The 72,089-nt window shown below is 34.5% G+C and overlaps 3 protein-coding genes and 1 pseudogene across 6 annotated transcripts; all 4 read left to right on the top strand.

The window, feature by feature from the left end:
* The first annotated feature begins 20,185 nt into the window (after positions 1 to 20,185).
* On the top strand, positions 20,186 to 33,670 carry LOC113739093 (uncharacterized). 4 transcript variants are annotated; one of them, XM_072055612.1, is made up of 15 exons: positions 20,186 to 20,391; positions 21,983 to 22,307; positions 22,409 to 22,486; positions 22,603 to 22,693; positions 23,550 to 23,616; positions 24,944 to 24,987; positions 25,914 to 26,084; positions 26,204 to 26,302; positions 27,950 to 28,018; positions 29,462 to 29,600; positions 31,029 to 31,227; positions 31,570 to 31,691; positions 31,810 to 31,852; positions 32,817 to 32,997; positions 33,441 to 33,670. In XM_072055612.1, the coding sequence occupies exons 1-14, from the start codon at positions 20,254 to 20,256 to the stop codon at positions 32,984 to 32,986; spliced, it is 1,755 nt and encodes a 584-aa protein (XP_071911713.1). In that variant the 5' UTR covers positions 20,186 to 20,253; the 3' UTR covers positions 32,987 to 32,997; positions 33,441 to 33,670. The 4 variants fall into 4 exon arrangements, with proteins under 4 accessions (XP_071911713.1, XP_071911715.1, XP_071911716.1 ...); XM_072055614.1 differs by having other exon boundaries at positions 22,600 to 22,693; positions 31,032 to 31,227; XM_072055615.1 differs by having other exon boundaries at positions 22,600 to 22,693; positions 32,823 to 32,997.
* A 1,368-nt stretch (positions 33,671 to 35,038) lies between these two features.
* Positions 35,039 to 37,535, top strand: LOC140009580 (putative pentatricopeptide repeat-containing protein At3g25970). The gene has a single exon (XM_072055610.1). It carries the CDS (start codon positions 35,279 to 35,281, stop codon positions 37,430 to 37,432), a length of 2,154 nt encoding a protein of 717 aa, XP_071911711.1. The 5' UTR covers positions 35,039 to 35,278; the 3' UTR covers positions 37,433 to 37,535.
* A 5,733-nt stretch (positions 37,536 to 43,268) lies between these two features.
* Positions 43,269 to 43,697, top strand: LOC140009773 (MADS-box transcription factor 23-like). Its single transcript, XM_072056085.1, has one exon. It carries the CDS (start codon positions 43,269 to 43,271, stop codon positions 43,695 to 43,697), a length of 429 nt encoding a protein of 142 aa, XP_071912186.1.
* Positions 43,698 to 44,297: 600 nt separating this feature from the next.
* On the top strand, positions 44,298 to 57,803 carry LOC113695432 (uncharacterized; annotated as a pseudogene).
* Positions 57,804 to 72,089: the final 14,286 nt, after the last annotated feature.

Here is a 72,089-nt window from a genome sequence, read left to right as displayed (position 1 = left end):
GTGGGGGACTAATACTCATGACTTCAATGTTCCATTTTATAGAGGAAATACGAGCATGCTAAGGCTAAAAAAGCCACGCTCGTCCATATCCCATATTTAAGGGGTATTTCCTAATCTAATCAAGCAAGTGTACTAGCCTATCTCTAACTTTTCTTATATGAAATGCAAGTCTAATGTCATGTATTACACATGGGGTTATGTATAGAGGGAAATATGGGATAAGGAATGTATATAGGGGAAATATGGGATAAGAGATGTATATACAAGGGAAATGTCATGTAAAAATGATAAAAATCCTAAAAAGTAGCAAATATGCATGAAAGTATAGTGATTGTCACACAAACATGTTCTAACGCGTGGATGGTCCCTAAGGGTTTAGCGTTGGACTAACTCATGTCTATGAGTTCTCACTAGCATTGGACTAGTGAAAAATCGGAACGAAGGACTACAACTAGTGTTGGACTAGTGTGGAGTCGGAAAATGGTCCACAACTAAAGTTGGACTAGTGTGGTGATGTCACACATTGATTATAACTAACTAATCATGTAAAAATACAATAAAAGCATGTAAACACATAATATCATATAAACACATAACACATAATCATGATATCTAGATGCGAGACCCTAAGAAAATGAGTAACACATAACACATAAGCATGCAAAACACACAAAGCGATTAAAGTAAATAAAGCCCTAACTATTACACTTGGGGCCCTAAATACAATCTAAAAAGGGGGGAAGGAATAAAATAAATAAGTAAATAAATAAACCCCTAACTATTACATATTCTGTCTAAATACAGGTGTTGAATCCCCTAACTATTACAACTTGGCATTTAAACGCCTTTCAAATGATCAAAATTGAACTAAAATAAATATACAAAATTAAAACAAATAAAGCGAATAAATAAATAAATGAAATGAAAACATTCAAAAGGCACGCAATTAAGCACATAAAGTCACATAGGGCCATATAGGGTCAAGTAAAAATCAAAATAAGGGATAGAATGTACCTCCCTTAAATTGGTGCTCTAATGAAATGAAATTACTTATTTACCTTCCAAAACAAAGAAAAGGTCAAGGCATCACTTTAATTAACAAATAATCACGTGAAATGAAAATAAACACGAAATTGAATCATTCAAAGCATTCGAATAAACTAAACAACCCATATTGGTTGACAAACAAGTAATTCCAACCTTGTTGCAGCAATTCTTAGTTGCTCATACCAATTCTAATACCTTTAACAAAAAAAAAACTCAATGCATGTCCTAACTTATTTATACACACGAATGCAAGAAACTTGGACAGGGAGAGAGGGGACATTCAACAACTTCCGGACACAAAACGCAGCAATATCTTAGCCCAACATAATCTAAACTCAGTAAACAAGCATTTGCATTTTGAACAACCTCAAGCATGTACTAAACCATCAAAAGATACATAAGGCAGCAAAATGAAAAGAAAACAACCTAGAAATCAAAGTTTTCTTCTGCAATTTTCTGCTGCAAATTTACAGCTTCAACCCATGCGGGCTTCATACCAAAGACTTGCACAAAAACTCATTATTTTATCAACCGTACTCACATGCGTCCCCAACCATCAGTTTTTAACACTACCCAAACATGTTTGCCTACCTTTAGTTATCTCAACCGAGAGGAATCATGCCAAGAAAGCAAGAAAAAACAGAAAATGCAGCAACGAAATCCTTAACATTTGCTTGAAATGTCAAACCAAAACATGCGAGAAAACCTTCTAAAATTCAGACTATGAAACAAACAAAATTCCATGCATCTGTACCAGGACTGAAACCCTCTAAGTTCTTGCTCAACCGTAACTCCCTCTTGCTTGCTTGGTTGCCCTTTTCTTCCTCAAACTCTCAACCATAACCTCAGTTTTCTTTTTCGTTTTTCTTAGCTTTTTTTCTTCACCCTCGTTCTCTCTTTTCACTTTGGTTTCTTTTCTAACTCCAGCAGCCAACCTTTTTCATATTTCCCCCCTTTTTCCCTCGGTTCTCCCTTTTGCTCCTTTTATATCAAATGGCAACCTCAAACCCTGATCTCAAGGGCTCTCCATAAACCTTAGTTCACCGACTCTACTTTAGCCATCCGATTGGCTTTTTTCTAGATCATTCTTGGTTTTTGGATGAAAGCCAGATGGAATGAGGTTAAGATGATCCAATGGTGAAGAAAAATGAAGGAAAGAAATGGTGGAAAAATGGATTGGATATGAGCTACATTCTGTACTTCGCATTTCATGGTTTCTGATACGAAACCAATGAAATGTTTGGCCCGCGTGAAGCCCACGCGCGCGTGGTCTTGCTTCCTCTCTTTTTTTTTGAATTTGATTGATGATTTTTCCTTTTTTATTTTATTATTATTATTATATATATTTTTACTAATTTTCAATCAATTTAGATAAACAAATAACGTTAATTCCTAACCGAAGCTATTTTACGATAAATTGAATCTAAAAGGATTAAAACATATATATTTTTTTAACAATTTTCTTTTCCAACAAATTTAATGCTAAAAAAAATGTCTAAAAAATAAAAATTATGAGACTAATAAGCAAAAATGGATAATAACTATCATTTAATCAATAAAAATAAAAATAAATAAAGCTAGATTAAAAATTTGGTGTCTACAACAATATTAGTATGGATATATTTTGTTGTTTACAAGCAAATTAAGCTAATAAAAAATTTAAATGAAATTTTAATACCATATAATAATATAAAGAGTAATAGAATGCATCATACATTGTACTTGGTATAACAATAAAATACGATACTTAATGATATAAGCTAAAAAGGAGAGAGAAATAAAGTCAAATATAGTGATCATATGAGACCAATTAGTGGATGCATTGTTGTTGATTTAAGTAAAAATCGTAAGTTATGTTTATTTAGGGTAAAATATAATAGGATAAATTTACACATTTTGCTACTCATTCATTTCTTCTATTATTTAGTTGAGACTGAAAGAACTATTATATTGCTTACAAAGCAATGCTTCAACATCTTTTTGTTTTCAAGCAACATATGTACGATCTAAATTCTATCACTGAATATTTTCTTAATTTTTTATTTACTTTTAGAAATTACTTATATATTTATATCAAAGTCTGAATTTATTGTTGAGAATATTAATCTTTGCATTATTGTTGATATAGTTTAAATTAATTGATATATAATGTTCTAAAATCTTGTTAGTTTAGCCAATCATTGAAAATTGGCATATATGTACGTATCCAATAAAAAAAATACTCTAAGACACAAATAAGGGTGTTCACAAACTTGATTTTAATTTTTGCTTCTATAAAAGCTCTTATTTTTACTATTATTTTGAATATGGATTTCTAAATTGTAGTTAGAATACCTTTCATTTCCTTGTTTATTTTGAACCAAGGTTTTGAAACCTAGGCCGTTCAATGAATGAAAAAATTGAGTTCGGCCAAAGGTCACTGATTCAATTGTTGGGCAAATTATAATCGACCGGTGATGTCATAAATGTATTATGGTTATTTACTTATCTGTAAAAATGATTGCAACAATAATTAAGTTAATTATACTGGACAGTTTAACTAGAGATCACTAAAATTTAGTCTTTAAGAAAACGAAACTTACCAAATTATGAATTCTTATTGAAATTATACTATATATATAAGCAAGAATATAAAAATTTAATTAAAAATACTTATAAATTTATAGTGTTTACTACATTGGTCAAGACCATAAATATAGTTCATAAGAAGCAAAATACAAAAGAGTTAAAAAGGCAATTATAAAAATAAAATTCATATGTGGTTGGAGGTTGAATTTCTTAAAAAATATTATTCTTGAAAGTTGAAAGATAGTTTTTTGAAGTATGTTTAGCTATTGATATTGACTTTTCAATCTCAAGTTGTACTCATTGTCTCAAAATGTGTCAAATTTGGAAATTGTTTTAAATAACAAAAACAATTTGTCTTTGATTATGGACAAGATTTTTAGGGTCCAAGCGGACTTAGGAATAATCGTGGACAAGAGAACTTAGGAATGGTTAATTCTGGACCAAAAATAATCTTTTATGTATGAATTACTATTATCTAGGATAAAACTTAAAGCTAAGGGAAGAATCAATGGTTAAAGTTATCAAAGAAAGCAAAAGTTGTTCATTTTGCCTTCATTTTTTTAAAAGCAAAGTTTATGAAATGTACGACTGCTATTTTATGTTTGAAAAATCGGCTCACATGCAATGTTTTAAAAACCGAACCGTTAATTGAACCGGTGAAATGAAAGGGTCGAGGTTCAACCGGTCGGACCGGTTCAATCTCGGTTCAATGAATTTTTTTTTAAAATAATTTATATAAATATATATATGTACAAAATAAGACATGTAATGGACTAATTTAATACTTTATATGATGAAAAGTTTACTATTTTTTAATAACTTGAATTTTTAAAAATAAAATTTTTAAATTATAAGTTAAAACAAATAAATTTCATCTCAATTTCAATTATATCTAAATCCAACCCAAAAATATCACAATATTTTGAAATTATACAAAATTCACGTCTATGAGAATTTAGATATTGTGAACTTAAATTTTAATTTACGTTTTGGGATTTAGAGATTGCAATTTAAAAAAGGAAGTTTGGAGTTTGAAGGAGTCAAGAAAATCGAAAATAGAAATGTAAACTTGATAAGAAACAAAAAATGAGATAAAAGTGAGTGGTTGTGGCATTAAATAATTTGGGTTAAAAAAAATAATTCTTTTTTAACTTTTTTCAATTTAATGGACAAAAACAAAATTAAAAGATGGAAGAAAACATCAATAAATTAAAAATAAAGAGGTTTGATTAAAAAGGGAGTGACAAAAGAAAAGAGGATAGAGAGAGAGAAAGAGAGATAGTTGAAAATTAAAAAGAAAGAGCCATGAGATGATGAGATTTTATAAGAAAAATGGAAAAAAAAATATGAGTGTTTGCTTTATATACATAAGTTATCAAAAAAAATTAATAAGATGTGATAGTGCAACGGTTAATACATTGGTCTTCTATTATAAAAGTCTTGAGTTCGAATCTTGATAGTTGTATTTTGCAAAACTTAAAAAAAAAAAAAAAAAAAGGGAAGGTTGAAAACCGGTTCAATGGCGGTTTTCACGGTTCGACCGGTTCTTGACCAGTTTTCTGACGAAGTCAACTATGGCATTGAACCGGACCGGTGCCATGGCCGGTTCGCGGTTCAACCGGTCGAACCGGCCGGTCCGGTCCGGTTTTCAAAACATTGCTCACATGTCGATATGTTATGAATGCTTTCTTATTGTGAAAATATGAAAATATAATTTTCTTTTAAGTATGTGCATGATTTTCATGATTTACATTATGATTATCTATAAATGTTATTTTATGTATTGAAAATCAGTTAACATATGCCTAAGTTATGAATGTTTTCTTACTATGAAAATATGAAAACATGATTTTCGACCAAAGTACACATGATTTTCTTGAATTGATTGTAAATGAGCCATTATGAAATTAGTTCACATGCTGGTATGTTATGAACGCTTGCTTATTCAAATCTGAAAATTTTTTTTTTTCAAGTATACATAATTTTCATTAATTACATTGGTAATTCTTAAGAATCAGGATAGCTTAGTTATGATTAATTCAAGAAAATCATGTATACTTTGGATGAAAAATCATGTTTTCATATTTTTGTAATAGAAACCATTCATAACATACATAGATATGATCTAATTTTTCATACATAAAATTGTATTTGTAGATATCATAATTTCATAAACTTTACTTTTAAAAAACATAAAGGTAACAAAACCATTGATCTTGACCTTCTTTAATAAACTTAACCCTTAATTTTTTCCTTAACTTTAAGCTATTCTAAAAAATAATAATTCATACACAAGATATTTTTTTGGACCTAATATACTTGTGCATGTTTGAAAGACAAATTTTTCTCTTACTTAAAAGACAATTTCTAGATTTGATATGTCCTGAGAAAATGAGCTTAACTTGAGATTGTAAAGTCAACTTAAAAAACTAAACATACTGCCAAAAACTAGCCTCATCAACTCTTCAACTTTCATAATACTCATTTTCAAAATCATTATATTTGTTAATTAAGAATTGATTAGAAGTTCAGCCTCCAACTAAACACGAATTTTACATTTTTTTGCCAAATTTAAAAAATTTTGATACATTTACACAAACAATTAGACTATGAAATTTATGTGTACCTATCTCAACCTATGATTTTTCAAAAACATTTGTGAAAATCCTCCTTAAATTCATGAATAAATTCTCAAGTTTTTTAGATTCAAATTAAAATTATATAATGGTTTTATCTTGGAAAATACTTTCAAAAATTAGGTTTTTATGCAAATGGCCACCTACCAACTTTGTTTAAAGGTTTGATAGATTAGGAAACTCAACTTGTTCAATCCAAGAAACATACTTTTAATGACTATTAAATCAAATACATTAAAACCTTAATATTTCAACAGGTTTCTTATCAAGTTTATTGAGAAAATTCAATATTTTACACCATTTCCTTGGTTAAAACTTTGACTTGCATATAATCTGTTATATATGGCTAATTTCAAAATGTAAATTGAAAACCTTACTTAGTCTTGAATTGTGACTTGAAATTTTATATACAAACTCTTGACATACAAATCTATTAATTTGAAAATTTTCACCAGAAAAGATCTCTAATTCCCTTAATAAATTGATAAAATATCTTTGCAAAACCCTAATCTTGTTTTCTTGATTTCTTTTTTTTCAAAAACTCCATGTGTTTCTTGTGTTTCTTGCTTATAATTTAGGACTACAAGAACTAGCTAAGTTGACCTCCATAACAAACATGAATTCATAATTTTCTTGAATTCTAAAAAAATAGAAAATTTTACCTCAACTAATTCTCCTACTTTTCATTCTTTTTCCTCACCTAAGCCAACTTGTCCTAGCCTTTTTTTCTTTTGAACCAGGCATATTGTCATGGTAGAGCCACATACAACCAAGCGGGACAATTGACCTCACTTAATTTTGAAAAAAAGCAATTGTTAAGGTTAGAAAATTTGGAAACATTTTAAGGAAAAATCGTTCAAAATGTCCCTCACATTTTGAAAAATAACTTTTTTATCCCTCACTTTTAAAAGTGTAATTTTACGTTCTTTACAAATTCACGTTGGTCAAATTTGGTCCCTACTTAGGTTACTGATAGGGCTGCAAACGAACCGAACCGTTCGTGAACGGCTCGAGTCGAGTTTGAGCTGGCTCGAGTCGAAATCGAGCTCGAACTCGAGGTCAAGATATTAAGCCCGACTCGCGAGCTCGAGTATATATATATTTATTTATTTATTTTAGGTATATATATTTTTTATTTTTTATTTTAATAGTAAAATTACCTATATATCCTTAATATTTTATTATTTATTAAGAAAAAATATTATTTTATTTATTTTTAAAAAAAGAAAAATAATTATTTTTTATTTTTTTGAGCTCGAGCTTGCTCGAATCAAGTCGAGCTCGAGCTTGAAATTGTCGGCTCATCAAGCTCGAGCTCGACTTCGAGTTCACTAAAATTATGTCAAGGCTCGGCTCGATTAAGCCAAAACTTGACTCGGCTTTGCTCGTTTGCAACCCTAGTTACTGACTAGTTTTTGGCCGGAATTCATCACGTGCCTTGCATGTGATCATTTTTTAGGAGCAAAATTATCAAATCAAAATTTACATAATCTATCTATAGTCCCTTATATTCCATAAAATGAATTGTTTCGTCTCTCACATTTCATAAAATAAAATTTTTCATTCCTCACATTTTACAAATAAATTTTTTCATCTCTCATTAACCATATGTACAAATGGTTTTTTTTTAAATCCATATATATATGTATATATCTATTTGATTTCACTTGAACAATACGAATAACATGTTATATATCTCTATTTGATTTCATCTAAACAGACTAATTGTAGTTGTACATATGCTATTCAATAGATATATACATGGGTTTAAATCTAATAATTTTATTTTAAACCCATATACTTGTATATTTGATTTCACCATGTGAATCGATTCAATATTTGTAGCCTTTTCTGTTTTGGTAATAATTCATTTATTGAGTTGTATAATATGACCATCTAATTAATCAGTGTTAATTCAAATTCTGTAGTCATGCTAACAAATTGCAGTTTATATTGAAATTTATACTCGTTACCTTTAATACCAACATTTGAATGTCTTACCTAATGATTATTTTAAAATTTGAAAGTGTCAATCACTTTCATCTTTTTATCATACTTTTCTTTTGTTTATTTTTCTGTCCAAATTTAATTCGATATAAACACTTAATAATGTTTAAATTAAATGTCTTCTTTGTTTTCAAATTTCGAGTAAAAGGAATGAACATGAGTGAAAAACTAATTATTTTTTTTAAACCCCTGTATATATCTATTTTAATTTCACCTGAACAGTACGTTCAGGCGAAATCAAATAAAGATACATTACATGCTATTTGTATTGTTCAGATAAAATCAAATAGATATATACATTAGTTAAAAATAGTTATTTGTACATATAATCAATGAGGGATGAAAAAATTTATTTTGTAAAATATGAGATATGAAAAAATTTATTTTGTGAAATGTGAGGGACTATGGATGAGATTATGTAAATTTCGATTTGACAATTTTGCCTTTAAAAAATGATCACGTGCAAGTTACGTGGTGGATTCTGACAAAAAACTAGTCAGAAACCTAGATAGCGACCATATTTAATCAATGTGAATTTGTAAGGGATGTAAACGTACACTTTTAAAAGTGAAGGACAAAAAAAGTCATTTTACAAAATGTGAGGGACGTTTTGAACGATTTTTCCAATTTTCAATACTGCTTTTTATTTGCCCCACTATAATCTAACAAATTGTATTTTCTATATATATTGACCCCCTAAACAATTAAAAATTTATAATTGTTACCATTCACAAGAATTTTGGATCTATTTAAAATTAATTATAAAGGTTCTTTTAAGAATAATATCTTTATTCTAAATTCAAATAGAGAGAATAAATTTTAGTCCTAAATTTAAGCATCATATGAATTTTAAAACATATTAAACTTATGAAAAATATATTTAACATAAACATCCATTATTTAACTATACTTTTACTTCATTTTATTCATTGTCAGAGATTGACCTATTCAACCTAGGGTCTTGACTCCACCACTGCATATTATTCTCTCTTTCCTTTTTTCATTTATTCTAAATTTACAAAAAAGAAAAAATTTAAAGGTTCTATCTAAAAAGGATTTATAGAGATTTCTTATTAGACAATAATTTCTTAAGTTTTCGAAACAAAAATTCCAAACCTATTTGTCCTAGAAGTTCTCGAAAATAGCCAATCTATCATTTTCCTTTTTCTAGTTGATTTCCACTCATTTTTTCGCTTGTTCAATTTTTTTTAAATTTTTTTTAAAGCTGGCAACTTTCTTATTTAAAAGAAAACCATTTCTTTTTTTTTGTGCCAAAAACTGCCTTTTTCTTTTCTATTATAAGAAATGCCATTTGATTCTTCTAGAAATTTTTTTCCTTATTTTTTTTTAAAAAATTTTGACAAGATAATTTTATAGAAATTGATTTCCTTAATTAAACAAATTCACACATTTCTAGAAGTGAACCAATAACCTCAAAGTCAACTAGCTAATCTCCTTAACAATTGAGTTGGGTTATGAGGACGACATTTTAACTTTTATACTATGACATTCAAGCCCTTTGAGACAAATAGAATTAATCCACTGTAGAAAGTTGGACTAATTCAAAAGAGGAAATGGGGAAGGGGATAGCTAAATATTATAATCGATTGTTCATTGGTTCCATTAAGACAACTAGAGGGGACATCATCCGAAAAATACTTGAGGGAATCCCAACTACAATCATATGACAAAAGAATGAGATCTTAACCAAACCTATTGAGGAAAGGGAGATAAAGACAGCAGTCTTCTCAATGAACCCCAATAATGCTCCAGGGAATGATGGTATGACAACTCTTTTTTCCAAGTTTATTGGTATGTAATAAAAAATGACAGTGTTAAGACAGTGCAAAGTTTCTTTCATTCAAAATTCATGCAAAAATCCATTAATCACACTATAATATCCCTCATCCCCAAGATCCTTATTCCTACTAATTTGATGCACTAGAGACCTGTAAGTTTGTTTTCTGTTCTATACAAAATCATCTCCAAAATATTAGTGAATAGACTCAAACTAGTGTTAGGAAAGTGCATTAGCAAAAATCAGTCTGCTTTTTGTTGCTAGTAGACAGATTCTTGACAATGTAATATTGGCCCATGACTTTCTAACTTTTTTTTTGAAAAATAAAAGAAAATGAAAAGTGGGTTGTATGGTTGTAAAATTTGATATATCTAAGACCTACGATAGAGTTGAATGGAATTATCTAAAAATAATGATGAATAAAATGGGCTTTTGTGAGGCCTGAATCAGTTGGATTATGAACTGTGTATCTACTATTTCCTACTCTTTCGGTATAAATGGTAAAACCAAAGAATTTGTCAAGCCAAGGAGAGGATTGAGGCATGATAATCCCTTGTCACCCTATCTTTTCCTAATTCACTCTGAAGACTTTTCTAGTCTACTCAAAAATGCAAAGGTAAACAAAAAGATGACAAGAATGAAGATCAGCAGAAATGGTCCTTTCCTAGCCCATCTCTTTTTTGCAGTTCATTAATACTATGCAATGCTGAACAGGAGGATGCAAGAGAACTAAAGATAGTTTTGAAGAAATAGGAGTTAACATCAGGCCAAATAATTAATATGGAGAAGTCTTTAGTCTTCTTCAGCAAAAACACTAGCCAAGGAAAGAAACAAGCAATTTGTGATGTACTAGGGAAGATTCAAGCAATCACACAAGGCAAATATCTAGGATTGCCTATGATAATCGCCAGGATCAAATTTGGATTCAAAAGAGACAAAATAAAAAAAAAGAGGGGTCATTGGAAGAATAAGTTACTAAGTCAAGCACGAAAGGAAATGTTGCTCAAGGCAGTAACAATGGCAATCCCAAATTTTGCTATGTCATGTTTCAGGCTCCCTTAGAGGCTCTATAAGGAAATTTGGACTATGATGACTAACTGTTGGTGGGGACAAAATAATAAGCAGGATAAACAACACTGGATTGCATGGGAGAAATTCATCAAGGACAAGAAAAAGAAGGATTAAGCTTCAAGGACTTACAGGTATTCAACAAAGCTCTCCTAACAAAACAGATATAGAGGATAATGACAAATCCCAATTTATTAGTGAGTAAAATATTGAAGAGCAAATACTTTCAAGGAGGATCAATACTGTAAAGTAAAGTGCCAAAAAATGCCTTATGGATATAGCAAAGTCTCATGAGTACAAAAGAGGTAATTGGAGAAGGAGGCAAGAAAATGATAGGAAATGGAAGAGGAATTGATATTTGGAATGATAGATGGATCAGCAACAATAACAATGAGAAGAAAAACACATAGAAACTAGAGGGTTGTAGACTTCAAAAAGTTTCAAACCTAATGGTAAAGCACAGGTGGAACAGAGTCTTGATCTTCAAGTCATTTAGCAAAGATGATGTTGAACACATTTTGAACATTCCAATATGTTTGGCAAACAGAGAAGACTACATGGTACAGACACACTGCAGAAATAAACACACTACAGAAATGGACAATGCACGATTTCATCTAGTTACAAATTTCTACAATAAAACATAAACAAAAAGAAGGATAGAAGCGGAATAGGAGAAGGAATGTAACTACCAATAGACAAACAAAAAGCTGTGGAAAATAGAGCAAATTATCCCAGTGGCCACTAAACTTTTGCCATCGTCGAGTTTTGGTCACTCAACTATTAAAAATCTGGTTTTGACCACCAAACTGTATAAAAGGTAGACGCGAGGCCATTCTGTTAGATTTAGTCGTTAACTTCACCGATGTGTCTGTCCGCGCGATTTCCAATACAAAAGATAGGGTCAATTTAGGAAGTCGAAAATATCACTTGCACCTCTTCTTCCTCTCCCATGCATCTGTTCTTCATCTTCCTTGCCTAAACCCAAACATCAAACAATTGACAATCAAAGAAAAACGCAACAACGAAGAATTTTGGGGGATTGAGCGACAGCAGAACGGGTTGACAAACAAGATCTTCATTTCTTGGAATGATGGAGTGGCCCAAGTGGGTGATTAGACCAAGGGGCCAGCATTTTGATCCATCTGATGCATACGGTAAAGTTTTAAAATCCCTAAGTTTGTTTAGTTATCCACATCCCAGAATAGATTGTGTGTTTCATGTATGTATGGGCTACATTTTATCGTTGTTTTGGCTTTTTGCAATAAAGTGTAGAGATTTCATAGTACACTGATTAAAGTATTCTTAATGCTAGAAAAAGGGGTTAATAAATAATTCATTCATTGAATTTGGGTTTACTAGTTTTGACTAAAATTTTAATTTTTTTAACTAATCGCACGTCATGCAGTGCCAGGTTCTTCTCTCTTCACCATACGGATGTATCATGGGAGTAAATTCAATTGGCAAAATTACAGATACATTGATGGGCATGTAGATTATGTTGATTTATGTGATGCGGAAACAATGTCTGTGCATGAAATAAACTACATGGTGGATAAATTAGGGCATTATGGATGTATGGTGTATTACTATGTTGAGCCTGGAAAAGATTTTCGAAGTGGGTTGAAGGAATTATCTACTGATAAAGCCATTATCAGTTTTTGCAATTGGGCTTATAAGTATAAAATCATGGAGGTGTACTGTGACCACAAGTCAAAGAATGAAATCAAGATGATGGCCACAAAGTCCCTTTCTTCTAATCTAGAGCTGAGTAAAAAAGCCGCAGTCACCATCGAGGAACTTGATGAAAATGGAAATGTTATTAGGGAACCTGGATTTGAACTAGTGCCATTTACAAGATCAATTGGCAAGATAGATGTTGGGAACTCTTCTAAAGAGAATGCCTTGAATAATGGGGATGATGGGGATGCAAATGATAGAGGAAATATAGATGGCCAAGTGGAGACTGATACTAATTCGGATAGAGACTGTGATCACTTTAGTGCTGATAGGCATTTCTGTAGGGATGAAGAAATGTTAGAAGAATTGATTGTTGAGGGGCTAAAATCTGGTGTGGATTCTTCAAATACAGAGCAACCTAAATCTTCACAACATCCCAATTCTAATGTTGATTGAAATAATGCTGCACAACAGCAAGAATCAGTTGCAGATGAACTAGGCAGACAACAACAAACAGTTGGGATGGATCCATGGTCACAACAATCAGGACTTGAAACTGAATTTGAACCTCAGCAGCAGCCTGAGACAAATGAAAAACAACCTACGGATGTGGGAACTGGAAACCAGCAGTCGCGGAGGAAGAAGCAAGTTAGAAGGAGAAGAAACAACAATAGAGCATCAGGAGAAGAGGCAGCTCCTCATTTAGATGATGTCCATGCATTAGATAAAGACACAGTGGTGACTGAGTTGCATAGTGATGCTGGCTCCTCAGATGAAGAGAATGATGATGACTGGAGGAATAGGTATGTTGACTTCAATTCGGAGAGAGATCTAAAAGACCCTAATTTTGAGTTTCACATAGGAATGAAGTTTGAGTCAGCTGAACAGCTAAGATTAGCTATTAGAACATATTCCATCATGAAAGGAAAACCAGTAAAGCCATACACAAATGAAAAAAAAAAGGTTTAGAGCAAAATGCAAACCTCCTTGCCAATGGTTTGTTTATGCTTCAGTTGAGAGAGAACTTGGGACAGCTGATTTGGTTGTCAAGAGCATAAATAATGAGCACACAAACTGCAGTCATGTATGAAAAACAAGAATATTTCTGCTAAGTGGCTTGCAAACAAGTACATGGAGAGGTTTAGATGTAATGTTGAAATGCCTCCAAGATTATTAAGACAAATAATTGATGAGGACTTCAAAGTTGAAATTTCAAAATGGGTGGCATACAATGCAAAGGCAATTGCTAAAAAGGAGATTCAAGAGAATGCAGAGCAGCAATATAAGGACATATGGAGATATTGTACAGAAATTAAGAGGACACACCCAAATACCACAATGAAAGTTATGTTTATTCCCTTCAGACAACCTGGATGCAACCCAAAATTCATGAGACTTTATTGCTGTTTGGGACCATTAAAATAAGGCTTTCTTGACGGTTGTTGGCCCATTATTGGGGTTGATGGATGCCACATAAAGGCTGAATATCGGGGACAGCTGTTGACTACTATTGGAGTAGATCCCAACAATGGATGGTGGTCCATTGCTTGGGCAGTGGTTGAGAGGGAAGCAACTAAACAGTGGAAATGGTTTTTTGAGCTGCTGAAGAATGACTTGCAGATTGAAAATGGGTACAACTACACCTTTGTTTCTAACCAGCAAAAGGTATTAACTCCTTCCATTTGTATATGCACTGTACACAGATCTGTTTCAATTTACTAATGCCTTTTGTTTGTAATAATGTATAGGGTCTTGATCGAGCATTATCTGAGGTACTACCAAACAGTGAGTACAGATACTGTGTGCAGCACCTGTATAACAACTTCAAGGAGAAACATCGTGGACTTGCCCTGAAGACAAAACTGTGGAACATTGCAGCAAGTACTACTGAGGGACTATTCAAGAAAGCAGCAGCAGATCTGAAAAAATTTGACAAGGAAGCATATGAATGGGTGAAGAAAGCACCACATCCCAGTCATTGGTGTAAGACTTTTTTTTCAGAACATACTTGATGCGATATGTTGGTTAATAATTTGTGTGAAAGTTTTAATGGTCATATCCTTGAAGTTAGGCAGCAGTCAATTATCACAATGTTAGAATCCATTAGGGTATTTCTGATGGAGAGAATACAGAGAAGGACAACTGCAATGGAGAAGTTTGAATTGTCCATTGGTCCACTAATTAAAAAAATAATTGATGATAGAGTGATAGAATCAAGGCAGTGGAGAACCATTTGGAATGCTGTGGATGGATACCAGGTTAGGGGACCAAGGGGGGCCCAGTTTGCTGTTTATTTAAAGAAAAAATTGTGCACATGCAAACTGTGGGATCTATCAGGTATTCCTTGCTGTCATGCTATTGCAGCAATTCACAGAAATAATGGCGACCCCTATAAAGAGGTGTATGACTGCTACAACAGAGATCTGTTTCTAAAAATTTATCAAAATGTTTTGTATCCTATCAATGGACAAGTAATGTGGCCTGAAGCTGATGGGGTGGATCTTGATCCACCAGAAAGGATAGTGCAACCTGGCAGACCTAAGAAGGTCAGGAGAAGAGATCCTACTGAAACTCAAAAGACTGGAAATAGGTTGCGGAGAAAGATAGTCATCCATTGCAGAAAATGTGGTGTTGCCGGCCATAATGCAGCTGGTTGCAAGGTACAGCAACAAGACAATCAACAACAGCAGAATCAGGATAGCGAGGAGCAGGAGCAGAACCAACAGCAGCAGCGTGTTTCTAAGAATATACAGCAGCAACAGCAGAACCAACAGCAGCACCAGAGGCAGCATCAGACCCAACAGCAGCATCAGATGCAGCATCATCAGGCCCAACAGCAGCACCAGAGGCAGCATCAGACCCAACAGCAGCACCAACAACACCAGCAGCAGGATCAATATCAGCAGCAGCAAAATCAGCAACACCAGCAACAGGATCAACATCAGCAACATCAGCAGCAACAGGATCAATATCAGCAGCATCAGCAGCAGCAGGATCAGCAACAGCAGCAGGATCAAGAATATCAGCAGAACCAACAACAACAGCAATTACAATCTGCTGTTGAGGAAAGTGAACGTGCACAACATCGACAGCAGGAAGAAGTTGTATAAAATCAATAACAGTCTCAGAGCCAAGGGGCTCATCAACAAAAGAAGGCAGGAAAACGAAAGTTAACAGATTCAAAAAAGGGACGGATCAACGCCAATTATGCATATTTAGGTAAAGAACCTCCTTTCACTGTTGGAAATTGGAGAAGAAGATGGAGTAGAGCTGGTACTAGAAGAGGAGGAACTTCAGCAACAACTACAAGAGGACAACCAAGAGTCAAAAGAGGATCAACATCTGGAAATTGAAAAGGAAGTAAAGCTATAGCTAGATTGGGACATAATTCAACTACATTTTGCCTTTTTGTATGAAGTTTGTTTTGGATTTGATATGCTGACCTATTACGAACATGGTCCATATGTACAAACAATTTATTTTGTCCAATCTACGCAGATTGTTCTATGTTAATGCAGCACTTCTGTTTAGTTCTTATATCTCTGTCATTGATTGATGAAATTAGTAGAACTGAAATGTGTTGTTTCAAACCTTTTTTGACACCAAATAATAACTATTTATTCATGTGAACAATTCAACTTTTATACATCAAAATATTTATACAGAGAGGTACAAAAGGGGCTTTATAAAGCCATTTGCCCTTTCCCTTTCAATATGCTACCATTACAACCAACTGAGTAGCTATTCTTTAGTGATTTTCAACGATGCCACAAATTTATAGCATGCCACCAGAATTATCTATTCTCCTAACAAACATTGCTAAGACAACTATTAGCCAAGGTAACACTGCACATCGAATGAGTCGCTTATTGGCTGATTTGTACTTGGCAATTTCAATTTTAAGTGGCTTCATTTTACCCTCCAATTTCACAGCTTTTGCTTCCCACTTTCTTGCAGCCTTTTCAAATTCAACCATTTTTGCCTCCATTCCATTGATCTTTCTGAGTAGACCCGGTATAATCATTGTAGATCGAGCGCACATTTCATCATCTATCCAACCCCAATAGCCACAGCCATCCTTCAAAAAAAAAATTCATTATATTTCTTACACAATAATAAATTAAATATCTAAAAAGATGTTACAAACCTCCCCCAATGCGCATTTGGCAAATCTTCTTCCCGGATTTTGTGCAGTCCATGAAGTTATCATTACTGTTTTCATCCCACAAACACAAGTAGGCAAAATGGGTGCCATCGATGTAGGTGGCATGGATCTTGCTGGCCCGGCTCTTGGTAGCGTTGATCTTGGTCCTACTTTCTTTAATCCAAGTTGGGCTTCTTCCATTTCTTTCTCTTGTAGTTTCTCTCGGATAAGTAATCTTTATTAGCTTTATACAAGAAGAACAAGAAGATCTATTTTCAACTTCCTAAATTAACCCTACCTTTTGTATTGAAAATCATGCAAACGGACAGATCAGCGAAGTTAACGACTAAATCTAACAGAATGACCTCGCGTCTACCTTTTATACAGTTTGGTGGTCAAAACCAGACTTTTAATAGTTGAGTGACCAAAACTCGACGATGGCAAAAGTTTTGTGGCCACTGGGATAATTTGCTCTGGAAAATATTATGGAAGCTACACATCAAGCAAAAATTTAAGATTTTTGTGTGGAAGTACATTAATAATGGGCCACCAGTTAAAGATCAACTTTTCAAAAGAACACGAAGAGGAGATCCAATTTGTCGTGGTTGTGGGGAAAATGCAGAAATCATAAAGCATGTGCTGTTGCATTGTAGGAATGCAAAAGAGATATGGAAATATGCACCAGTACACTGAGATGGCCTAGAAAACTAGACAGGATGTTTCAAACAATAGTGGAACACAATGATGCAAGCAAGAAGCAGAAATAAGGGTGAGGATCACATAGCTCTAACAGTCAATCTATTTTAGCAAATATGGAAAGCAAGGATTGACAGGGTGTTTAACTCATTACACAAAAATCCTTTCAAGGTGAGTGAAATAATAAAAGAGGAATGGTAGGAATATAATGAAGCAAGGCAAAATCAACCAAGAAGAAGTGCAGCAGAAACATTGAGATAGCAAGAAAGTGTCCTAGTCAACCAAACAGATTCTGAGGTTGTGACACTGAAACTAGTAATTTGAACTAAGACAAAATCCAAAACCTTGGGTATTGGGATTATAGCTTCTAATACCTAGAGACAAGGCATTGTAACGTGGTCCTTAAGGGTAAGAGAGTTAGGAAGTAAACTACAAGACAATGCAAAAGCCGTTAGATTTTGCTTGATCAAACCAGTCAAAAGAGGATGGAGGAAAATCAAGATAAAGATTGCTAATAGGAAACTATTGGATCAAATCAAAGCTAGAAGACTTACTGGAAGTGAGATAGCAACAATCTTGGAGGACATCCAAAAAATGACCTCTTGATTTTGAATGTGCTCTTTTGATAGGTTAGATCAGCAATTTGATAGCCTAAGTCATAGATTGAGCAAACTTGCTTAAGTAAACTTCTGTGACATAGAGTGGTCCTATACCACTGCATTGTGCTGATATGCATTTTTGTAAAGAATGGAGCCTTTGCTCCCACATTATATAGTTTTGACAAAATATAACAAATTCCAAGGATATGTTTGATGATTTCATTAAGGTTTTGACTAACAAGTGCCATAGTTTCAAGTGTTAATTTTTTGGTAAGAATGTGAGTGTGTGAATTCACATAATAAGTGTTATTTAAGTGTCTTAGTGAGTATCCCTAACAGTTTTTTTTTTTTTTAAAATCCTTTCGTTCATTGCTAATCAATGAAGTAATTACCTTTTGTATTCTACGTGTTTGATATCAAAATTATCCTACCACAAAATATATTAAATACTACATAATCTATCTATGAAGTTTCAAATAAAAATTTTCACTTAATTTGCTAATTTTGGAAAAACATACAAAAACATTACTCAACATTCAAGTACATTACAAACACATTACAAAATTTTGTGTTTCTATTACTTTCAATCACGCATACATACAGTCTCTTGCATGCATACACATGTACAAGTTCTCTTACTCAAACAACTTTCTTTTGACACACTTGTGTGCACTATCTCTTTATTGACATATATGAATATGTGCATTTTTTTCTCTAATACATATACACTTGAATGTTTCTAATACATATAATTAAAATTCCGTATTCATATGCACATCCTTTCTCTCGTATTTCTCTTATACATAGTTGCACATATGATACGTTTCTTACACATACATACATAGTCTCCCTCACGTCTCTCAAACACATTATGTTATTTATTAATTTGTAATATACACAAGAAAATAAATCTTAACTTTTCCAAAAAATTTAGTTAATTAACATATAATTATTTTTTATCAATTGGACAATAGATTTTAAGTTTTTCACATTTCAAATTTACATATCATTACTTACAATGAACAACTAATAGAGGGCCTCAATATCTCCTTGCTAATGTATAAAGTTCTAATGATCGGAAAAAAATTTAGCTTTTATCACTTTACCCTTTAACCTATAACGCATGTATTACTTTGGTTCCTAATATTATTTTTTTGTCACTTAATCCTCTTGATTAACAGTCAATTTTGATAATATGTAATTTGTGACTAAAAAGGCGAATTTGTACTTTAATAAAAAAAAAGACTTTTTAAAACTTTACCCCTTAACCTTTAGCACCCCTATGACTTTGATCCCTATTGTAAATTTTGGCGAATTAAAATTGAGAAAAATATTAGGACAAAATAGAATTTAATTCTAAATATTGACTATGGCTATAAACCATTAAGTTTCACTGATAAATTTTTTTAAACTACTTATTAATGTGTTGATTTTATGGTGTTGTGATGTTTAATCATGTTCCTAGTATTGAAATGATACTATAGAAATATGTTATCCTATTGACAATTTGTTGGTCCATTGTTATTATTTTCATGTTTTACTTGTTGTAAGGAACATGTCAATTTAAAATCTACGTAGTTTCACATAAGTCTGGATTTGAGAAGAAAAATAGGTAAAGCGAAGATTTTTTTTTTTTTTAAAAAAAGAAGAAGCGCATAGTCTAATGCATTAGTGTTGCTAAAGTTTTTTTTTTATTTGTTTTTAGTAAAGAAAGTGATGCCAAAGGTCAAAGAGGGGTAGGAAAATTTTTTTCATAGAGTTGATATGATAGAAGGGTTTTCTTTTAATTATTTCTTTGTTTTTTTTTTTGAAAAGATGGTAGGGGGTTAAGTGACCAAATAATAACTTTTGCGACTAATTGGAGAGAATCGCTAATGGTTGAGGGGTTAAAATGATAAAACTGCAGAAATTTAACCCGAAAGTGCAAAATTTTAAAGTGCAATTGTTGATTTTTGTTAGCCGTTAGCTGTTGCAGCGGCAGCAAAGGGCAAACTACCACAGCAAATAGCAATGGGAATCATAAAAGACGGTACAATCTCAGGCAATTTACCCGCCAACACGGCGGCCTTCGCTGTAAACTACCCGGCTTACCCTTCTTCCATCGCCCGCGCTGTCGAGACTCTCGGCGGCACTGAAGCCATTGCCAAGGTTCAGTCTTTAAACTACAAAAAACACGCACTCACACACTTGATTGTGCGTTTTTTTTGTTCTACTTGTTATTACTAGCATTGATAATTACATTGTTTTTTTTTTGGTTATTTAACAATTCTACGTTGTGTGTTGTCATGATAGTGTTCTGGGATCGTCCTATTATTCAATTGGCATGTTAGTATTCTGTTTAAATTACAAATATACACACTCTGAATGCGTATTTTGTTCTGCTTGGTACTTGTAATCTTGATATGTACAATTTTTTTTTGGTTATTTAGGAATTCTACGTTGCGTTTTCATGATAGTGTTCTGGGTCTGTCCTGTATTTGAATTCGCATTTGATTTTGTGATGAACATTCTTAACAAGTTTGATTATTTATGTCTGTTATTGTAATTGATTGTTGTGATATGGTTGGTTCAAGTGGTAAAATTATTGATCCCCAAGTGTTAAAGTTTTTGCAAAGATAATAAAATGGCTACTGGGCTAGCTCGAGGGATAAAGTTAGTTAATGGTATAGGTTGCTCTACTTCGACTCCATAAGGCATGGATTTGTAGGCCTTCTGTTTAGTACTCAACAGCACGCATTCATGATAACTGTTGAATATATTTGAACATTTGATTCGTTTTCTTCAAAAGTTCAGTTGTTGTAGAAGGATGAAACAGACTAGTTATTCACCAGTGTAGAGGTAATGAGATGAAACAGATTAGTTGGGTTTAATGTCTTTCTCCTGGGAATCTATTCGATGATCAGTTTGCTTTTATTGATGGATGTTGATTCTGATGGTGGGTTCCTAGACTTCAATAAACTGGACTCAGAACTTATTAACAGTGGAATATATGCTAGATCAGATTGCATTGAGGAAGCACTAGATTGATTAATTGCTTTGAAGCTTCATTGGTTATTTTGGTTAAGCCACATTAAGGTTCACAATATGGCAAGGACCTCAACAGTTTTAGGTTCTTGGGAACTATCCGAAAATTGGCTCATTATCTTTCAGTGGGAATGCTAATGCCTTGTTTCTTATTAGAGCCTATATGTTCATGGAAGTTTCTTTGTGCTTTTGCCCATGTAGAATGCTCTAGTTTTCCTGTAAAACATGTCGGTGTTCACCACTCAGTATGAAACAATACTTGGGGATGATTTGGAGATATTGGAGGACTCAACTGACTGCATTCTTTTTTCTAATAAATACCAGCAATGAGCAGTGGGACTCCCATACCTGAGTATGCGTAACATAGGTTTAATCTGTATTTGGAAGAGGAATTTCAGGCTCTTTGCTTATTGTCTCTTATTTTCTTTCCTTAGTCGATTAGTTGATCCATTGCCCTATAAAGAGATATTAGAGTTGGCAAGGATAGCGGCTTTTTTTTTTGTGATATTTTTATCTCATTGGAATATCAAGAATTTGACAAATTACCAAGTAGAGAAGAATGGTCCACCCTGCTTACCTCGAATAGTGAGAGTTGGTATTGCTTTTGGTATTCTTGAAGTTGTCAACTTCTGCTTAAAATTTGAACCTTTAGTATATTCCTAAATGGTTAGAATTTTTGGCTTGCATGTGAAATGCCCTCTTGGCTTTGTTTCAGGCTCGTAGTTCAGAGTCAAATAAGTTGGAACTCCACTTCCGCCCAGAAGATCCGTATTCACACCCTGCCTTTGGAGAACTTCATACTTGCAACAATTTTTTATTGAGAATATCAAAGGACAGAGTAAGCAATGCCCAAGATCCTGAGCTTAGAAAGAGGGTATCAAGCAGTTCTTCTGCTGATCCTGTTAGTCTTGAACAACATGAGTCCTGTTCTGGATCGATAGAAACTACAGCAGAAGCTGAGTCCCAGGTTGTTGAGGAACGGCAAGAACATCTTTCTGCTGATATTGTTGCTTGCATAGGAGAAGCTTATCATTTTAATGGTTTGAAAGTTCATTCATGTTGTTCTGATTTTTTCAATTCCTCTGTATCTATCACCTAGGATGACATGACGTTTCTCTTTATTGTATACATGCTTTTTTAGGAATGGTGGATTACCAGCATGTTATTGCTGTCCATGCTGACATTGCCAGACGAAAGAAGAGAAATTGGGCTGAATTTGGTCAGGCTTACTTTATTTTATCAGAATTTGAAGTAAATTAGATAAAACTGTTTTCTTATTTAACTTGATTTTCAGTTTCTTATTCAGCTTGATCTTCTTTTATGCATAATTAGTAGAGAAGGGTGGCCTTATGGATGTTGATCAGGATGATTTGATGATCCTAGTACCACCGTTGTTCTCGCTGAAGGATAGACCAGAAAAAATAGTGTAAGATGTCACCTTTTAGCTGTTTACCTATACATCATTTGTAGATGCAACATGTTTTCATGTCCTGCATTTTAGCACGTGTTGATGTCAATGAAAAGGCTTGTCATCTGAGTACTTATTGTAACTGGGAAGGAGCCTTATTGCTTAATAGTGGAGGAACTTGAGTCAGCGAGGCAGAAAGTTGTGCATTAGAAACTTTTTAATTCTACGTATTTGATGTGCTTATTGTACAAAAATTATACAGTGAAGATACTGCAGAAAAATGGTTCAGTATGTTCCACATTGGTATCATTCCATAAATCTATGGACACAGAATTGTCATCGTGTTGCCAGTGGTTTTGAAGCATATGGGAGGTTCTGATCCATAATAAAGTATGTAGAACGCCGTGAATATAACATTCAAAAAAGAAAAACGTGTTTCTTCTAAAGCATATTCAAGGGACCACTAAAACTTGTGATTCCTTTAAAAGTACAAGTTTCTCATGATTTCGATTTCCACCAGATTTTGTTTTGTTTCTAAATGGTTCTAGGCCTGACTTCTCTCATTAAGATTATTTTCTGCATTATTACCTGCAGGTTTTTATTTTTACTTCCTTCACATCTTTCACTTAACTATTACAGGATGAGTGAATTCCTCAATTGCCGATAAAGTTAACTATGAAAGGGATTTCTTCTAATAGATTTCTTTTGTTGCTTTTAAGTCCAAATTTTAACAGTTACTGTACCCTTTCGTCTTATGGCTTTTGAAGATCACCATGAGTTTGAAATTGTTTGGATGTCTGACATCACATGCGCATGCAATCTGAGGAGGAATGAACTTAGAAGTTGGCATAATTCAAGTCAAATTGCATTGCAGGTTAAAACCATGTATACATAGCAGCTCGAAAACGAAACAAGAGGATATGAACCAGCATCATCAGGAGGTAGCCTAATCTTTCCAAGGATGATTATATCTGATTTTGATGTTCATCTTCTATTTGCATGTGAACCATGTTTTTGTAGGTTGAAAAGTTGCACAAGTATCAATGCTTGCTTTAAAAGGAAGAGCAACTGCTTTTTGCCTAGTCCTAATATTTACTAAATACTTCAGCAATAATAGATGCTGGCACAAGCTGGCTGCTGATACCTTTCTTATTTATATCAGATGATGGGTGATTCGAGATTTTTTTTTCTTTTTTAATATACCCATGAAAGGGATTCTTGGAAAATTGGTAGTCGGATAGTCTAAATAGTTAATAAAATTTATGAAGGATAAGAAGCATGGATGTAAGCAAGGCATTAATACTGGGCATGACTTGTTCCGAGAATACATCAACTGTTTTCTCTGCCACTTATCTGTATAAGCCCATAAACTTATTTAAAAATATTATTGTCAAAGCGGAAAACCGATCAGAAGCTGTCAGAAAAGTGGTTAGAAGCTTCAGATTTGTGAAAAGAGAAGAATTTTAATATTTTGTGAAAAGAGAAGAATTTTAATATTTTATTGTCAAAGTGGAAAACCAATCAGAAGCTGTCAGAAAAGTGGTTAGAAGCTTCAGATTTGTGGACCTAAAACTTATGAAGGGATAAGGAGCATGGATGTAGGCAAGGTATCAACACTGAGGCATGACTTTGTTAAGATAATTCATCAAATGTTTTCTCTGCCTCCTATCTGTACAAACCCATGTACTGATTTTTAAGTTTTAGTTTTAAGAAAGGAGAAGATTTTAATATTTCATTTCAAAGTGGAAAATCTATCAGAAGCTGGCAGTAAAGTTGCTAGAAGCTTCAGATCTGTGATCCTTTCTCTCCCTCTTTGTGCTGTTTCCAACTTTAATAGTTTGCAGTTTGAACTTCTTCCTTTTTTCTTTCTGGGTTAGGCCCCGGATTTTTAAGTAATCCCTAACCCCTCTTTTCCAGTTTGAGGAATTGCTAATCACTCTAAGCTAGTGTGGTGTTGGTGTCATTCATTTGTTGCATTGTGCTAGATAAGATATGGTGATCATTTTTCATGTGTTGGATCTCAAGTTCAGTGGCACATAGATTGACCTGTTGGGAACTTATTATTAAAAAGTAAAGCATTGTTGATTCAGAGATTTTTTTTTTATATAATCTCTTTCCTCTTACGATGGCAGTAGTTGTCTGACTCATTCCTTCTGTTGTACTAATGACTCTATTTACTTAGTGTACTCGTCTTTCCTATGTATCTTCTATTAGGTTTACGGTTTTTTTTTTTTTTTTTTTACCACTAACTTCATTTTGTTGATGCAGAGGAATATGGAGCCAAGTCTAGCACTTGATATTGATATTGAAGATATCCTAATCATGATTATCTGTATAACTTGAAGTTCTATAGTCTATAGGATCCAGTTCTGTCTTTTATTACCTTTGGCCATTCTTCTCTGAAAAATTGGTGTTGGACATTACAGTTGTTCGTGTAATATAAATGCTGAAATTGTTAAAATGTGAGTTTGCTTGACCACTTACCATGAAAACATTAGTAGCTTTTGGTTTTGGGAGTGAGAGGAGTAATTTCAGATGGATGATATCACTCCTTTGAAGTTGTGTTATGACTCCAGAGAGACTTTAGCCCTTTTTTAAGGATTGGCAGGAGACAGAGCTAGAAGGGAGAAGTTGAGGGTCTTGACTTGTGTCTCTCAGCATTTATAGATGCCCTAAGTCTCAATAACAAGTTTAGGCTGATCATTTGTTGCACATATAAACCTTCTACTGTTGGAAATTTTTCTCTGGTGCACAAAATGAAAGTTTTGTACCCTTAATGAGTTAGCTGCCATTTCATTTACTATAACTGTACAATAGCACCTGATATTTTTTTTTTTGGATTGCCGTTACTGCAGAAAGATCATTTCTTTGTAAAATTCAGGGAACCCTTGAGCATCATAACTGTATTTTGATGACTGTCTCTTCAATTCTAGTATTTTTTAAACAAATGTCGAAAGCTAAGACATGATCAAGCATTTAAGCATCCAGAGCAGTGTAAAGAATACTAAAACAGACATTGGATAAGTCAGTGTTAAATCTTCGCCATTTATGTCAACCATTAGTCATGTGCCTTCATGTTGTCTCTGGCTAGTTTAACTAATACTGAACGTGGAAGGATATCTATTTTCAGGAAATCATGATTCATTCTTGTTGAAGTTAATTTTCTTGCCGAAAAGAAGTTAAACTTTTTGGATTTGGGTGCATTCTTCCTATTTCTAGTTCACTTAACGTTCAAACAGATCCCAAAAAAGGTAAACTGGGAGAAATTCATACCTGAAGGTTCAGAACAATGGGTTTTGCAGAACACAGTGGCTGAGCTGTTCAATGAACGACCAATATGGGTAAAAGATTCATTGTCTGAGCACTTGCTTGACAAAGGTCTGGAATTTGGAGAAAACATGCTCAAAAGGTGGTTTTTGTTATCTTATCCTGTCATTTATATGACATCGAAATTGAGTCTTTGAACTAAACAGTGAATTTCATGTAAATATTTCTTTTGGCTCTTGATGTTGGTCCATTGTCTTTCAGGCTTCTGTTCAGAGCGGCTTATTACTTTTCAACTGGGCCATTTCGCAGATTCTGGATCAGAAAAGGATATGATCCTCGCAAAGATCCCGAGTCTCGCATGTGAGGGTCCCATAAGAAAACTCATACTTTTTTATTCCTCATGAGTTTGGCATTTTCTTTCCTTCTTTTACTTAGCCTTTTATTTAAGCTGATTGTGGCCATTGCCAATAATATGCTGTCTTTTGTGATTAAAATTCATTGGTACATTTGCTTCAGGATGATTTAGACCATCTCCCAAGTTTCGTAACATCTTGTGATTTAGTTCTTTTTATGTATCAATTTGATGCTTTTAATCCATCTTTCAGGGCTAATTTGGAAAAGTGCATATCAATTTTGTGGACTACTTCTCGTAGTTTACTTGCTATAACATGGTATATACTATGGTTCTCCACTAATTCATTTAGGGGTTGATTGGTAACTAATATAAATTGGCTTACTAAGCTCTTTGAAAACTGTAGACTTTTGGTAATGATCACGTGAAGGGACATTTAAGGAACCCACTTCTCTAGGAGGTCTGTTTCCCTGGAACAGACCTCCATTACAGGTCCATTAAAGACCTTGACCCATTTTACAATAGGAGCTAAAAGTCAACTTAAACCTCAGACCAAAAGAGAAAACTTGGCATCACCCTTATCAAATACAATATAAAAATTTAGTGGTTTGTCAATAGCATAATAACGAATTCATTTAATTAATTGAACTTAAACTAGTTATTGTAGCTCAAGTAATTTTATGTCAGTAGCGTAAGAATGAATTTATTTAATGGTTGAAGAAGCTTTAAGAAGCTTTTGGTCATCCCATAGCAATCAAGTCTGAACGTGTCTGGCAACATTAAACTGGTTTCATAATGAAGGAGCCTTGTTAATATTGCTTCATGGTCATATTTGCTCCCAGATCAACAATGAGATTTTTGAGCCAATTCATTTACAGATTTTGTTTCTTTGTGCTTTTCTCTTCTATGGAAATTAATTTATTGCCTTCTGCCCTACAGCTTCACAAGTCTCGCTCCATCCTCTGTTGCATGACTCTCCTGGAACATTTATTTTGGTTCTGAGCAGCTTTGTTAATTTTTGCTCCGTTTAATCTTTTTTATTCTTTGTATTGTTGAATTTGGGACCTTTCAAAGGAAGCCGCTGTCTTTTAGGCTCTTCTGTGCCAAATTTTTCTTCTTACCATTTTTGAACTGCCAAACCTTGTCTTGTAAGAAGGAGCAAGGCTTGATATTCTTCAGTCATAAGGTTGTCTTTTATTGCTGTATTTATCAAAAGTAGAATGCAGGGATGGTCCTTCAGTACTTGCTTGGGAGATTTTACTTAAACAGTAAATGCTGTGAAAGAAAAGTATTAACTTTACCTGCTTTTGCAAGCTGGAAAGTGAACTGCTGATTTTTCCTATGGATAAGCTAGTTATGGAACTTCTTATTATTTCCTTTTTCTTTTCTTTGTTTTCTTGCCCCCATAGAGTTGTTTCGTTTCTTTAATAGTAGAAAAGTTGCTGCTTTTCCATCAATTATTACACATTTTCTTTTAATAGGATCTTTCTAATGACATTGAGAAATTTTGCTGTTGTCATTTTAATTACTCTTGGACATTCTATGCATTCATCTTCATCACCAATAGATATGCTTCTGGGACATTGGAAATGCCTTATTGCTATTTAAATACTGCCTACTCATTGACCAATGGATTGTGATGTACTTGTGAACAGATATCAAACAATGGACTTCCGTGTGCCAGTACCATTAAGAAGCTACTGTGAGGCTAATTCAGCATCAAGGTTAGTGCTTTGAGAATTAATATCTTTGGTGAAATGCATTCATAAAATTTGTTGGCTTGGTCAATTTTTTCTGTTTTTTGTTTTGGTAATTCTGTCAGTTATTTTCATCTAAAAATCCCAAATTCGTTTTTGCCCATTAAGGAGACAGATGGCTGTCATCATTGCCTTTTCCTTTATCTCAGACAAATGTTCATCTCAATGGTGATTTCCATCTGGCTTGAAACAAAAGAGATGGAGGTTATTCTGTTGGGACTCATTTTATGTTAATTTAGTCAATGTTTTATTGCCTTTATTATAGATTTCTATTTTCAAATTTGTCTTAAGGAACTTAACGATCATTATAAAATAGTTTACTAACAATGTCTCACTGAATCTATTCAAAGGATAGAATATAAGTAGAACAGCTATTTTATAAGATTTATAACAGTGTTTGACTATTTGATTTTTTGAACAAGTCTGGAGACATTTATTTTTATCTACAAAAGTTTCTTTTGCTTCCTCTTCCTTTTATTTTATCTAGTAAAGTTTCTTTTTATTTTTAGACATTTATTTTTATTTACAAAAGTTTCTTTTGAGGCTAGTTTGCAAGAAAAAAGACGTCATGAAAGGGTGGCGCTCCCATTTACAATCATGAGAAGATCCTAGCAGTAAAACGTAATCCATTGGTGAATCATCCAAATTGGTCTCTTTGTACACAACTTATATTGAAGGATCTATACTGTAGATGCTATATTGGGAGGTTATATGTTAACATTGGTAGGATAAGCATCAGCACTTGGCACAGATGCCACTCATTGAAATATATAGCACTGCCAAGATGGAAGGTTAATATCAAATACGGTACAATCATGAGGCAACAAGGAAACCAAGTTCAAAACATTTGAAGTTGCCGATAATAACCTTAAAAAAGCTCAGGGGATGTGGCTTGATAGCTTGTGAGTTATACTGGAAGCAAAAGAAGTCTAAACTGGATGAACGAGATGCTAGGAATTCAGAGTCATTAACTCCTGAGTTGCATATCTGAACCTTTTGTTCTCGGTAGTTGGCAAGGAGCAGACCAAGTTATGAGGCATATGGAAACAAACTTGTGAGGTTGAAAGCAGTTTAAAGGATGAGAGCTCTTAAGCATTTATATTTGATTCATGGCCAAATTTACATTGTATGAAGGTTAAAAGATCAAAAACTTGACGTTTGATTCTGTATTGAGTTGCTTAGTTGTTACCGTTGTCCTTCTTTTCTTCTTTCCTCTCACTTTTTTGCTTTAGAATATATGTTGTGTAATGAGAAGACAGTCAATAAGACTTCAGTAGCCATTTTTAATGTTTCAAGAGACTATGATGCAGAAAGCTTGAAAATCCCTTATTTACTTATTTATGTTTTGCTGTTGTTAGTTTTTATTATCCAACAAGCTAACTAATAATTTTCTGATACCACTTCATGCAGACTGAAGCATCGCTGGGAGGATATATGTGCCTTTCGAGCTTTCCCATATAAATGCCAAACTTCACTGCAGCTCTTTGAACTTGCTGATGACTACATTCAAGAAGAAATAAGAAAACCGTCAAATGTAGAAGCATTCAGTGTATGTTGTACTAACTTGCAAATCAGTATTTATTAGTGTGTTATCATCATTTTTGTAGTTATCTGGAGTCTAGAGTGGTTTCTTTTAGGATTGTTTTGATTCTATAGGACATTATCGAAACTGTTTGTCATGCCAAAGGTCTAGACTACCTTTGTGAGTTCTGGCACTGTTAAATGATCATCCATTCCAGCACTGTACGAATTTTGTAGGATTAAAGAATACATTGTCTTATTTTATGATAAAACTTGGGTATTGACTGCTGCTGATACGTTGTATTGCACGTCCAATTCCATTCCTTGAAGTCTTAGTCGTTCTTTGTTTATGCCAAAAAGCTGTTAAGGTTAGAAAATAAACTTTTATCAGCACCTGTTTTAAACTTTTTAATTCTCATGAAATGATAAATGTTAACACTTCATATCTTGTCATTGGAAAGATTATAAAATAAACTTTTATCAGCACTTGTTTTCAATTTTTAATTTTCATGAGATGATAAATGCTGAAACTGATAAGAGTAACACCTTGTTGCTTATCATAGAAGGGGTTTTCCTGTGAATGTTTAAATAAGTCACTAATTAATGTGATATCTTCATTTTGAAGCATAATTTGTAATTCTTTTGCTGCTAAACTGTTTCAGTGATGTTAGAAAGGAGGTTCAACATATTTAAAAGGGAAGCATTTTCACTTTAGGCCTCGTCAACATGATTTCCCAGTTTATGACTCTCTGGCATTCTCGGTAATGATTTTCTGGTTTTGCTGGATGTAGGAGAATTTGGTCAAACTTTTCCTGGACTTTAAATTTAGAATCAGAAAAAATAGGCTAAGAAAGATTTTTTTTTTTTTGAGGATTTACGTCATTTGTTAGGTAAAGATGAATCACTTGGCAGGATAAATGAGAATATGAGCTTTATTTTCTGGTAGAAGACAATAAGATTAAACATTTATTGGCTCGATCATGGCCTATCTTCCTGTGGAAGAGAGACAATTTAGCTTTATAGATCATGAGGTTCTGGGAATTACTATATGTTGAAACTCCGTATCAATAAGAAAACCAAGGAAATACCCTATATTCCTGTACACATCTTCATTTCATTATGCAAGGTAGTGAAACTAGAAGCAAATGGGTACTTCTAATGGTACTTTGATAATTCATATTTTGATGTAAAATCATCTTTTTGTCTGGCTGCTTATTTGTAATGCTTTTTGGACTTGTGCTGGACTCCCTGCATCTGTATGGTTGTGCTACAGTGTATCAATATTTTTCTCATCGATAAACTTGTGCATATAGCTTGATTTCTTTGGCTGGTTTTTCAAATGCATCTTTACCAATGTTCTGCTTGTTACCGATATTTTGATTGCATATATGATGAAAATCTCTGTAAAAGGCGACTTTTTAATCTGTACAACAATTTTAATCTGAATCTGATACAGAAGGCAACAGGATGGTTCTCAGCCAATGTGCTTGAAACCTTGAGACACCGGGTTGCTGTCAGGTTTCTGTCGGTGTATCCCAATGCTGGTGCAGAGGCAATCCTGAAATCTGAATGTGACCTCTTTGAAAAGTCAAAAAAGATGCGTCTGTATCCAAAGAACTTGAAAGCAAATGAGGAAAGGCAGCAAGACAATAGAGGTCATATTAACTTCTACATCTATGCCACTTTCAGTGTAAATGAAATTGTTTAATAGTAGACTTACTATTTTCTCATAACTTGAAATGTATTTCTCGAAGTAAATGTGAATCCTATTGGCTATTTTACTTTGTCTTTACTTCCCTTCAAATACTTGTAAAAGTGATTTGTATATATAATCTTGACAAGCTTTTCCTACGACTCAAAAGATTATTGTATTTCTAGCTTCACATTTTACTTGCAATCTGGTCTTGATGGAAATTTTGTCTTACATTGCTTGCACAATTGGAAGCTACAAAACAACCTTTTTCTGAAGTGTCACTAGGATATCGTTTTCATTGCAGAAGTGGTTGAAAATCAAGAAAAGGAACCAAATGATGAAGTAGATTATGAAGAAGATGAGGTGAATAACATTGACGATGACATTGATGAAGAGGATTTTGATGCATATGAAGCGATAGACCCGGTAAATGTCAATTGATTAATGTTTCAGCTCTCTTTAATGGTTGAAATTATTCAAGTTCCTTTTTTTTAACCAACTTTTCATGATCTGCTCATATTTCCCATGTTCTCTTTTTGTTCAGATTGGGTTCCAGGAAGGGGATTTTTCTCCACAACAGGATTCCTGTATCCTTGTGAAATTGAGTTTATTTTCTTTTTGTTGACACATTAGAAATAGGATAGACCTTTTTTACACTCACTGAATGATGGAAATGAAAGAGGTTATGGTGAAACATCTGAGCAGCTTTCCCCACTTCTGAAAGCAGATCCTGGATAAAAACTTTACTTCATTTTATACTTTCCTGTTGGAAAGGAAAACAAAGAACTGATAGATCCTTGTGATAATTGACTTTATTCTCTTTCTGTAGACCCTTTTTACAATTGGTACATGGTTAAAAAGAGAAAGAGATAAGGGAGCCAGATTTCCTTACTTCTGAAAGCTGATCCTGGATAAAAACTTTATTTTGTACTTAGTGTCTTTTTTCACCCTCCTGTTGTCGGAAAGAAAAACAAAGAAATGAGAGGTCCAACGGTATGTTGGTTTGACATATAAGCTCTACCATCAAGGATCTCATGTCTTGTGTATGTTGAGATATCCAGTTTAAGAATGGAGGCCGTTTTGAACCTCCAGCTAGACCATTGACCCATTCTTTTTTTTTTTTTCAATGCACGTCTTATGCTTTCCTGCTGTCTTTCTGCAAGGAAAAACTCCATCTAGGGTGATCCTGGACTCAATTACCAACCAGTGATAATGTTGCAGAAGCAGAAACTTCCATAGCATACTAATAACCATGTCTTGTACTTTAAAGGGGACTAAACAAGCATGCCTTTGGGAAAAAGCGCTGCAGCTAGTGAAGGATTATGGATGATACTTTGAGCCTTTAGTGGTGCTTAGTTTGTTTTTAGTTTGTCTCAAGTGCATTTTTTTTATGCCTCACATGTTTCTTCTCCTTTCCTTTATGTCCTGCTATGATCAAAACTGAAGCAGCAAGAATCTTGGTTCTTATTTAGCATATGAGCATAACTATATTGTTGAAGAAATTCCTCAAGTTTCAGTACACCATTGTGGGTCTGTCCTATACATTTCCAGATACAGACCATGAGAACATGTCCAGAAATTATTTGCAAGAGCTCTTTGGTAGTTTTCCATTTAATGCAGCAGGCGATAATGAAATGCCTGATGCCAATATTAGTGATGGAGAGTACGAGATATATGAACATTATAGTGATGAAAACTACTCCAATGATGATGAGTATTAGCTTTTAATTGAGTAAGTGTTTTCCTGGTGCTTTTCTGCAACTTTTGAAGATTTTTTCCCTCCACTTGTATCATGAGACGCACACTAGTTTATCGCATTTAGCTTGAGGAATACAAAGTTGCAATTTTTGTTGTGTATTTGTTGCACATAACTGGATTCTGGTCCTTAACTGGTTGTTTCATTGTTTCAAAAGTATCATGTAGATCATCTAATATCCAGTTTCTAAGTCTTGATGTTTTGATGAAACAACTTGAACAATTTCTGTGAATTTGAGAGTTGTGAATCTATTCTACCTGCTCATTGCTTTCGACTATTATTCTAGTAATATTCCCCTTTCTTCATCAAGTCTTTATTGCAGTGAGCTTTCAATGCTAGTTTTTTGAATGTATATTACTCATTATTCAATCCGTTCCAGTGTTTTATGGCAAACTGAAAACCACTCTGGTATGCTGCAGATGCTGAGTTTGCCAATCAAGCTGAAGATGCAGCGAGAAGCCAGTGACTTTTGTAAAGCTGGAGAACTCTTTAGTTGTCCTTTCGCACTGTAGGCTCAGAAATTTAGTGTAGCTGGAGTAGGATGGCTAAATCAAATTTGTATATATACTTTTAGTTCACTTCTTCCTCTTTAGGGGTCAAGAGCGAGGTATGTTGATGATACTCTATATAAGGTTAAAAGTTTCTTCTATATTTAAGCTATCTTGTGCATATATTGACTGCCTTCTACAGCTTGTGAGGTGATGAATGAACAGAAATTTGCTTGAATCTTCCCATCTCCATTAGATGTTCCTTCATGTACTGTAAAATCTTCTTTGGAAGAAAACTGCAAGAGAAAATAAATAAATGAATAAGTTGAAGTGACACTGAAGATTCATTGTTAACTCAGAAGTTCTTGTAACTCAAAAAGTAAATTCGGTGACCATCTTCATTGGTTCCTCATCCAAATGGGTTTAATAACTATGTCCCATTGTATCCAATCACCTTGAAAGCGTTGGTCAGCTTTCTTTCACCGGCTTCCCATCTTGTCGGTTTTAATAATTGTTCCATTGTACCTACTTAATTGCAAGAAAGCGTTTCATTATCTTATCTTTATTAGTTCTTCGTCCAGAAAACTATTTTAAAAAAGCGTCTAAAATGTGTGGAACAGTGGAAACATTAACGTTAGAGAATGGATACTTACGAGTTTAGAGTTACCATATCATCCAATCTTTAGAGCATGTTTCTTTAAAATAAGGTTTAAAGAACTATCCTATTATTGTTTTGTTATGTGTGCTGATTATTATTGTCAAATGCTAAAATTCGGGGAGAATCTAGAGCTATTTTCATCTTTCTGGATGTTATCAAACCAAGAAGAAAAGATTATAAAAATGGGGTTAATCACAAGAAATCCCCCCTAAGATTTTGTGTATTTGGCAATTTACCCGCTAACGTTTTATTTTTTACACTTAATCCCCTTGACTGGTAGTCAAAGTAAACATTTAGTAATGGTGCTGACAATTGACATCAAAAGAATAATGCTATCCCTAAAATATAATGAATAGATGTAAATTTCCATAGGTTCGAGTCAGATATAGCACATATTTCTCTTCCTTTGCACAAGGTTCCAAGTTTATTCATTTGAAGTAATTACATGGATAACGATTCTAGATAAAAAAAATTTCGTATTTCAAATTATTTTTCAGAAAGTACAAATAAATACTTTCTTTATTGTAAAAACCAAACCTTATAATTTGAATATCCAAGAAATATCCTTTTCGAATTTTTCGGTGTCCAAGATCGTTTTTAAGGTACTATTTCATCACATTCACAAGTTTCTTGGATTGGTTCTTCCATATGGTGTGATGAACAACATCTAGAAGAATAGTAAGGAAATGACTTTGGAAAAACTTGGGACATTTTTTTCTTGTTTTAGTTGCAAATGTTGTGGATGCAGGAGACAAATTTTTATGATGTGATGAATGCTCAAAACATACTAGAGAACTTCTGGGGATCGCTTCTTTATAAAACATGAAGAGTGCCATTTTCATAAGAAATTTTAACGATTAAAATAGGGGGTTTTTTTGTCAACTACAATATTTTAACTATCCATTTGCTGAGGTGGACTGACAGAGTGGACAAAGTGAGAAAAATAAAACATTAGGGGGTAAACTGCAAACCTTTGGGACTTCTTGTGATTGATCCAAAAAAGTGAACTTTATAGTTTTTAAGCATAACGGCACGGGCACGTTGGTTGTAGTTTTTTTTTTTAAGAAAATATTTGTTTCATGTCTGGTTATCCCTGAAATTTCTTAGTTCCATGAGGCCACTGCAGCCACTGGTTGAAAGCTCAGTGGCCAATTTATCTAAAGTTGTAGCAGCCCATTGTCATGCTATCAAAGCTGGAGTTGTTGGTGATGTGTACACAGCCAATAACATCATGAATGGTTACAAAAATTGCGGACGTTTGGACGTTGCTCTCAAGCTTTTTGATGAAATGCCTGAGAGAGACACTGCTTCTTGGAACACGATGATCGCTGGCTATGTGAATTCCAGGGAGTTCTTTAATGCTTGCGACTTTTTTAAGCATATGAAGATTAACGGGGTTGGGGTTGATGGGTATACATTTGGGAGCATACTCAAGGGTGTGGCAGCGAATGGTGGGATATTCTTTGGACAGCAAGTGCATTCAGATGTTGTTAAGTGGGGATACGGAGAGAATGTTTATTCTGGGAGTGCTCTTGTAGACATGTATGCAAAGTGTGGTCGAGTTGAAGATGCAGATAGGGTGTTTCAATACATGCCAGAACGTAATTCGGTGTCTTGGAATGCTTTGATCGCCGGTTATGCAGAAATAGGTGACCATGAAAGCTGTTTTCAGTTGCTGAAATGGATGGATAATGAAGGCGTGGGGCTTCAGGATGGCACATTCGTGCCACTTCTGACATTGCTTGATGACAGTGAATATTACGAACTAACAATGCAGATCCATGCCAAAGTTTTAAAACTGGGGTTGTGGATTCAAAATACCGTGCTAAATGCTATGATAACTTCTTATTCAGGATGTGGGTCCCTCAAAGATGCAAGAAGAGTTTTCAGTAGTGCTAGTGGCTACCGGGATCTAGTCACATGGAATTCCATGCTAGCAGCTTATTTACAACATGATCGCGGAGAGCTTGCATTTAAGCTCTTCTGGGAAATGGAACTGCTGGGGTTGGATTCAGATCTATATACTTATACTAGTATAATAAGTGCTTGTTCTGGAGATGCAGAACAGGCTCAAGGGAGATCATTGCACGCGTTAGTCATAAAAAGAGGGCTGGAAAAAGTAACAGCAGTATCTAATTCATTAAGTGCCATGTATTTGAAATCAAATAACAGAGGAATGGAAGATGCAATAAAAGTATTTGACTGTACTGAGATGAAAGACTCTGTTTCATGGAATTCAATTTTGACGGGCCTATCACAGAAAGGTTTCAGTGAAAATTCATTGGAAACTTTTCAGAATATGCTCTACCAGAACCTGGAGATTGATCACTACACTTTGTCTGCCGCTCTTAGATCTTGCTCAGATTTGGCAACTTTGCAATTGGGTAAGCAAATTCATGTGTTCACAATAAAATCAGGCTTTGAGAAAAATGACTATGTAACCAGTGCTTTGATATTTATGTACTCCAAAAGTGGGAGTCTGGGGGATGCTTGGAAGTCCTTTACTGAGTCACCTGGAGACAGTTCAATCACTTGGAACTCAATTATGTTTGCTTATGCTCAACATGGGCAAGGTAAAGTTGCACTTGACCTCTTCTTTCAAATGAAAAAGAAAAATGTAAAACTGGATCATATAAGCTTGGTTGCAGTTCTAACTGCATGCAGCCATATTGGCTTAGTAGAGGAAGGTAAAAAATTTCTAAAATCAATGGAATCTGCATATGGTATTCCACCACGAATGGAACACTATGCTTGTGCCATTGACCTGCTTGGGAGGGCTGGCCGTATAGAGGAGGCAAAAGAGCTGGTCAAAGAGATGCCTTTTCAGCCTGATGCAATGGTGTGGAAAACTCTACTAGGTGCCTGTAGGAAATGTGGTGACATTGAGATGGCAACTGAAGTGGCAAGTCATTTACTGGAATTAGAGCCAGAAGAGCATTGTACTTATGTTCTTCTCTCTGATATGTATGGACATTTTGAGAAGTGGGACGAGATAGCTACTGTTAAGAAGCTCATGAGGGAGAGACGAGTAAAAAAGGTACCAGGTTGGAGTTGGATGGAAATTAATAACGAAGTGCATTCTTTTAATGCTGAAGATCATTCACACCCTGAATGCCAAGAAATGTACCAGTTATTGAGAGAATTAACAAACAAAATCAAACTTGAAGAAAAATCTCTTGATTTGGACATTAATATAGAATACTTCGGTAATGTGCCTTATTATTGCCCTAAAGATACTCACATCCATCTTAGTGTGGGTCTTTGAGCATCTGTTGATTATTCTGTCCTTGCCAAAACTTCAATTTCTGAAAGCAGCACAGCTGGTAATTTTTAATTCTCGCACCAGAGTGGGTAAATCATCTCAATGACTGGCTGGACTAATAAATTGCTTAAGAATGCGTCCTTCCCTTCCTCTTAGAAGGAAATTTTCAGATTTGTATCTTGGTTTGGCATGGATTTTGTTGGATACTTGGCAAATGATTTCCTGATAAAAGCGGATCCAACATCAAATCATGATGATTGAAGTCATTTAGATTGAGTTGTCTGCACAGCTAAACTAAATGCATAACCAGCCAATGCATTCATCCTTCTGAATTACACATTGGTGCTGCCGGGTAAATCCCGGTTTGCCACCATTCTTTGAGAGCACTACTGTTTAAAGCATAAATGATTAAGGGATAATTTCATAAACCTCCCCTGAGGTTTTACGAAATATCACCTAGCTCCCTTGAGGTTTTCAAAATCTCACTTAGCACCCCTCGAATTGACATTTTGGTAACATTGGAAGCCCTTCTAACCAAAAGTAATATTAAAAAATTCATGTTTGAGGAGAGAGATTATTTTAGTGCCTTTAATACTCTTAGGCTATAAAAAAAAAAGAACATTTTACGAACCAAGAAAAAAAAAAACTAAATCAGAACCACCTTAAAAGTGAGGAGATGAAAATTGGTAAGAGTTTATGTTATAGCCAATAGTCACTTCTACAGTAGGAAGGGATAGTAAAAGCGAATATTATTTTTTAAACCATTTCTACAAATAGAACCCTTCATAGCGTTGAAGGTAATTAGCATATAAAATCATACATTTGAGCAAAAAAAAAAACTTAGTAATAGATGAAATTCAACTTCAGTATCATACAAAGAATTTACTCAAAATAGACAAACTTTTTTTATGGGTGTGAATTATGAAAATTTTAGAAAAAGTCATAATTTGAAAAACTGTAGTTCGGAGTTTCAATTACTTTATTTCTCTTGCGCTCTACATGAATAGGAATAAATAAATAAAGTTGTAAAACACCAAAAAAGGAAAATAAATAAAAAGAACTTGCAGCTATTTTTACCCAAATGCGTTGAATATTTCATTGACATTTGCAATTCAATTATACATACATATATGTATGTATGTATGTATGTTTGTATAGACATTGTTAAAGAAAAGCAGGAAATTTAGGAAAAGAAAAACAAGTTTAGAAAATTTAAATATGAGGGTATTATTGACAATTCATCACCTTTGATATTAGTATATGGCCCTACTATCACTTCAAGTGTGCTAAGTGAGATTTTGAAAAGTTTAGTGGAGTTACGTGATATTTCATGAAACCTCAAGGGAAGTTTCTGAAATTATCCCAATGATTAAAGGTAACTTTTAGCATAGCATTTTTACATTTTTTTTCTTTTAAGTTTTCTTTTTTTCCTTGATATTTAGAAACCATCATAAGCTGAAAGAAGTTTTTCTTGCATTAGTCCTTAGCTATTTTTATGTTTCACAGGTTTTGTTTTTATCTCTGAAGCGAGGAACTGCCAAGGAGGTGTGCTTGTTTCATTTCTTATTCTTTTGTCTTGCTCCTTCATCGTATTCTTGCTACTTTGTGTGTTTCATCTTGCAGTAAAAAAGGTCAGCATGCACAATATTAAATACGAAAATTTGCATCAGGGGATGAGAAATATGCAGGTAGGTCTACAATTTCATACAGGGAAAGTGAAACAAATTCGTTGTAGTTCATCGTAATTATGTCACTTGTGAAGCATGCCTGAGTTGAGTTTCTGGCAGAATCCACATACAATGGATATCCTTTGAGTCAAGATTGGTCTGTGGCTGCACTTGTAGTGAAGGCAATAGGTAATATATTCATACCAATTAGGGTTAATTGCAGTTTGCACCCTCAAACTATCACCGAATTGCAGTGTGCACCCCAAACTATTAATTGCAGCAATCTAGTGCTTTCAACTATCCATTTTTGGCACATTTTAAAATCATGTTAAATCCGGCGAAAAAAGAAGCGATATGACCAGTTTACCCAAAATTTGTTTCCGAACCTCCAAAACTACCCCATGGGAGCCAAATCTATAGGAAACCCTATAGTTTATCTCGCCTCAGTTTCATTTGTATTTATACTTTTCTCTCCTAGTCACTTATTCGTCTCTCGTAGAACGCTCAAATGCTGCTTTTTTTAGCAAAAAACAAAAAAAAGACATTATTATTTAAGTGTTAGATCTTACAATGTCCAAATAGCTTGATCGGCTGCTAAGACAAAGGCTGAGAAAGAGTAGTGTTGAAATCAAAGGACAAATCCTTCTTATTCGAAGTTGAAATAGGTAATACGATTTTTCGATTTCATATATGATAGGTAAATTAAGTTGATTGAACAATGATTTTTAATTTTCCTTTTCTATATTTCAATTGGTTATCAATTAAGTTTCAAATAGAATGGGCATTTTATAGTTGGAATTACTCAACATAATTATCGATCTACATGAATATAAATATAAATGTACTGAAATTTTGTTGTTGAAATATTAGATTTTAATAGTAAGGAAAGACAAGAAAAAACAACAACGGTTTTACAAAAATCCATACAAGCACTTCTTATTGATACTTTCCTTTACTTGTTATTCTAATCACGGTTCCTAACTATAACCAATTGAAGCATATATCCGGATGTTACGTAACAACTCACGTAATGGTGTTTTGAATAAAGCCATTTATTATAATTAAGATTCTTCTTTTCCCTGGGGATGGCAACTGGACGGCGGTGGGATGGGGGACCTCTCCTCCCCATCCCCACCCTGCTGCTCACTAATTTGCCCTTGCCCCTACCCCGTTTCCTCCATGGAGCCATGGAGGTACCTGCGAGACTAATAATAATTTGTCATATAATTTTATTATAGTCAAATTTAAGCAAATAATTACGTATTAAAATATCAACATATCACCAAGTTATTATTCATTGTAATTTCACAATTGAAATTCATTAAAATAATCAAACAAAAGTTAGTTGAATACAATCCAATATGATGAAACAAATACAACTAAAATAGTCAAGTTTTCACTTTTGATACAAAATACAATCACTAAGTCATTATTGTGTTTTTTTTTTTAGAAAAAAATGTTATTGTGTTAAGTGTAATTAGGAATTTAGTATAAATGTATTAGTAAATTTAGTATAACTAATTAATAGAAGTAATTTCTATTAGTAGACATATATAATTATTAGTATAATTGATAATATCAATTATATTATATATGCTAATATACAATACATAATACATATAACTAATAATATCATTATCATAAGTTTGTAACTAATTAATTAAATATTATATATATAATTATATACATATTTATTTATTAATTTTTTTAACAGGTGGTGGGGCGGGAGTATACTCCCCCATCCCCTCCCTCGTTTCTAAACGTGGGAAAAAAATTCCCCCTCCTCGCCCCACCCCCAACCCCATTAGCCTCCTACGGGCACCTATTCCAGTTGCTATCCCTACTTTTCCCACTAATTTTTGCTTTTATGTATATTTGTGTATCATCATTCAAAGGTAATTAATTTAATAAAAGGATTCTCTTTAAACTAAAGGACAACGTTTGTCAAGATGGAGTGCTTTTAGGAATTTTTATAAGTACTTGACAACACATTTGTATTACATTTAATTTAATTCACATTTTATTTTATTTGAAAATATTGAATTTAACTATTTAAAACATAAAGGACTATAGATCAAAATATTAGGGAGAAAAAGTACAAAATAAAAACTTTTGACTAAATGCCAATTTGATTTTGACTATTAACTATTGCCTTTTTTTATTATTTTTCTTAAATATGAATAAAAAACAGAAACTTTACCATATTTGTTTTAATTGGAATATTGAGGAAAGGCTAAGGTTGAGACAAAATATTTAAAGTTAGGGATATGCCAAGGGGACAAAAAAATAAAGTTAAAACTTTTGATAAAGGCTAATTGGATTTGACCTTCAACTATTTTAATTTTTTATTTTGTCCTAAATATGCCTAAAACCAAAATTTGGGAACCATATTTCTGTTGGTTAAACCATTAAGAATCAATTTAGCACATATGCAAAACATTAGAGATCAAAATTGCATTTCTCCCTATCATTTAGTCATAAGTTTAGAAATAAACATATCTCAAAGGTGGGAATTTTATAATTTAATCATCGATATCGTGATTTTTATTTGAAAAGTTTGTTATTAACTTGAACTTACTTATGACTACTTGCACAGAATCCACGCTTCTTTGCGACGGTGATAGAAGAAAAGGAATACATATAAGAGAAAATCATAGTTTTGGTCTCTAATATTTGACTTGTGTACTATATTGGCCCATAATATTTAATCAAAAGTAAATATGGTCCCTAAAATTCCTGATTTTAGGCACATTTAGGGTAACTAATGGAAATTCAAGAATAACTAACACTCAACATCTAAATACCATTAGTCAATAACTTTGAATTTGCACTTTTGATTCTCAATATTTTGATTTTGAATTATTATATTTCTCTAAATTTTAAATAATAATGTTAAGGGCTTATAATGAAATGAGGTGCCAATTAGATTGAAATTGTATTGAATGGGTAAAATGAATTCTAATTAAATTTATCTTTCTTCTTCTTTATTTTGTTTAATTCATTCATGTCACTAATATCTCATATACTTGTTCTCTTTTGCATAATTAGTCTCAAATTTGGTATACAATATGTATATCATTATTTTACACTACTAATAATTAATTTGATAGTGAATTTCTATCATTTTTTTATTTGTATTAAACAACTAATTGAATTCCCTATAAAACATAAGAAATATAAAGTATTTATAAATTAAGGCTTTTTTAATATTTCTAACAAGTACCCCATGAGCACTTGTTAATACACCTAAATCACATATAATCTAATAGATATCTATATATATATTAATAGGGGGAGGGTTGGATTGGGTTGGGTGGTAAGGTGGGAGAGATTGTAAGAATAATTTCTAAATTATTCTTATTTAAGAACTAAGTTTTATGCTTAATTAGAGGTCTTAGATTCAAATCCCTCTACCCACTCTCCCGTTTCTTAAGTTCCATCATTTCCTATTGGGAAAAAAAATTTAAAAAGTAAAAAAAAAGAAGAAGAAGAATTAAGTTTATGCTTATAGTTTCTATCTAAGGTTTGTACGAGAATTTCACACACGAAAAAAGGAAATTTTTAAAATTCTTTTTTATATAACCTAATTTATAGATCCTTTCTTTTTCATCCTTGCCAAACTAGAAATTGGGTGAGTCCAAGCTTTGACGCTTGACAAGAAATGAAGTATTAGAATTTTTCACTCATATGAAGGTAAAGAATTTTAATATTAGGTTACGGACAAAAAAAAAGCATTGAAGGAAAAGAAGCGTGTCAAGGATTTTTCGTTTTAATAGCCTATTTCAGTTCGGGCCTCAGTTTTTCTCCGTCCAGCTATATGACCCATATCAGACATTTTTGTTCTTTCTTTCCCGTCTCTCAGTCTCCGTCCTTTTTTTTAATAATTAATTAATTAATTTGTTTATTTAAATTAAATAAAAATCAAGACCCGACTTAATATATATCAACGGTCTAATTTGTGAATTTCCCGCGGCTGCCGAGACGAATTAGGAAATCACCTCTGCTTCCACGCAGGACTTTCCTTTTTCTGATAGCTGTTTCCTTTATATAATTATCAATACCCTACTGGTCGTTAAACAGATTACTCCCTAAGAAATTGCAGAGCGACTGAATTATCACGTCAAGGAGGCAGGAGAAAAAAAAAACCCACAGAGGATATCGTGCAAACAAGGATGGGCTCCGGGAAGAAGAAGATAGAAATAAAAAAAATTGAAAAAGAATCATCCCGAATGGTAACATTCTCGAAAAGACGCAAGGGTCTTTTCAAGAAAGTTCGAGAATTGCAAGCCAAAATTGGGGCCAACGTTGCCGTGATTGTCTTCTCGCCGGCCGGGAATCCCTACACGATGGGAGATATATCGTTGTTCGATAATGCTCTGAACAAGGGTACCGTCCCTGCTTCCGGTGGTGCTACATTTAATGGGTTCGATTTCGAGAAAGGTGGGAAGGATGCGAATGCTTTTTGTGCAAGTACCAGCAATGGTTTGAGGGAGTGGTTGGATGGGATAGACGTGGATGGTTGTGCTGAAATCGAGGAATTACTGCGCATGAAAGAGCAGTTGCTGGTGGCTAGAGAGAGGATTCAGGGGCTGATTCGGTGAAACCTTCTTGGTTTCTGTAGATTTTTTTTATTTTTTTTTATTTTTTTGTGGATTGGGCGATAGTTACAGTTTTAGATTAATTAAGAAAAGGATACAGAAAAGAAATAGTTTGTTGGTTTTCACTTCCTTCGCCTGTGACTATACTTTGTTTACCCAATGGTACAGAGTTGAAGAGCATTCAATAATCAACAAAAAGCCCCTTGCCATTCTGCAACAATTTTAGTTCAACAGGTTTACCCGTTTCCTGTGTTGATCCCTTGACTCGATTCATTCTTTACATTTCTTCTCGTACCAAGAATTAACTCCTTTTATTTATCAACAATGAAGTGCTAAAATTTAAGTTTAAAGACCAGGCTTACTAATACTCCTCTCTTGCATGTTCAAGTTACACTGTCCACCAGCACTTATGCCAAGAAACCTATCAGCTTTCATCACTCCGAAACGATTCCAAATTCAAAATTAAGAAGCTAATATGTTTTGACAACTTCTGGTAAAAGGTCTGGTAAAAAGTCACGAGCTTTAACTTCTAAATAGATATAGTGTGCAATTGTTGATTTTTGTTAGCCGTTAGCTGTTGCAGCTGCAGCAAAGGGCAAACTGCCACAGCAAATAGCAATGGGAATCATAAAAGACGGTACAATCTCAGGCAATTGACCCGCCAACACGGCGGCCTTCGCTGTAAACTACCCGGCTTACCCTTCTTCCATCGCCCGCGCTGTCGAGACTCTCGGCGGCACTGAAGCCATTGCCAAGGTTCAGTCTTTAAACTACAAAAAACACGCACTCACCCACTTGATTGTGCGTTTTTTTTGTTCTACTTGTTATTACTAGCATTGATAATTACATTATTTTTTTTTGGTTATTTAACAATTCTACGTTGCGTGTTGTCATGATAGTGTTCTGGGATCGTCCTATTATTCAATTGGCATGTTAGTATTCTGTTTAAATCACAAATATACACACTCTGAATGCGTATTTTGTTCTGCTTGGTACTTGTAATCTTGATATGTACAATTTTTTTTTTGGTTATTTAGGAATTCTACGTTGCGTTTTCATGATAGTGTTCTGGGTCTGTCCTGTATTTGAATTCGCATTTGATTTTGTGATGAACATTCTTAACAAGTTTGATTATTTATGTCTGTTATTGTAATTGATTGTTGTGATATGGTTGGTTCAAGTGGTAAAATTATTGTTACCCAAGTGTTAAAGTTTTTGCAAAGATAATAAAATGGCTACTGGGCTAGCTCGAGGGATAAAGTTAGTTAATGGTATAGGTTGCTCTACTTCGACTCCATAAGGCATGGATTTGTAGGCCTTCTGTTTAGTACTCAACAGCACGCATTCATGATAACTGTTGAATATATTTGAACATTTGATTCGTTTTCTTCAAAAGTTCAGTTGTTGTAGAAGGATGAAACAGACTAGTTATTCACCAGTGTAGAGGTAATGAGATGAAACAGATTAGTTGGGTTTAATGTCTTTCTCCTGGGAATCTATTCGATGATCAGTTTGCTTTTATTGATGGATGTTGATTCTGATGGTGGGTTCCTAGACTTCAATAAACTGGACTCAGAACTTATTAACAGTGGAATATATGCTAGATCAGATTGCATTGAGGAAGCACTAGATTGATTAATTGCTTTGAAGCTTCATTGGTTATTTTGGTTAAGCCACATTAAGGTTCACAATATGGCAAGGACCTCAACAGTTTTAGGTTCTTGGGAACTATCCGAAAATTGGCTCATTATCTTACAGTGGGAATGCTAATGCCTTGTTTCTTATTAGAGCCTATATGTTCATGGAAGTTTCTTTGTGCTTTTGCCCAGGTAGAATGCTCTAGTTTTCCTGTAAAACATGTCGGTGTCCACCACTCAGTATGAAACAATACTTGGGGATGATTTGGAGTTATTGGAGGACTCAACTGACTGCATTCTTTTTTCTAACAAATACCAGCAATGAGCAGTGGGACTCCCATACCTGAGTATGCGTAACATAGGTTTAATCTGTATTTGGAAGAGGAATTTCAGGCTCTTTGCTTATTGTCTCTTATTTTCTTTCCTTAGTCGATTAGTTGATCCATTGCTCTATAAAGAGATATTAGAGTTGGCAAGGATAGCGGCTTTTTTTTTTGTGATATTTTTATCTCATTGGAATATCAAGAATTTGACAAATTACCAAGTAGAGAAGAATGGTCCACCCTGCTTACCTCGAATAGTGAGAGTTGGTATTGCTTTTGGTATTCTTGAAGTTGTCAACTTCTGCTTAAAATTTGAACCTTTAGTATATTCCTAAATGGTTAGAATTTTTGGCTTGCATGTGAAATGCCCTCTTGGCTTTGTTTCAGGCTCGTAGTTCAGAGTCAAATAAGTTGGAACTCCACTTCCGCCCAGAAGATCCGTATTCACACCCTGCCTTTGGAGAACTTCATACTTGCAACAATTTTTTATTGAGAATATCAAAGGACAGAGTAAGCAATGCCCAAGATCCTGAGCTTAGAAAGAGGGTATCAAGCAGTTCTTCTGCTGATCCTGTTAGTCTTGAACAACATGAATCCTGTTCTGGATCGATAGAAACTACAGCAGAAGCTGAGTCCCAGGTTGTTGAGGAACGGCAAGAACATCTTTCTGCTGATATTGTTGCTTGCATAGGAGAAGCTTATCATTTTAATGGTTTGAAAGTTCATTCATGTTGTTCTGATTTTTTCAATTCCTCTGTATCTATCACCTAGGATGACATGACGTTTCTCTTTATTGTATACATGCTTTTTTAGGAATGGTGGATTACCAGCATGTTATTGCTGTCCATGCTGACGTTGCCAGACGAAAGAAGAGAAATTGGGCTGAATTTGGTCAGGCTTACTTTATTTTATCAGAATTTGAAGTAAATTAGATAAAACTGTTTTCTTATTTAACTTGATTTTCAGTTTCTTATTCAGCTTGATCTTCTTTTATGCATAATTAGTAGAGAAGGGTGGCCTTATGGATGTTGATCAGGATGATTTGATGATCCTAGTACCACCGCTGTTCTCGCTGAAGGATAGACCAGAAAAAATAGTGTAAGATGTCACCTTTTAGCTGTTTACCTATACATCATTTGTAGATGCAACATGTTTTCATGTCCTGCATTTTAGCACGTGTTGATGTCAATGAAAAGGCTTGTCATCTGAGTACTTATTGTAACTGGGAAGGAGCCTTATTGCTTAATAGTGGAGGAACTTGAGTCAGCGAGGCAGAAAGTTGTGCATTAGAAACTTTTTAATTCTACGTATTTGATGTGCTTATTGTACAAAAATTATACAGTGAAGATACTGCAGAAAAATGGTTCAGTATGTTCCACATTGGTATCATTCCATAAATCTATGGACACAGAATTGTCATCGTGTTGCCAGTGGTTTTGATGCATATGGGAGGTTCTGATCCATAATAAAGTATGTAGAACGCCGTGAATATAACATTCAAAAAAGAAAAACGTGTTTCTTCTAAAGCATATTCAAGGGACCACTAAAACTTGTGATTCCTTTAAAAGTACAAGTTTCTCATGATTTCGATTTCCACCAGATTTTGTTTTGTTTCTAAATGGTTTTAGGCCTGACTTCTCTCATTAAGATTATTTTCTGCATTATTACCTGCAGGTTTTTATTTTTACTTCCTCCACATCTTTCACTTAACACTACTTAACTATTACAGGATGAGTGAATTCCTCAATTGCCGATAAAGTTAACTATGAAAGGGATTTCTTCTAATAGATTTCTTTTGTTGCTTTTAAGTCCAAATTTTAACAGTTACTGTACCCTTTCGTCTTATGGCTTTTGAAGATCACCATGAGTTTGAAATTGTTTGGATGTCTGACATCACATGCGCATGCAATCTGAGGAGGAATGAACTTAGAAGTTGGCATAATTCAAGTCAAATTGCATTGCAGGTTAAAACCATGTATGCATAGCAGCTCGAAAACAAAACAAGAGGATATGAACCAGCATCATCAGGAGGTAGCCTAATCTTTCCAAGGATGATTATATCTGATTTTGATGTTCATCTTCTATTTGCATGTGAACCACGTTTTTGTAGGTTGAAAAGTTGCACAAGTATCAATGCTTGCTTTAAAAGGAAGAGCAACTGCTTTTTGCCTAGTCCTAATATTTACTAAATACTTCAGCAATAATAGATGCTGGCACAAGCTGGCTGCTGATACCTTTATTATTTATATCAGATGATGGGTGATTCGAGATTTTTTTTTCTTTTTTAATATACCCATGAAAGGGATTCTTGGAAAATTGGTAGTCGGATAGTCTAAATAGTTAATAAAATTTATGAAGGATAAGAAGCATGGATGTAAGCAAGGCATCAATACTGGGCATGACTTGTTCCGAGAATACATCAACTGTTTTCTCTGCCTCTTATCTGTATAAGCCCATAAACTTATTTAAAAATATTATTGTCAAAGCGGAAAACCGATCAGAAGCTGTCAGAAAAGTGGTTAGAAGCTTCAGATTTGTGAAAAGAGAAGAATTTTAATATTTTGTGAAAAGAGAAGAATTTTAATATTTTATTGTCAAAGTGGAAAACCAATCAGAAGCTGTCAGAAAAGTGGTTAGAAGCTTCAGATTTGTGGACCTAAAACTTATGAAGGGATAAGGAGCATGGATGTAGGCAAGGTATCAACACTGAGGTATGACTTTGTTAAGATAATTCATCAAATGTTTTCTCTGCCTCCTATCTGTACAAACCCATGTACTGATTTTTAAGTTTTAGTTTTAAGAAAGGAGAAGATTTTAATATTTCATTTCAAAGTGGAAAATCTATCAGAAGCTGGCAGTAAAGTTGCTAGAAGCTTCAGATCTGTGATCCTTTCTCTCCCTCTTTGTGCTGTTTCCAACTTTAATAGTTTGCAGTTTGAACTTCTTCCTTTTTTCTTTCTGGGTTAGGCCCTGGATTTTTAAGTAATCCCTAACCCCTCTTTTCCAGTTTGAGGAATTGCTAATCACTCTAAGCTAGTGTGGTGTTGGTGTCATTCATTTGTTGCATTGTGCTAGATAAGATATGGTGATCATTTTTCATGTGTTGGATCTCAAGTTCAGTGGCACATAGATTGACCTGTTGGGAACTTATTATTAAAAAGTAAAGCATTGTTGATTCAGAGATTTTTTTTTATATAATCTCTTTCCTCTTACGATGGCAGTAGTTGTCTGACTCATTCCTTCTGTTGTACTAATGACTCTATTTACTTAGTGTACTCGTCTTTCCTGTGTATCTTCTATTAGGTTTAAGGTTTTTTTTTTTTTTTACCACTAACTTCATTTTGTTGATGCAGAGGAATATGGAGCCAAGTCTAGCACTTGATATTGATATTGAAGATATCCTAATCATGATTATCTGTATAACTTGAAGTTCTATAGTCTATAGGATCCAGTTCTGTCTTTTATTACCTTTGGCCATTCTTCTCTGAAAAATTGGTGTTGGACATTACAGTTGTTCGTGTAATATAAATGCTGAAATTGTTAAAATGTGAGTTTGCTTGACCACTTACCATGAAAACATTAGTAGCTTTTGGTTTTGGAAGTGAGAGGAGTAATTTCAGATGGATGATATCACTCCTTTGAAGTTGTGTTATGACTCCAGAGAGACTTTAGCCCTTTTTTAAGGATTGGCAGGAGACAGAGCTAGAAGGGAAAAGTTGAGGGTCTTGACTTGTGTCTCTCAGCATTTATAGCCCTAAGTCTCAATAACAAGTTTAGGCTGATCATTTGTTGCACATATAAACCTTCTACTGTTGGAAATTTTTCTCTGGTGCACAAAATGAAAGTTTTGTACCCTTAATGAGTTAGCTGCCATTTCATTTACTATAACTGTACAATAGCACCTGATATTTTTTTTTTTGGATTGCCGTTACTGCAGAAAGATCATTTCTTTGTAAAATTCAGGGAACCCTTGAGCATCATAACTGTATTTTGATGACTGTCTCTTCAATTCTAGTATTTTTTAAACAAATGTCGAAAGCTAAGACATGATCAAGCATTTAAGCATCCAGAGCAGTGTAAAGAATACTAAAACAGACATTGGATAAGTCAGTGTTAAATCTTCGCCATTTATGTCAACCATTAGTCATGTGCCTTCATGTTGTCTCTGGCTAGTTTAACTAATACTGAACGTGGAAGGATATCTATTTTCAGGAAATCATGATTCATTCTTGTTGAAGTTAATTTTCTTGCCGAAAAGAAGTTAAACTTTTTGGATTTGGGTGCATTCTTCCTATTTCTAGTTCACTTAACGTTCAAACAGATCCCAAAAAAGGTAAACTGGGAGAAATTCATACCTGAAGGTTCAGAACAATGGGTTTTGCAGAACACAGTGGCTGAGCTGTTCAATGAACGACCAATATGGGTAAAAGATTCATTGTCTGAGCACTTGCTTGACAAAGGTCTGGAATTTGGAGAAAACATGCTCAAAAGGTGGTTTTTGTTATCTTATCCTGTCATTTATATGACATCGAAATTGAGTCTTTGAACTAAACAGTGAATTTCATGTAAATATTTCTTTTGGCTCTTGATGTTGGTCCATTGTCTTTCAGGCTTCTGTTCAGAGCGGCTTATTACTTTTCAACTGGGCCATTTTGCAGATTCTGGATCAGAAAAGGATATGATCCTCGCAAAGATCCCGAGTCTCGCATGTGAGGGTCCCATAAGAAAACTCATACTTTTTTATTCCTCATGAGTTTGGCATTTTCTTTCCTTCTTTTACTTAGCCTTTTATTTAAGCTGATTGTGGCCATTGCCAATACTATGCTGTCTTTTGTGATTAAAATTCATTGGTACATTTGCTTCAGGATGATTTAGACCATCTCCCAAGTCTCTTAACATCTCGTGATTTAGTTCTTTTTATGTATCAATTTGATGCTTTTAATCCATCTTTCAGGGCTAATTTGGAAAAGTGCATATCAATTTTGTGGACTACTTCTCATAGTTTACTTGCTATAACATGGTATATACTATGGTTCTCCACTAATTCATTTAGGGGTTGATTGGTAACTAATATAAATTGGCGTACTAAGCTCTTTGAAAACTGTAGACTTTTGGCAATGATCACGTGAAGGGACATTTAAGGAACCCACTTCTCTAGGAGGTCTGTTTCCCTGGAACAGACCTCCATTACAGGTCCATTAAAGACCTTGACCCATTTTACAATAGGAGCTAAAAGTCAACTTAAACCTCAGACCAAAAGAGAAAACTTGGCATCACCCTTATCAAATACAATATAAAAATTTAGTGGTTTGTCAATAGCATAATAACGAATTCATTTAATTAATTGAACTTAAACTAGTTATTGTAGCTCAAGTAATTTTATGTCAGTAGCGTAAGAATGAATTTATTTAATGGTTGAAGAAGCTTTAAGAAGCTTTTGGTCATCCCATAGCAATCAAGTCTGAACGTGTCTGGCAACATTAAACAGGTTTCATAATGAAGGAGCCTTGTTAATATTGCTTCATGGTCATATTTGCTCCCAGATCAACAATGAGATTTTTGAGCCAATTCATTTACAGATTTTGTTTCTTTGTGCTTTTCTCTTCTATGGAAATTAATTTATTGCCTTCTGCCCTACAGCTTCACAAGTCTCGCTCCATCCTCTGTTGCATGACTCTCCTGGAACATTTATTTTGGTTCTGAGCAGCTTTGTTAATTTTTGCTCCGTTTAATCTTTTTTATTCTTTGTATTGTTGAATTTGGGACCTTTCAAAGGAAGCCGCTGTCTTTTAGGCTCTTCTGTGCCAAATTTTTCTTCTTACCATTTTTGAACTGCCAAACCTTGACTTGTAAGAAGGAGCAAGGCTTGATATTCTTCAGTCATAAGGTTGTCTTTTATTGCTGTATTTATCAAAAGTAGAATGTAGGGATGGTCCTTCAGTACTTGCTTGGGAGATTTTACTTAAACAGTAAATGCTGTGAAAGAAAAGTATTAACTTTACCTGCTTTTGCAAGCTGGAAAGTGAACTGCTGATTTTTCCTATGGATAAGCTAGTTATGGAACTTCTTATTATTTCCTTTTTCTTTTCTTTGTTTTCTTGCCCCCATAGAGTTGTTTCGTTTCTTTAATAGTAGAAAAGTTGCTGCTTTTCCATCAATTATTACACATTTTCTTTTAATAGGATCTTTCTAATGACATTGAGAAATTTTGCCATTTTCTTTTAATAGGATCTTTCTAATGACATTGAGAAATTTTGGTGTTGTCATTTTAATTACTCTTGGACATTCTATGCATTCATCTTCATCACCAATAGATATGCTTCTGGGACATTGGAAATGTCTTATTGCTATTTAAATACTGCCTACTCATTGACCAATGGATTGTGATGTACTTGTGAACAGATATCAAACAATGGACTTCCGTGTGCCAGTACCATTAAGAAGCTACTGTGAGGCTAATTCAGCATCAAGGTTAGTGCTTTGAGAATTAATATCTTTGGTGAAATGCATTCATAAAATTTGTTGGCTTGGTCAATTTTTTCTGTTTTTTGTTTTGGTAATTCTGTCAGTTATTTTCATCTAAAAATCCCAAATTCGTTTTTGCCCATTAAGGAGACAGATAGCTGTCATCATTGCCTTTTCCTTTATCTCAGACAAATGTTCATCTCAATGGTGATTTCCATCTGGCTTGAAACAAAAGAGATGGAGGTTATTCTGTTGGGACTCATTTTATGTTAATTTAGTCAATGTTTTATTGCCTTTATTATAGATTTCTATTTTCAAATTTGTCTTAAGGAACTTAACGATCATTATAAAATAGTTTACAAACAATGTCTCACTGAATCTATTCAAAGGATAGAATATAAGTAGAACAGCTATTTTATAAGATTTATAACAGTGTTTGACTATTTGATTTTTTGAACAAGTCTGGAGACATTTATTTTTATCTACAAAAGTTTCTTTTGCTTCCTCTTCCTTTTATTTTATCTAGTAAAGTTTCTTTTTATTTTTAGACATTTATTTTTATTTACAAAAGTTTCTTTTGAGGCTAGTTTGCAAGAAAAAAGACGTCATGAAAGGGTGGCGCTCCCATTTACAATCATGAGAAGATCCTAGCAGTAAAACGTAATCCATTGGTGAATCATCCAAATTGGTCTCTTTGTACACAACTTATATTGAAGGATCTATACTGTAGATGCTATATTGGGAGGTTATATGTTAACATTGGTAGGATAAGCATCAGCACTTGGCACAGATGCCACTCATTGAAATATATAGCACTGCCAAGATGGAAGGTTAATATCAAATACGGTACAATCATGAGGCAACAAGGAAACCAAGTTCAAAACATTTGAAGTTGCCGATAATAACCTTAAAAAAGCTCAGGGGATGTGGCTTGATAGCTTGTGAGTTATACTGGAAGCAAAAGAAGTCTAAGCTGGATGAACGAGATGCTAGGAATTCAGAGTCATTAACTCCTGAGTTGCATATCTGAACCTTTTGTTCTCGGTAGTTGGCAAGGAGCAGACCAAGTTATGAGGCATATGGAAACAAACTTGTGAGGTTGAAAGCAGTTTAAAGGATGAGAGCTCTTAAGCATTTATATTTGATTCATGGCCAAATTTACATTGTATGAAGGTTAAAAGATCAAAAACTTGACGTTTGATTCTGTATTGAGTTGCTTAGTTGTTACCGTTGTCCTTCTTTTCTTCTTTCCTCTCACTTTTTTGCTTTAGAATATATGTTGTGTAATGAGAAGACAGTCAATAAGACTTCAGTAGCCATTTTTAATGTTTCAAGAGACTATGATGCAGAAAGCTTGAAAATCCCTTATTTACTTATTTATGTTTTGCTGTTGTTAGTTTTTATTATCCAACAAGCTAACTAATAATTTTCTGATACCACTTCATGCAGACTGAAGCATCGCTGGGAGGATATATGTGCCTTTCGAGCTTTCCCATATAAATGCCAAACTTCACTGCAGCTCTTTGAACTTGCTGATGACTACATTCAAGAAGAAATAAGAAAACCGTCAAATGTAGAAGCATTCAGTGTATGTTGTACTAACTTGCAAATCAGTATTTATTAGTGTGTTATCATCATTTTTGTACTTATCTGGAGTCTAGAGTGGTTTCTTTTAGGATTGTTTTGATGCTATAGGACATTATCGAAACTGTTTGTCATGCCAAAGGTCTAGACTACCTTTGTGAGTTCTGGCACTGTTAAATGATCATCCATTCCAGCACTGTACGAATTTTGTAGGATTAAAGAATACATTGTCTTATTTTATGATAAAACTTGGGTATTGACTGCTGCTGATACGTTGTATTGCACGTCCAATTCCATTCCTTGAAGTCTTTGTCATTCTTTGTTTATGCCAAAAAGCTGTTAAGGTTAGAAAATAAACTTTTATCAGCACCTGTTTTAAACTTTTTAATTCTCATGAAATGATAAATGTTAACACTTCATATCTTGTCATTGGAAAGATTATAAAATAAACTTTTATCAGCACTTGTTTTCAATTTTAATTTTCATGAGATGATAAATGCTGAAACTGATAAGTGTAACATCTTGTTGCTTATCATAGAAGGGGTTTTCTTGTGAATGTTTAAATAAGTCACTAATTAATGTGATATCTTCATTTTGAAGCATAATTTGTAATTCTTTTGCCGCTAAACTGTTTCAGTGATGTTAGAAAGGAGGTTCAACATATTTAAAAGGGAAGCATTTTCACTTTAGGCCTCGTCAACATGATTTCCCGGTTTATGACTCTCTGGCATTCTCGGTAATGATTTTCTGGTTTTGCTGGATGTAGGAGAATTTGGTCAAACTTTTCCTGGAATTTAAATTTAGAATCAGAAAAAATAGGCTAAGAAAGATTTTTTTTTGAGGATTTACGTCATTTGTTGGGTAAAGATGAATCACTTGGCAGGATAAATGAGAATTTGAGCTTTATTTTCTGGTAGAAGACAATAAGATTAAACATTTATTGGCTCGATCATGGCCTATCTTCCTGTGGAAGAGAGAGAATTTAGCTTTATAGATCATGAGGTTCTGGAAATTACTATATGTTGAAACTCCGTATCAATAAGAAAACCAAGGAAATACCCTATATTCCTGTACACATCTTCATTTCATTATGCAAGGTAGTGAAACTAGAAGCAAATGGGTACTTCTAATGGTACTTTGATTATTCATATTTTGATGTGAAATCATCTTTTTGTCTGGCTGCTTATTTGTAATGCTTTTTTGACTTGTGCTGGACTCCCTGCATCTGTATGGTTGTGCTACAGTGTATCAATATTTTTCTCATCGATAAACTTGTACATATAGCTTGATTTCTTTGGCTGGTTTTTCAAATGCATCTTTACCAATGTTCTGCTTGTTACCGATATTTTGATTGCATATATGATGAAAATCTCTGTAAAAGGCGACTTTTTAATCTGTACAACAATTTTAATCTGAATCTGATACAGAAGGCAACAGGATGGTTCTCAGCCAATGTGCTTGAAACCTTGAGACACCGGGTTGCTGTCAGGTTTCTGTCAGTGTATCCCAATGCTGGTGCAGAGGCAATCCTGAAATCTGAATGTGACCTCTTTGAAAAGTCAAAAAAGATGCGTCTGTATCCAAAGAACTTGAAAGCAAATGAGGAAAGGCAGCAAGACAATAGAGGTCATATTAATTTCTACATCTATGCCACTTTCAGTGTAAATGAAATTGTTTAATAGTAGACTTACTATTTTCTCATAACTTGAAATGTATTTCTCAAAGTAAATGTGAATCCTATTGGCTATTTTACTTTGTCTTTACTTCCCTTCAAATACTTGTAAAAGTGATTTGCATATATAATCTTGACAAGCTTTTCCTACGACTCAAAAGATTATTGTATTTTTAGCTTCACATTTTACTTGCAATCTGGTCTTGATGGAAATTTTGTCTTGCATTGCTTGAAAAATTGGAAGCTATAAAACAACCTTTTTCTGAAGTGTCACTAGGATTTCGTTTTCATTGCAGAAGTGGTTGAAAATCAAGAAAAGGAACCAAATGATGAAGTAGATTATGAAGAAGATGAGGTGAATAACATTGACGATGACATTGATGAAGAGGATTTTGATGCATATGAAGCGATAGACCCGGTAAATGTCAATTGATTAATGTTTCAGCTCTCTTTAATGGTTGAAATTATTCAAGTTCCTTTTTTTTAACCAACTTTTCATGATCTGCTTATCTTTCCCATGTTCTATTTTTGTTCAGATTGGGTTCCAGGAAGGGGATTTTTCTCCACAACAGGATTCCTGTATCCTTGTGAAATTGAGTTTATATTCTTTTTGTTGACACATTAGAATTAGGATAGACCTTTTTTACACTCACTGAATGATGGAAATGAAAGAGGTTATGGTGAAACATCTGAGCAGCTTTCCCCACTTCTGAAAGCAGATCCTGGATAAAAGCTTTACTTCATTTTATACTTTCCTGTTGGAAAGGAAAACAAAGAACTGATAGATCCTTGTGATAATTGACTTTATTCTCTTTCTGTAGACCCTTTTTACAATTGGTACATGGTTAAAAAGAGAAAGAGATAAGGGAGTCAGATTTCCTTACTTCTGAAAGCTGATCCTGGATAAAAACTTTATTTTGTACTTAGTGTCTCTTTTCACCCTCCTGTTGTCGGAAAGAAAAACAAAGAAATGAGAGGTCCAATGGTATGTTGGTTTGACATATAAGCTCTACCATCAAGGATCTCATGTCTTGTGTATGTTGAGATATCCAGTTTAAGAATGGAGGCCGTTTTGAACCTCCAGCTAGACCATTGACCCATTTTTTTTTTTTTTCAATGCACGTCTTATGCTTTCCTGCTGTCTTTCTGCAAGGAAAAACTCCATCTAGGGTGATCCTGGACTCAATTACCAACCAGTGATAATGTTGCAGAAGCAGAAACTTCCATAGCATACTAATAACCATGTCTTGTACTTTAAAGGGGACTAAACAAGCATGCCTTTGGGAAAAAGCGCTGCAGCTAGTGAAGGATTATGGATGATACTTTGAGCCTTTAGTGGTGCTTAGTTTGTTTTTAGTTTGTCTCAAGTGCATTTTTTTATGCCTCACATGTTTCTTCTCCTTTCCTTTATGTCCTGCTATGATCAAAACTGAAGCAGCAAGAATCTTGGTTCTTATTTAGCATATGAGCATAACTATATTGTTGAAGAAATTCCTCAAGTTTCAGTACACCATTGTGGGTCTGTCCTATACATTTCCAGATACAGACCATGAGAACATGTCCAGAAATTATTTGCAAGAGCTCTTTGGTAGTTTTCCATTTAATGCAGCAGGCGATAATGAAATGCCTGATGCCAATATTAGTGATGGAGAGTACGAGATATATGAACATTATAGTGATGAAAACTACTCCAATGATGATGAGTACTAGCTTTTAATTGAGTAAGTGTTTTCCTGGTGCTTTTCTGCAACTTTTGAAGATTTTTTCCCTCCACTTGTATCATGAGACGCACACTAGTTTATCGCATTTAGCTTGAGGAATACAAAGTTGCAATTTTTGTTGTGTATTTGTTGCACATAACTGGATTCTGGTCCTTAACTGGTTGTTTCATTGTTTCAAAAGTATCATGTAGATCATCTAATATCCAGTTTCTAAGTCTTGATGTTTTGATGAAACAACTTGAACAATTTCTGTGAATTTGAGAGTTCTGAATCTATTCTACCTGCTCATTGCTTTCGACTATTATTCTAGTAATATTCCCCTTTCTTCATCAAGTCTTTATTGCAGTGAGCTTTCAATGCTAGTTTTTTGAATGTATATTACTCATTATTCAATCCGTTCCAGTGTTTTGTGGCAAACTGAAAACCACTCTGGTATGCTGCAGATGCTGAGTTTGCCAATCAAGCTGAAGATGCAGCGAGAAGCCAGTGACTTTTGTAAAGCTGGAGAACTCTTTAGTTGTCCTTTCGCACTGTAGGCTCAGAAATTTAGTGTAGCTGGAGTAGGATAGCGAAATCAAATTTGTATATATACTTTTAGTTCACTTCTTCCTCTTTAGGGGTCAACAGCGAGGTATGTTGATACTCTATATAAGGTTAAAAGTTTCTTCTATATTTAAGCTATCTTGTGCATGTATTGACTTCCTTCTACAGCTGGTGAGGTGAAGATGATTGTTGAATATATCTAGATACGTGTGATATATTATACATCAATTATAGGGATTAGATAGCCTGATTATTAGCCTGATTATCCTAGTTTAATTATAGGAAGTAGATAGCTAATTATTCTAGCTTGATTTTAGGATCTTGATAGCTTGATTTTAGGATCTAGATTATTTCAATCTTGTATATATATGTCAGTTGTACTACTCACATGGGTAGTGAAGGAATGTCATCCCAAAATATCTTCCTCTCTTGCTTCTTCTCTTTCCTGGTATCAGAGCAAGTTAGAAAGAGAAATTCGTTTTCTAATCATCCCACCCGGTGATTTTACCCGGTGATTTTCTTTAACCCAATATCATTATGTCTACATCCGATACATCTATAACATCTACATCTAAATCCACAACTCCTCTCATGGCCAATCCATCTATTACTGGTTGTACTATTATTACTACCGAAAAACTAAAAGGCAGTAACTACTCTACTTGGGCTGCTGACGTAGAGCTATGGTTTATGGGACAAGGATATAAAGATCATCTTACTACTAAACCTGATGATACTATGACTGATCCATCCAAGTGGGAGCGAATCGATGCTCAATTGTGTAGCATGCTTTGGCAGACCATTGATTCTTCACTAAAGCAAATTTTCCGTCCACATAAGACTTGCTTTAGTGTTTGGGAGCAGGCCAAAGCATTATACACTAATGATATATCTCGTGTTTATGCCGTTTGTTCTGATTTGATGAGTCTCATTGCACCTCGAAAACTTGATATGCCTATGAGTTCTTACTTAGGCAGAATTCAAGGGGTCCTTTCCGATTTCAATGAGTTGCTACCCCCTGCTGCAACTCAGCAGGAACAACTCTCTCAGCGAGGTACATTTTTTATGCTTTTGGCTCTCTTTGGATTACCTGCAGAATATTCTACCATTCGTGACCAGATTCTTGCTAGCCCCACAATTCCTACTTTGTCTCAAGCTTTTTCACGGCTGTTACGGCTCCCGGATGAATCAAAATCATCTTCAGAGACTATCGTTGTTGATTCATCAGCTTTGGCATCTCAATCCAGCCAAAGAGGAGGTCGTGGACGTGGCCGTGGTCGAGGTGGTTATAATGGTAACAAAAATCGACCCTACTGTGACTATTGTAAAAAGGTTGGCCACACAGAAGATCGGTGTTGGCTCTTGCATGGACGTCCTCCCCAACAAGTGGCGAATATTGTTCAATCCGAACCTTGCGCAAGTTCAGAACCAACTCTCAAGCCTGAGTATGAAGATTTTGTGAAATGGTTTACAGCCAAACAGTCTTCCACACCTACTGCCTCAGTTGTACACACTAGTAATGTTAGCGCATGTGTCTCTCAATCTCCATCTCTTGGCCAATGGGTTTTAGATTCTGCTGCCACAGATCATATTTCTGGTAATCCACAACTTTTCTCTTCACTCCATAGTTCTACTTCTCTACCCAATATTACTCTTGCTGATGGCTCACAAACCCAAGCTAAAGGGATTGGCAAGGCTAACCCTCTACCTTCTGTGCCTCTCGATTCTGTTCTTTTTGTACCCAATTGTCCTTTTAGTTTAGTATCTGTTCGTCGTTTGTGTCGTTCTCTTAACTGCTTAGTTACATTTGATGAGGAATCTGTAATTTTACAGGATCGAGGTACAGGGCGGACGATTGGCACAGCGCGTGAGTCTCAGGGACTTTACCATCTGTCTTTACCAACACCAGTATCTTGTTCTGCAATAGATGATCCTCTGCTAATCCATAGTCGTTTGGGTCATCCAAGTTTAAATAAGTTTCGAAAGATGGTGCCATCTATTACCATGTCTTCCTTAGAGTGTGCATCATGTCAGCTTGGAAAACACACTCGTAGTCATTTTCCGAAAAGGGCTAATAGTAGAGCTGAATCTCTATTTTCTTTGGTCCATACTGATATTTGGGGACCGAGTCGTGTTATTTCTACTTTAGGTTTTCAGTATTTTGTTACTTTCATTGATGATTATTCTCGTTGTACTTGGGTGTTTCTTATGAAGAATAGATCTGAAGTGTTTTCTATTTTTCAAAGTTTTGTCTCTGAAATTCAAACACAATTTGGTGTTTCCATAAAAATCTTACGTAGTGATAATGCACATGAGTATTTCTCCACCTCTTTCAAGTCCTTTATGGAGTCTAAAGGGATCATTCATCAATCATCATGTTCTCACACCTCACAACAAAACGGGATTGCTGAAAGGAAAAATAGACATTTGGTTGAAACAGCACGTACTTTACTTCTTCATGCAAATGTTCCGTTACGTTTTTGGGGGGATGCCATTCTCACTGCATGTTATTTGATTAATCGCATGCCATCATCTGTCCTTAAGGATCAAGTTCCTTACTCTTTTGTATATCCTAATGCTCCACTATTTTCTATTTCCCCTCGTACATTTGGCTGTACATGTTTTGTACATGATTTCACTCCTGGAAAAGATAAGCTGTCTTCACGTGCTGTCAAATGTGTATTTTTGGGATACTCTCGAACACAAAAAGGGTACAAATGTTTTTCTCCTGATCTTAGACGATACATCATCTCTGCAGATGTTACGTTCTTTGAGTCTACTCCTTTCTTTCAGCCTAACAAGTCTGAGCATTCTACAATCACGGAAGATATTCCTGTTTCTACTTATTTTGTTCCTCTTACTCATGACACTGACATTAGTCAGCCTCCTAAAGAGTCCTTACCTTCACCCGCATCACCACCACCATTGCTCACTTACCAGAGACGCAATGTAGGGAATTGTCCTACTACAGTTCCAGATACTGGTGTTGGAGAATCTGCTGATGTCCCTGATGTCTCACGAACTATTCCAAGTTCGTCACCTACCACGATCTCCTCTCCAGCCAGCCCACCCATTGCTGTCCGCAAAGGTATTCGTTCTACTCGCAATCAATGTCCCAACTATACTTGTCTCAATTATCAGCGCGTGTCTTCATCCTATTATGCCTTTTTGTCCTCTTTGTCGTCCATGTCTGTTCCTAAAACTATAGGTGAGGCTATGTCCCACTCTGGGTGGCGTCAGGCAATGATAGATGAAATGGCTGCTCTTCACTCCAATTCCACTTGGGAGCTAGTCCCACTCCCACCTGGTAAATCAACTGTTGGTTGTCGTTGGATTTATACTGTTAAAGTTGGTCCGGATGGTCAAATTGATCGTCTTAAAGCTCGTCTAGTAGCTAAGGGTTATACTCAAATTTTTGGTCTGGATTATACTGACACCTTTTCTCCAGTGGCCAAGATGTCTTCTGTTCGTCTCATCTTATCTCTTTCTGCTGTTCATCATTGGCCTTTGCACCAATTAGACATCAAGAATGCATTCCTTCATGGTGCATTGCAGGAGGAAGTTTATATGGATCAACCACCTGGTTTTGTTATTTAGGGGAAGTCTAGTGGAATGGTTTGTCGACTAAAACGTGCACTCTATGGTCTCCAACAATCTCCTCGGGCCTGGTTTGGACGCTTTCGTGATGTTGTCCAAAAATATGGCATGATCCGTAGTGAGGCTGATCATTCAGTGTTTTATCGTCATTCTCCATCAAAAGGTAGCATTTATCTTGTCGTTTATGTCGATGATATTATTATCACTGGACAGGATCATGATGGAATTGCTCAGTTAAAGAACCACCTTTTTGGCCATTTCCAGACGAAAGATTTGGGCAAGCTTCGTTATTTCTTGGGTATCGAAGTTGCCCAATCCAAAGAAGGTGTTGTTATTTGCCAACGAAAATATGCATTGGACATTTTGGAGGAGGCAGGCATGTCAAATGCTAAGCCTGTCGAAACTCCAATGGATCCTAATATTAAATTATTTCCAGGACAGGGGGAGCCACTTAAGGATCCTGGAAAGTATCGTAGGCTTGTGGGACGGTTGAACTATCTTACAGTAACACGTCCTGACATATCTTTTTCTGTCTCAGTGATCAGTCAGTTTTTAGATTCCCCATGTGATACTCATTGGAATGCAGCTCTCCGCATTCTCAAATATATCAAAGGAGCACCTGGCCAAGGATTGTTGTATACTGATAAAGGAAACATGCAAGTAATTGGTTACACTGATGCAGATTGGGCAGGATCACCTATTGATCGTCGTTCTACCACAGGCTATTGTATTCTAGTTGGTGGCAACTTAATATCTTGGAAAAGTAAAAAACAAGATGTGGTTGCTAGATCCAGTGCTGAGGCTGAGTATCGAGCCATGGCTATGGCTACATGTGAGCTAATATGGCTTAAACAATTGCTCAATGAGTTGAATTTGGGGACTAGTGACCCAATGAAGTTGATTTGTGATAATCAAGCTGCACTTCACATTGCCTCCAATCCAGTCTTTCATGAGAGGACTAAGCACATTGAAGTTGATTGCCATTTTGTTAGAGAAAAATTGATCTCCAAAGTTATTGAGACGGGTTTCGTTAATTCAAGTGATCAACTTGCAGATTTTCTTACCAAGTCCCTAAGAGGTCCTCGTATAAAATATATATGTGGCAAGCTTGGTGATATGATTTGTATGCTCCAGCTTGAGGGGGAGTGTTGAATATATCTAGATACGTGTGATATATTATACATCAATTATAGGGATTAGATAGCCTGATTATTAGCCTGATTATCCTAGTTTAATTATAGGAAGTAGATAGCTAATTATTCTAGCTTGATTTTAGGATCTTGATAGCTTGATTTTAGGATCTAGATTATTTCAATCTTGTATATATATGTCAGTTGTACTACTCACATGGGTAGTGAAGGAATGTCATCCCAAAATATCTTCCTCTCTTGCTTCTTCTCTTTCAATGATGAACAGAAATTTGCTTGAATCTTCCCATCTCCATTAGATTTTCCTTCATATACTGTAAAATGTTCTTTGGAAGAAAACTGCAAGAGAAAAGAAATAAATGAGTAAATTGAAGTGACACTGAAGATTCATTGTTAACTCAGAAGTTGTTGTAACTCAAAAAGTAAATTCGGTGACCATCTTCATTGGTTCCTCATCCAAATGGGTTTAATAACCATGTCCCATTGTATCTTTTAAAAAAGCTTTATCTAATCACCTTGAAAGCGTTGGTCAGCTTTCTTTCGCCTGCTTCCCATCTAGTCGGTTTTAATAATTGTTCCATTGTACCTACTTAATTACAAGAAAGCGTTTCATTATCTTATCTTTATTAGTTCTTCGTCCAGAAAATTATTTTAAAAAAGTGTCTAAAATGTGTGAAATAGTGGAAACATTAACATTAGAGAATAGATACTTTGTTAGGAGTTTCGAATTACCATATCATCCAATTTTTAGAGTATGCTTTTTTAAAATAAGGTTTAAAGAACTACCATGTTATTGTTTTGTTTTGTGTGCTGATTATTATCATCAAATGCTAAAATCCAGGGAGAATCTAGAGCTATTTTCGTCTTTCTAGATGTTATCAAATCAAGAAGAAAAGATTATAAAAATGGGGTTAATCACAAGAAATCCCCCCTAAGATTTTGTGTATTTGGCAATTTACCCGCTAACGTTTTATTTTTTTCACTTAATCCCCTTGACTGGTAGTCAAAGTAAACATTTAGTAATGATGCTGACAATTGACATCAAAAGGACAATGCTATCCCTAAAATATAATGAATAGATGTAAATTTCCATAGGTTCGAATCAGATATAGCACATATTTCTCTTCCTTTGCACAAAGTTCCAAGCTTATTCATTTGAAGTAATTATATGGATAACGATTCTAGATAAAAAAAATTTCGTATTTCCAAATATTTTTCAAAAAGTACAAATAAATAATTTGTTTATTGTAAAAACCAAACCTTATAATTTGAATATCCAAGAAATATCCTTTTGAAATTTTTCGATGTCGAAGATCGTTTTAAAGGTGCTATTTCATCACATTTACAAGTTTCTTGGATTGGTTCTTCCATATGGTATGATTATCAACATTTAGAAGAATAATAAGTAAATGACTTTGGAAAAACTTGGGACATTTTTTTCCTGTTTTAGTTGCAAATGTTGCGGATGCAGGAGACAAATTTTTATGATGTAATGAATGCTCAAAATATACTAGAGAACTTCTGGGGATCGTTTCTTTATAAAACATGAAGAGTGCCATTTTCATAAGAAATTTTAACGATTAAAATAGGGGGTTTTTTTTGTCAACTATAATATTTTAACTATCCATTTGCTGAGGTGGATTGACAGAGTGGACAAAGTGAGAAAAATAAAACATTAGGGGGTAAACTGCGAAATATATCAAACCTTTGGGACTTCTTGTGATTGATCCAAAAAAAGTGAGCTTCATACCTTTTAAGCATAACGGCGCAAGTGAGCTTCACAACACTTTGTCTGCGCTCTTAGATCTTGCTCAGATTTGGCAACTTTCCAATTGGGTAAGCAAATTCCTGTGTTCACAATAAAATCAGGCTTTGAGAAAAATGACTATGTAACCAGTGCTTTGATATTTATGTACTCCAAAACGGGGAGTCTGGGGGATGCTTGGAAGTCCTTTACTGAGTCACCTGGAGACAGTTCAATCACTTGGAACTCAATTATGTTTGCATATGCTCAACATGGGCAAGGTAAAGTTGCACTTGACCTCTTCTTTCAAATGATAAAGAAAAATGTAAAACTGGATCATATAAGCTTGGTTGCAGTTCTAACTGCATGCAGCCATATTGGCTTAGTAGAGGAAGGTAAAAAATTTCTAAAATCAATGGAATCTGCATATGGTATTCCACCACGAATGGAACACTATGCTTGTGCCATTGACCTGCTGGGGAGGGCTGGCCGTATAGAGGAGGCAAAAGAGCTGGTCAAAGAGATGCCTTTTCAGCCTGATGCAATGGTGTGGAAAACTCTACTAGGTGCCTGTAGGAAATGTGGTGACATTGAGATGGCAACTGAAGTGGCAAGTCATTTACTGGAATTAGAGCCAGAAGAGCATTGTACTTATGTTCTTCTCTCTGATATGTATGGACATTTTGAGAAGTGGGACGAGATAGCTACTGTTAAGAAGCTCATGAGGGAGAGACGAGTAAAAAAGGTGCCAGGTTGGAGTTGGATGGAAATTAATAACGAAGTGCATTCTTTTAATGCTGAAGATCATTCACACCCCCAATGCAAAGAAATGTACCAGTTATTGAGAGAATTAACAAACAAAATCAAACTTGAAGAAAAATCTCTTGATTTGGACATTAATATAGAATACTTCGGTAATGTGCCTTATTATTGCCCTAAAGATACTCACATCCATCTTAGTGTGGGTCTTTGAGAATCTGTTGATTATTCTGTCCTTGCCAAAACTTCAATTTCTGAAAGCAGCACAGCTGGTAATTTTTAATTCTCGCACCAGAGTGGGTAAATCATCTCAATGACTGGCTGGACTAATAAATTGCTTAAGAATGCGTCCTTCCCTTTCTTTTAGAAGGAAATTTTCAGATTTGTACCTTGGTTTGGCATGGATTTTGTTGGAGACTTGGCAAATGATTTCCTGATAAAAGCGGATCCAACATCAAATCATAATGATTGAAGTCATTTAGATTGAGTTGTCTGCACAGCTAAACTAAATGCATAACCAGCCAATGCATTCATCCTTCTGAATTACACATTGGTGCTGCCGGGTAAATCCCGGTTTGCCACCATTCTTTGAGAGCACTACTGTTTAAAGCATAAATGATTAAGGGATAATTTTATAAACCTCCCCTTAGGTTTTACGAAATATCACCTAGCTCCCTTGAGGTTTTCAAAATCTCACTTAGCATCCCTCGAATTGACATTTCGGTAACATTGGAAGCCCTTTTAACCAAAAGTAATATTAAAAAATTCATGTTTGAGGAGAGAGATTATTTTAGTGCCTTTAATACTCTTAGGCTATAAAAAAAATGAACATTTTACAAACCAAGAAAAAAAAAATACTAAATCAAAACCACCTTAAAAGTGAGGAGATGAAAATTGGTAAGAGTTTATGTTATAGCCAATAGTCACTTCTACAGTAGGAAGGGATAGTAAAAGCGAATATTATTTTTTAAACCATTTCTACAAATAGAACCCTTCATAGCGTTGAAGGTAATTAGCATGTAAAATCATACATTTGAGCAAAAAAAAAAACTTAGTAATAGATGAAATTCAATTTCAGTATCATACAAAGAATTTACTCAAAATAGACAAACTTTTTTTATGGGTGTGGATTATGAAAATTTTAGAAAAAGTCAGAATTTGAAAAACTGTAGTTCGGAGTTTCAATTACTTTATTTCTCTTGCGCTCTACATGAATAGGAATAAATAAATAAAGTTGTGAAACACCAAAAAAGGAAAATAAATAAAAAGAACCTGCCGCTATTCTTCTCCAAATGCGTTGAATATTTCATTGATTAAATCCTATATTTCATTGACATTTGCAATTCAATTATACATACATATATGTATGTATGTATGTATGTTTGTATAGACATTGTTAAAGAAAAGCAGGAAATTTAGGAAAAGAAAACAAGTTTAGAAAATTTAAATATGAGGGTATTATTGACAATTCATCACCTTTGATATTAGTATATGGCCCTACTATCACTTCAAGTGTGCTAAGTGAGATTTTGAAAAGTTTTGTGGAGCTAGGTGATATTTCATGAAACCTCAAGGGAAGTTTCTGAAATTATCCCAATGATTAAAGGTAACTTTTAGCATAGCATTTTTACATTTTTTTTCTTTTAAATTTTCTTTTTTTCCTTGATATTTAGAAACCATCATAAGCTGAAAGAAGTTTTTCTTGCATTAGTCCTCAGCTATTTTTATGTTTCACAGGTTTTGTTTTTATCCCTGAAGCGTGGAACTGCCAAGGAGGTGCGCTTGTTTCATTTCTTATTCTTTTGTCTTGTTCCTTCATCATATTCTTGCTACTTTGTGCGTTTCATCTTGCATTAAAAAAAGTCAGTATGCTCAATATTAAATACGAAAATTTGCATCAGGGGATGAGAAATATGCAGGTAGGTCTACAATTTCATACAGGAAAAGTGAAACAAATTCGTTGTAGTCCATCGTAATTATGTCACTTGTAAAGCAAGCCTGAGTTGAGTTTCTGGCAGAATCCACATACAGTGGATATCCTTTGAGTCAAGATTGGTCTGTGGCTGCACTTGTAGTGAAGGCAATAGGTAATATATTCATACCAATTAGGGTTAATTGCAGTTTGCACCCTCAAACTATCACCGAATTGCAGTGTGCACCCCAAACTTTTAATTGCAGCAATCTAGTGCCTTCAACTATCCATTTTTGGCACATTTTAAAATCATGTTAAATCCGGCAAAAAAAGAAGCGATATGACCGGTTTATCCAAAATTTGTTTCCGAACTTCCAAAACTACCCCATGGGAGCCAAATCTATAGGAAACCCTATAGTTTATCTCGCCTCAGTTTCATTTATATTTATGCTTTTCTCTCCTAGTCGCTTATTCGTCTCTCTTAGAACACTCAAATGCTGCTTTTTTTAGCAAAAAAAAAAAAAGGCATTATTATTTAAGTGTTAGATCTTACAATGTCTGAATAGCTTGTTCGGCTGCTAAGACAAAGGCTGAGAAAGAGTAGTGTTGAAATCAAAGGACAAATCCTTCTTATTCGAAGTTGAAATAGGTAATACAATTTTTCGATTTCATGCATGGTGTCTACATGAAGCTAATGCTTTGGATTTGTTCATTTTGTTGTGAATCTAGACATATGTGTTGGGAATATGAATTTTCAATTTCATGCATGATGTCTGCATGAAGCTAATGCTTTGGACTTGTTCATTTTGTTGTGAATCTAGACATATGTGTTGGGAATATGATTTTTCGATTTCATGCATGGTAATAGGTTTACCAATGGTCCCAATGGAAAAAAAAGTTATTGTTCTTGTAGATAATATTTCCTTTGTGCATGTGTCCCATGAGCATAATATATTATGATTTGATTATGTAATCAAGGACTTGGAACCATAAACAAGTATATTAATTATAGTTTTCATAGCTACTGTTTTCAGTTTGTGTGTGTATATATATATATTCTGTCTTTGCATGCAGAAAACATGGTTAATATTCAATTTGTACTCAAAATCCATCATGGAGGCGTGTTGGTGAGGGGAGCAATAACAAAATATGTAGGGGGAACTACAACATTCACCCACATAGACCTTGATAGGTGTGGTATTCTTGATGTGCAAGAAGAAGCTGAAAGCATAGGTTATAAATCTTTAGAATATAACATGTAATATTTAGTCCTAGATAGTGACTTGGATGGTGGACTCAGGCCCTTAGCTGGGGACATTGATGTGATGGACATGTATGCCAAGTATAATGGTTGGAAAACAATGTTGATTTACATAGAAAAGTTGCACCTTGATGTTCCTATGACTGATATTAAGGTTGTGAATGATGTTGAAACTAATATGGGCCTTATCAGTGAAGGGTTAATTGATAATGGCAGTTTTGAATATCTTAGTGAAGACACTAGGAGTATTTCAACTGAAGATATGCTGTATTTTAATGATGAAGACATTTATGATGATGAATTCACCAACATAACAAAGTCAAAGAAAAAAGAGTTATCTGGTGCTGCACCTTCAAGCATAGAGCAGCAAATTGCCATCAACACTAATGACTGTGACAGTTGTGAGACTAGTTCGGACAATATAGATGCTCCATTGAATTCTGATGATGAAAGTTTTGAAAGGAAATTTCCAGTCTTTGATACAAAAAAATATATATGTCAAATCCTGTTCTAAAGTTAGGTAGGAAATTCACAGATGGTAAACTATTTAGGGCGGCACTCAGAGAAAACTCAATTAGAAATGGTTATAAATTCAATTTCAAGAAAAATGAAAGCAATAAGGTTATTGTGGTGTGTGTCGAAGAGGAATGCCATTGGAGAATCCACACATCTAAGTTACAAGATAGCAACACTTTTCAAATTAAGAATATGATTGAACACAATGTGCATCCTAGAAAGTTTAAAATGAATGCTGTGACTTCCACTTGGCTAGCTGAAAAGTACATGGACATGTTGATTGATGATCCTAAAATGGATGTTACTACTCCTTATGAAGGCTGCAAAAAGGGATTTTAGTGTATTTGTATCCATAGACCAAGCATATAGAGCAAAGTGGAAAGCCAAGAAGAGGATTGAGGGAGATCATAAGAATCAATATTTGAAGGTTAGATCTTATTGTGAGATGCTAATGAGGTAGAACAATGGAAGTATGGCTAAAGTTGAGGTTCAAAGAACAATACCTACTGCACCTGCGCATTTTCAGAGAATGTTCGTTATGTTTGATGCATAAAAAAGGGGATTTTTGGCTGGGTGTAGGCCTGTGTAAGCCCCGATGCAACCAAATACAACCAAAATACTCAACCAGACAAGTAGTCAAGTAAATACAATGACAAAGAATATAAGCAATTTTAAAGCACAAAAATAGAGTAACAATAAAGTAAAAGAAATTCAAACCAATCAAACTCCCAAACTTCTTCCAAACTTGGAGTTGAATCCACCAAATAGCTTCTTCAATTGATGGTAGTGCTAACCAACTTGTACAAGTGAAGGCTCACTCCTTCCTCACCCCAAACATACTTTGGTTGAGCAAAGGAATTTTACTACTCTCCAAGTAAACCCTCAACTAGCTACAATTGAAAGCTTACCCACTCAATTAAGAACTACTTTATACAAGTGAGACAACCTTTATCAAGGTTTTACTACTCCAAGTGATAGGTTCACCTTCACCAAGGTTTTACTCCTCCTAGAGAGTAACATTCACTTGAGCAACCTCACAACCCAACTTTCCCAACCCCTTATACAACCAACAAAGAATATTTCTACTCAAAGATCTCACTTGTAAGCTTGTATTTAGTGTTGGTAAAAGTCTGTGTCTTCTTGTGTTTTGGGGTATTTATAGAAGGTGAGAAATGGCTCCAAAAGGCTCTCCAATGGTCAAATATTAAATGCTGTCGAAACTAGCCGTTGGCCTGTCGGACGTCCGAACCATTTGCTCTGCGTCCGAACCATGCGTCCGAACCACCTATCGGACGTCCGAACCATTTGTTCTGCGTCCGAACCCTGCGTCGATAGAAGTCAGAATGTTCAACTTTCATTCTTTTTGTGTCGGACGGCTGAAGCAATGAATGAGCGTCCGATCCAAGCGTCCGAAGAGTATCGTTGTCTGTCGGACGTCCGATCCTATATCGAGCGTCCGATCCTCTACGTCCGAACCTTCATATTTCTTAACTTCTCTTTGATTCAAATCTTTTCGATTCTCTTTTGGATCAATGACCTGTTCTAACAAATTTCTCACATAAAAATATTAGTCCAAATCTACATTTTGGTTTGTTAATCATCAAAACCAAGGACTGATCAACCAAGATCAACAATCTCCCCCTTTTTGATGATGACAAACAAAATGAAGATTTCTTTGATCAAATAAGTTCAAATAAAACTCCCCCTTAGAAAATGCCAACATACAAAGAAATTTCAATAAATCCTACTCCCCCTTTTGGCATCAAACAAAAAGCAAACTCCCCCTTTATTTTTCAAATCAAGACCATATTGAATGTCAAAACATTCAAATGTACTTTCAACCATTTAGCACTTTTTGGATCAAATCTTCATGATATACCTAAGTATGAGAAATTTCATTTGATATTTTTTCTTTATAGGGTCCTTGGGAGTTAGTACAACATAATCTAGCAATCCACATGGATTTCATACCTTTTCTCATATTTTTCTTTACATAACAATCATTTTGCATATGTCCAAATTGGCAACAAAAGTGACACATGATAGAAGTATTTTGCACATAAGTGGATTTAATGCAACTAATTTTCTTACTTCTTATCATAGCAAACTTATTTGTGCCTTGAAAAGATTTGCTTTCTTTTGTTTGAGAAAACTTTTGTTTTTCATTTTGGAGAAACTCGTTCAAGTCATTAATTCTTTTCTTTAACAAATTTTGTTCCTCCAACATTTTTTCATAAAACTTTGTTTTCTCTTCCAACTTCCTTTTCAAATTATTTTTGCAATCAAAAACACCTTTTTGATTTTTTAAATCATCATTTTCCATTCTCAAACATTTGTTTTCTTGAAAAAGTTTGGAGTTTTCTTCCAACAAATCATTTATTTTTGTTTTCAAATCTTTATTTTTAGCATAAGATTCTCTCAAACTTTTATGCATTTTAATCATAAGAATTTGCACATCATCATCTTCATTATCTTCATCACTAGAAGAGTGATAAGAATTTACCTCATCTTCTCCAAAGGCCATTAGTGCCATTTAGGCCAACTCTTCTTTTTCTCTTTTTGAATTGCATTCATCCCATGTAATTTTGCAATCTCCTCTTGAACTTCTCTTGTTGAAGATCTTCTTGAAACTTTTGATGTGAGGAGTTATATCATTGTCCACTTCCATGTTTTCATTACCCATGAAGGATGGGTTATCCCCCACTTGAGATGCTTTAAAAGCTATGCCTCTCTTATACATTCTTGCATTTTCTTCCTCTTGCACTTTGAATTTCAGCTTTAATTCATAAGAGGTTAGGGAATTCACAAGAGATTCAATGGACATAGAATTTAAATCATTTGCCTCTTCTATAGCATTTATTTTGTTTTCCCATTCTTTTGGCAAGGCATTCAAAATCTTTCTATTTTTCTCACCCAAAGAATATTCTTTTCCAAGCAATTTAAGATCTTGAATAATGTCACAAAATCTACTACACATCTTATCAACATTTTCAAGAGGATGCATTTTGAAAAATTCATATTGAGAAACAAGCAAAGATTTCTTTTGTTCTTTAATATCTTGGTTACCTTCGTGAAATTCACACAATTTATCCCAAATATCTTTAGCTGATTTACAACCTTTAATTCTACTAGATTCATTTACATCTAATGCATTGCACAATATATACATGGCCTTGGCATTCAAAGAAAGGTATCTCTTGTCTTTTTCATTCAATTCTTGTCTAGTCTTTAATCTACTCAAATTAGTGGTAGAGTCAACTATTCTAGTTTCATAAGGACCATCTTCTACCACATACCATAATTCAATATAAACGGATTGTAAGAAAATCATCATTCTTTGTTTCCACATGCTAAAATGAGAACCATTAAACATAGGTGGTCTATCAATAGATTGCCCTTCTAAAAAAGAAACATTTATGGTTGCCATGATCTTTACTCTAAGCGGTTAAGCTTAATCTCTAGGAGACCAAGCTCTGATACCAATTGTAAGCCCCGATGCAACCAAATACAACC

This window comes from Coffea arabica, chromosome 6e (assembly GCF_036785885.1).
Source record: "Coffea arabica cultivar ET-39 chromosome 6e, Coffea Arabica ET-39 HiFi, whole genome shotgun sequence".
Lineage (NCBI taxonomy): Eukaryota > Viridiplantae > Streptophyta > Magnoliopsida > Gentianales > Rubiaceae > Coffea > Coffea arabica.
This window is presented reverse-complemented; position numbering and strand designations above follow the sequence as displayed.

Coding starts and splice junctions, on each gene's coding strand:
- LOC140009773 (XM_072056085.1), top strand. CDS start 43,269: ATGGGCTCCGGGAAGAAGAAGATAGAAATAAAAAAAATTGAAAAAGAA.
- LOC140009580 (XM_072055610.1), top strand. CDS start 35,279: ATGAGGCCACTGCAGCCACTGGTTGAAAGCTCAGTGGCCAATTTATCT.
- LOC113739093 (XM_072055611.1), top strand. CDS start 20,254: ATGGGAATCATAAAAGACGGTACAATCTCAGGCAATTTACCCGCCAAC. Junction 22,694..23,549: donor GATAGACCAGAAAAAATAGT/GTAAGATGTCAC, acceptor ATTGCATTGCAG/GTTAAAACCATGTATACATA. Junction 31,853..32,816: donor TTCTCCACAACAGGATTCCT/GTATCCTTGTGA, acceptor ATACATTTCCAG/ATACAGACCATGAGAACATG.